The 72,089-nt window shown below is 40.3% G+C and overlaps 1 protein-coding gene across 1 annotated transcript; it reads left to right on the top strand.

Moving 5' to 3' along the window:
* The first annotated feature begins 14,226 nt into the window (after window positions 1-14,226).
* Window positions 14,227-69,686, top strand: LOC311263087 (ephrin type-A receptor 6-like). Its single transcript, XM_084362958.1, has 20 exons — window positions 14,227-14,759; window positions 23,071-23,135; window positions 32,224-32,352; window positions 33,274-33,423; window positions 33,798-33,959; window positions 34,075-34,303; window positions 46,169-46,324; window positions 47,186-47,536; window positions 57,506-57,630; window positions 58,011-58,173; window positions 59,970-60,075; window positions 62,043-62,113; window positions 64,856-64,981; window positions 66,126-66,311; window positions 66,403-66,464; window positions 66,559-66,768; window positions 66,855-67,004; window positions 67,094-67,287; window positions 67,690-67,839; window positions 68,876-69,686. The coding sequence occupies exons 1-20, from the start codon at window positions 14,681-14,683 to the stop codon at window positions 68,988-68,990; spliced, it is 2,979 nt and encodes a 992-aa protein (XP_084219084.1). The 5' UTR covers window positions 14,227-14,680; the 3' UTR covers window positions 68,991-69,686.
* The last annotated feature ends 2,403 nt before the right edge of the window (window positions 69,687-72,089 follow it).

The following is a 72,089-nucleotide window of genomic DNA, read 5'->3' as shown; positions in this document are numbered from 1 at the left end:
CTCTTCTAATCAAATGCTCACATAAAACTCTTCGACTTTAATGCATGTCCATCACTCGTCAGCTGTAACAAGGAAATTAGTGAGGATTTTAAATATTTAATGGGCTTATGTCCAACTGAAGCTTTAATAGATACACTTAAGTATTCCACATCATCCATTCATCCATTTTGCATACCGTGCATGCTGAGTGCGTTCAGTGCCAGCGATGCAATTGAGCCTTTCCCAGCATGCATTTGGTAAAATGCTGGGAAAACCCGTGTGAGGTCATAGCCCAATCAACTTCCAAACACATTTTTTTCTTTCAGCTCAATCCACATCACATCACCGACAGCAACTTGCTGGATTTCTTTGAGAAACTAGCAGAGTGAACCGAAAGTGAGCTGAATTTTACTTTTCTCAGCAAACGCAAGGCTGACCCATTTTTTGCTGTATGTTTGCATTACCATGTGTAATTAGTCAAATGCAAACCATAACAGCATTTTATGTGACTGCATAAATTACATTTTACATTTACATTTTAGGCAATTAGCAGATAAACCAGATGGATTTATAAGAGAAGTACAAGGACTTTTTTTTCCTTCGTGGAATTTAACTGAGTATGCTTCATGACATGAAATAAAAAATTACAAATAAAGTCTTACAGTGTCCTGACAAAGGCCTATTTTAATACAGATCTGACACTTGTTGAAGACAATATGAAGACGAGGAAGGTTAATCGTGTTAACTGAAAGTTAATGAGGTGGAAGATCAAGTGGAGATGAAATATCTGGGAGGAAATAAAAAGACACAGCGGGTCAAACAGGCTGTAACCTTTAATGAGATCAATGAGCCATAAGACGAAGGACGGCAGGTGAGAAGATGGCAAAATTAAGCTACAAATGGTCAGAGATAGAGAGAGAATGATGAAGGAGGACAAGCAGGCAGCCATGGTAGCAGCTCTGAGAGGCTGTACTTTGGCACAGTGGTGCATTGATCTAATTGTTAATGCTAGCATTGCAAATATGTTCACTGTGTCAATGCTAATGTACGTTTAAGAAGTTAAAGCAACATTATGTAACTTTTTCACCTTAAAATAACAGCTTCAAAATAATTTTGATGGTTCAGTGTCTTGTATTAGGGTGAATGGTGTCTCTGTCTCAGCCACTCTGCCCCCCCATCACTTGTTTCTGCACTATGTAACTTCAGTGAGAGGGTAGGATCACAGCGCTACATACATGTTTACTTCAACATACAAGTTTTTAACACATAACACTGTTATGATGTTATGAGTTTTGTTTGTAGTTAGCACCTACATTATTAGTCTGTCAAATTGTTACAGACCTGGGATTTGTGTCCAATCTGCCTCTGTGGTTTTCTGTCGTTTACCTCAGTCCAAGTCCTGCTAGCTTCTGATTGTTTGTCGGAACAAAAGTGTCCTGCTTTTCCATTCCAGTTTCCATCTCCATCCTGCTCCATCTGGAGTGATCAACCACTGCATATTGAACCCTCACGTTGAATTAAAATGTGGATGTGGGATATGTTAGATGCCAAATGATTTAGCCTATTAGTATACTTACATTTGTCAATTAGTATAAAACACAAAGTGCAGCTTAGGCTGATGCACATGCCTTTAGCTTTGAAGATAATTGGTTATAAACCAAAGTATTGAACAAATCACATTTTTTGACCTAATGATAGCACGAGAGCAGGGGTGGCCAAACTTTTTGCCCTGCAGGGCCAAAACTGTAACTTAATCGTGGGCCACACTTTTGCATTGTGTTAAGATGTAAAATGGTACTAGGATCCCAAGTTCCCTTCATTGACTGACGTCATGTGCAAACTGTGACTCTACCCGTCGTTCTCAGATTATATATGTAAACATAGCACAAAAAGTAAGGAAATTTGTGTTTGGTAGATTATTTCTTTGTTGTAACAATACTTCTTGGCAATAAATCTTATACCTTTGGAAAGCTTGTTTATTTCCCTTTTAAATGGTGCCACATTTGTAAGGAACATGCATTTGTGGGACGAGCGGCAGAGCTGAGTATGTGGGTTGCACCCATGAAAAATGTGCCAAATCTTCTCTGCCAAACAGCTTATTCTGCTATTGACTCTTGTTTGGTGGATTGGATGATTGAAGTCTGAAGAAACAAGACATATTGGCAATTTAACAATGTATTCATTTAACAAACAGGAGCCTCAGGAGCGTGTGGAAGAACCATAAACAGCCACAATAGCCTGGCACCTCCTCCTCATGCTGGTCACCAGCCTGGTCACACAATCCCAATCTTCAGTCAGGCACGAACAGCACGCCCGAGCTGATCCCACAAGTGTTCGATGGGGTTGAGGTCTGGACTGCTGGCAGGCCATTCCATCCTCTCCTCTCTCAACTTCTGGAGGTAGTCTCTGAGAAACCCCGCTCTGTGTGACCAGGCTGGTGACCAGCATGTATATTAACGCATCCTACATATGTAAAGAGCATTTTTACCTCACAAAAAATAAACAGTGTGGGCCAAATTGAACCTTATGGTGGGCCAACTTTAACCCACTGGCTCACTTTGGAAACCTTTTTGCTAAAGGATCACCAATGTTTTACAATTTATCCTGAGGCGGATGGGACATGAACACTTGTACCAATTTTCACAGCAATGCTCCAATAGTTGTTGAGAGATTTCACTCAAACTCACAAATGTCAGCCTCATGACGGCACTAGAAAATAAGTCAGGTGATGACCAAAGTCTGCAGGATTCATCCTCTGACAACAATGAACATCTGCACAAAATTTCATAGTGTGACAGTTGAGGTTCTGGTCACTATGCCTCCAATTGATCATGTGCCCTGGCTACTTGGCCAAAGGGATGTCCCTTTGGCTGACTGGCAAGCGCGCATGACTCTTACCCGGGAGGTGTGGGTTCAATCCCCGCCCGGGCCCTCTTCACCTTGCCACATTCTGGCGTTGTCGGCAGGATCCATGTAGCACTAGGGGTGGGTCCATGGATTCCTAATGTGTGGCAGCCTGCGCGGAAGCACGAGGACGTGCTTGTGAAAAGAGGGGGAGAGATGTGACAGTTGAGGTTCTGGTCACTATGCCTCCAATTGATCATGTGCCCTGGCTACTTGGCCAAAGGGATGTCCCTTTGGCTGACTGGCAAGCGCGCATGACTCTTACCCGGGAGGTGTGGGTTCAATCCCCGCCCGGGCCCTCTTCACCTTGCCACATTCTGGCGTTGTCGGCAGGGTCCATGTAGCACTAGGGGTGGGTCCATGGATTCCTAATGTGTGGCAGCCTGCGCGGAAGCACGAGGACGTGCTTGTGAAAAGAGGGGGAGAGATGTGACAGTTGAGGTTCTGGTCACTATGCCTCCAATTGATCATGTGCCCTGGCTACTTGGCCAAAGGGATGTCCCTTTGGCTGACTGGCAAGCGCGCATGACTCTTACCCGGGAGGTGTGGGTTCAATCCCCGCCCGGGCCCTCTTCACCTTGCCACAATAGCAATCCATTTCCAGCTTAAATATTTCAGTCTGGAGGGTTGAGATACAGACAATCCAATCCACAGAGCCATGCCGCGAGCATGGTTAAAAATGAAAGACCTGCAAGCTAGAAGACAAGGATTAATGAAAGTGATAATATGTAGGAAGGAAAGGAGGAAGAGGCAGGCAGAGAGGTTACAAAGCTACCTGTTGAAGGGAAGGGAGACACACTGCACTCTGAGTTCAATATAAACCAAATGTTTAACAATAGCAAATATCATGTAGTCACAGACAGTAATCTGAAGGTTTGCTTTGTTCAGATTGGAAAACTCATTATTTAATATGAGAAAACAGGCTCTATAACTGCAATGTAAAAAATAATTCACCAGTCACACATTATCAGCTGTGCATCTCAAGGTCAAAGAAAAATGTTCTTTGATAAAATAAGTAGTAAGGACCCTTACGTGACCACTTGGTGGGAGGATGTATCTTGCTGAGATAGCTGTGCTGGCTGTCTTCGTGGTCAGCGAGAGGGCAGCAGCCCGGTGCCACCTCTTTAAAATCTCCCCTGGAGGAGTGATACATGCGTCTCACTGACTCATCTTATCAAACTGGGCCTGAGCTTAATCCTCATCAGGACACTTTGCTTCAGAGCAGGAGTGAAAAGGAGAGAAGGAGCTGGCACAAGAGCTTTTCACAAGTGTCAGGTTTTTTCTTCCTTTTTCCTGGCACAGCAATTTAGGTGTGAATTGCTCTGTTTAAAGTGCAAGTTTGTCAACACTTTATTATGTTATGGATTAATTATAAGTACTAACAGTTCTTTCAAAGAACCAGGTGCAGACCTGTAAATATAAAAATACTTTTCAAGGGCACGAGACCTTTCACAACCCTTAATCACTCAGAGGATTCAACATCCCACTGGGCCTCTTAGACACAGCTTCAATCCAATTCCTAAACCACAAATCTGGGCTTCCCCTCCTGCCACCTAGATCGATCCTCTGACAACATGTGTTCACAGGTGTTCAAATGTGGTCACGCATCGACTGAAAGCCTTTCTCAGCTTTAGAACAAAAGAAATCAGCTCAGTAGGCAGCGGGAGAGGGAGGGCTGGAGTTTTTGTGATGTCCTCTAGATGTTTGATATGTCACCTTCTCTTTGCACGGGAGGTGTCGAGTTGAATACTTAAAACATCCTCTGATTTGAAGGAACACAGAGGAAATACAATAAAAACTTTAGAGTTAGTTATCTAAAGATAGACTGTAAGACCAATTAATTTATTTGATTCAGAGCATTACTAATCTTTTTTATGCTCTTTTGTTTTTAGCATGTATCTATTCAGTCCCCTTTATTTATTTTCTCTGTTATAGCTTTTCTACCTTGGGAGCACAAAAACATTAACAAAATGCTAATTGTGACCTTTTTGCTTTGGACTAAAATGCAGCATCCCCCTGAGGGGAAATCAAGTTTATCAATCAAACACTACATGCTTGCAAAAAGGGCACAACGAGCCTCGAATGGATATTAAACTTAACATACACATGACTTAATTTTCATATGTCCCATTTTCTGTCAGCTCGGAGCCCGTGCAATGCTCACTGTTCCATTTAATAGCAATGAAGTTGTCACAGTAGAGCTCGGCTTAGTCTACTGGACTGTAATGTTTAAGTTCTTCCTGCTGACTTCACAGCTTTTAAAGCAGTTGTGTCTTTAGGTAGAAATCATACAGCTACTTGAAAGTTCAAATCCAGATTATTCAAGCATATCACTTATAATACATTCCCGAAGGAATAAATGATAAAGTGAGTTGTAACCATCAGCTGCTGTTGTGATTCACAATGAGACCATTATGTTCCAATAAAATAACATTTATCTGTCCAGTGTTTCCTGCTGCAGCACGGGTTGCCAGATGTGGTTGATAACGACAAATATTTGATTTTGTTCTCATGGTTTAGGAAAAGATGCTATGGATTCAAATAAACCCTTTCACAACATTAAACAAGTGTTTGAGAGGATAACATTTCCCGTTTGGGTCTTTTTTCCTGAGTCGTTAAGGTGTGAAATTACAAAAACGTGATTGGTCGGTTGCAATGATGGCCCTGGAGCAACTTTAATTATGATGTTCCAGGAACAAGACCACCACAGCAATATCAGTTCATGCATTGCACCACACCTGGCAACCTCAAAGTGTTGGATAAAGTCATATTTTTACAGATTGTGGCACTAGATAAAAAGTCAGTGAATCACCACACTTAGTCGTCTTCCTATTGAAATATTTAAGTGGCAGACCGAGCGACCTGTAGGCAGCAGACACAGGGACTGAACTCAGAAGAACCCACATGGCTAATTTTCTTCATTTGGACTTGGAGCCACGCCTTGTAATTTGGCAGGGATTGATGGCCATGTCTGCACACTGACTTCAAACAAGTTCATGAATAGTAAATTACAGAATCACTTAGTTGAAAATGAAATTAGCCTCTCTAAATGCATTACAATTCCTGTACACAAGAAATGATAATTCATGTCACAAACAGCACCAACACACACCTCCCAGATGACTGTACCTTGTCTATCATTTTCCCTCCCACTTCTCCTCTGATCATATCCTATAAAATACAATTATGGTTCTCTGCTTCCTCTGTCTGCTTCCCAAATATCTCACTTTCTTGTCCTTCTCTCTTTACCGAGTTCTCCTCCTCCTCCTTCCTCTGGCTCCGCTTCTTCTTCTTCTTCCCCTGTCCTCACTCTTCTGCATGACCAGTTCCATGTCAGTCCCTAATTGTGTTTTGATGTTCCTCTAGACCTGCAATTGAGCTCCATTCTCGCCAGCCAAAACAGAGCAGACATTTGTCAATGCACAGGCAGCGTGAGATTCCCACTGTCTCTACCACATTTTCTGCTGTTGCCCTCCATTTTTACCTCCCTTTTCTTCATGTTTCCTCTTTTTTTTCAGTTCTACATTGATCTATCTATCTATCTATCTATCTATCTATCTATCTATCTATCTATCTATCTGTCTGTCTGTCTGTCTGTCTGTCTGTCTGTCTATCTATCTATCTATCTATCTATCTATCTATCTATCTATCTATCTATCTATCCTAGAAGACTTCAGAGAGTGCAATGGAGCAGTAACATCAATGTAGGAAGAGACCAAAGACCTCCCTTCCCCTCTGGGGCCCATGTCACATGTAATCACTGTTACTTATAGGACACACACACACACACACACACACACACACACACACACACACACACACACACACACACACACACACACACACACACACGCTGTTAGTCCGTCCTAACACTCGACTAAGCTCAGCTCGGGGAGTAAATATTTGTGCTGTGCAAGCTCTAGACAGAGGAAGGCTCCTCACCTCAGCACTGTGCCACCAAATCATGAAATATTCAGAGAGAGATGGGAGGAGGGGAGAGAGCGAGAGAGTGAGGGGGAGAAAGACGAGAGAGAGAGAGAGAGAGAGAGAGAGAGGTCACACATAACAGAATAAGATGGACGGAGGTGAAAAAAGTGTGTGGGTAGGTGGCTTGGTGCTACAGCAGAAAGATCTAAAGGGAAGGAATGGGTTGTTTGTGGAGAGGAAGAGACGAGGAGAGAGAAAAGGCAGAGGAGGTGTTGAGGGAGGCAGAGGGAATGAACAACAAGGCTGAAGGCTGAGGAGAGAGGTTGAAGAGTGCGACAGGACGGAAACGAAGGGCAAAGAGGTATAGAGGGAGAGGAGGAGCGGCTAGCACAAATAGAGATGTAGACCGACTGGCAGACAAAATCAGGAATAATCAGGCAGCACAATGTGTGGTGTCCGACAGCAGAGGAGATGTGTAAGAGTAAATGGATTGCAGGAAATGATGCTCTAAAGCTCTTTATGGTCCCAGTCAGTCTGCAGCTGAAGAGTGATAATCCCTATCCAGGGCTTAATGTGGGTTTATTCTTTCACAGGTCATTCTGTCCTGCTGTCTTGAAAGACTTCTCACAGGCAGAGCTGCTCTATTCACTTCCACTCTGCTCACTCCGAACCATTATTACACTGACAAGTTTTTTCTGTTCTCTGACACCTTTGATCTGATTATAGTTAAGTGTACTACAATGAATTTTTAACTAGTTGTTAATCAGTCTCAGTTTGATTCTGATTATTCTATATGTATTGGTTGTTTATTTGTCTTTATGTCAATAAATCTCATCACTTTTGTTATTTATAAAGGTGTTATTTTGTGGTTAATTTGGGTCTGCCTCCCATATCCTGCGTCTGAAGTCCTCGGAAATTAATGTTACGTGTATGTGAGATGCAGTACAGTCATGAACGGTAGGGGGCAGTGTAGCGCCAGTATGTGACAGTGTCAGTGGTCAGTGAGCACATCAGCAGCAGCAGTGACAAAAAGGAAACATGTGCCATCTAATGGTTTTAGGTACTAGTGGTTCTAGTGGTTTCCCAGTAACACGTGTAGTATTTAGACAAACATGTCTGTTCACGATGCTACCATTGTTGTCTATGCAAACGCATGGTTAAACAGAAAGTATATCTTCGGCTTAAGCAAACAACACCATCAGCGAGAAGACTGCAAAGATGAGGATGAATTGAGGCGTCTCGCAGCCTGAGGAAAGGTGGTAATAACCAACTGGATGAATGTTCTACCGAAAGCTTTTCCAAGCATTTGTGGTTATTGTTATGGTTTATGACACTTGCTCATCCAGTCATGGACATTTCTGGTGCTCCAGAAACAACCAAAATCTGATCAAATTGTCCTTGAATCACACTTTGAAATTTGAAGACATTTTCCACAAGATGTTCTTGAGATATCACCTTCACAAGAGTGGGATGGTGCCCTTTGACCAACAGATGAATGAATGGCTGTTACTCTAGAAGCATTTTTTGTTGTTATATCTGTAGAAAACCTCTTAACATCCCGGGTCCCAGGGGCTCCATCCAAGTCTTTCCAAACTTTTCAAACACTTCTCACAGAGCATCACCAGATGTGCAGAGACAAGAAAGTTAGCAGGATTTTTTATTTCTCTCTCAAGCTTTAATTTTTCTCACATTTCTTCACACAACTACTTACTATTTGCATGTGAAAACGACACCATTAATTCTCCAGAGCATATAAAATTTGCACCGTAATCCCCATTTGAATGATTATTGCGTCTTGTCCTTGGATGACCTGCTGTCTGAATTAGTTTGTTTCAAGCACACCTCTGTCTTTGGTCTTGTTTTTCTGCTGCTCCATGCTGCTTATAGAGACACTGCACATAGGTGCTCAATTGGTCATTTACAGTAAAGCTGTCTGCAAAGAATCACTTTTCACACAATGATGTGATTATTTCCATTTAAGGTGAGGTGGCATGAAAAACAGTGTTGTCATTATTTGGCTTCAGGGACCTAGAGTATGTATGAGCTTGTATAGCCATTATAAATGATCAGCATCAAGTTATCATTACAGAAGGGAAGTCTGTGTTTCAGTATCTGAAGCAACAAGATGTTGTTTTTTTTATTTTCAATCAAAGATGTGCGAGAACCGAAGATGTTCTTGTGGGTGGATTCAAAGAGATTGTGAGCAACTGGAAAAAGGGAAAAGTTGATCTGGCAGTGCTGAGGTAGTGCTGGTTGGAGCATGAACCTACACTGTATGTTCGTTGTCAAGACCATAGTTTTTATTTGTGTCGTTATCCATGCCATTAACGCAACGATTCAAATATGTACCGTCTCAAATACTTGTACAAACGTGAGAAATGAGACAATCAAATGGATTGAAGATTTCAACTAGAAGTTTATATTCACACATGAAATGTTTCATGTTAATGCAAATACTGTGTTCCCCTGCATGCAGCTATTCTTCACTTTATTGTTCTCTGTTCATTTGCTGTAAGATCTGCAGTATTTTTATCAGCATGAGAAAGGAGGAAATGTAATGTGAAGGGACGTTTCTTCACTTTTTTGAAAAGGAAAGCATTGATGGAGACAGGACACAAACACAAAGATATTTCATTATAAAATGAAAAGATGCTAAAAAAAATGTGTAATTTAGAAAAATATTCTAGTTCGTAGCTCCTCTTCATCTCTTTTCTTTTGTTAGAGCTCTCTAAACACTAAAAAAAAAAAAATTAAGACCTTAATTAAAAGACATGTGAGGCCAAAGCCTTGACAAGTGATGGAAAACTGTTTTAAAGGAAGGTGTGGTATAATACATACCTAAATAAAATAATTGGTGTTATGTCTAAACATCCTCTTGTACTTATTCTAGGAGAACGCTCAGATGGTCAACTACCACATTAGGATCAGGATCCTCTGTTGAAAATGAATGTCCAGAGCAGCATTCATGTAAATTCAGTTTGAAAGTTTGATAAAATCAGTTATTAATATGGATATCCACACCAAATTTCATGGAATTGGCCAACTGCTTTGAGATATAATGCTTCAAATAAATGTGTTGCTTGGACCGATGGACAAACAAATGAAATCGCCATCAGTCAGAAAAAGAATCATAAAAACTTTGAAAGCAGTTATGCTCCTAGGACTCTGTAAGAAGTACAATTGACCATCACAATGAACTGCCATCTGCCAGACGTCTTTCAAACAGCAGGTAGAAAGAGATTCAGATTTCAGTTATTTCATATTCATGGCATATTCATATTGTATATTTTAATCACAATTATACTTTAAAGACACAATCCAAAGTGCATTCCCACTTTTTATCTTTATTATATCATGACAATCTAGCAGCGGGTGGTTGATTTTGGACTAATAGTGTCTGTGCTATGGAGAAAGCAAACAAATACTCATGATTAAATTGACTGAACACACTTTATTTTTAACCAAGCAAGGCAAAAACAAGAAATCTCACTTCTTCAGTGTGGTGTTGCTGTCCATGGTGCTGAAATGCAGTTTCATGTTACTAAGGAGCATTGGGGGGAGAGGAATGAGTTAACATTTTTGTACATCTGGTACCCCTGTCTTGAAGTCAGTGGGTTTTTGTTTACAGCCCAATACTGCCTGTGGTTAACAGCTGAAAAGATTCTGTACTACAACTTAAAATATGCCAGCAAATACCTCATGAATGAGTAAAACTTTTGCATGCCTAAAAATGAGGTTGTTGGGGACATTCAACTTAATAATGCTGAAGGAAACTATTCTAACTCAAAGTTTCGAACTTGTAGATTTATCGATTTCTAATATAGTGTTGTATAGTAGAGTACAGTAAGAAGCTCAATGGTGGTCATGCTGAAGTCATGTGACTGTGATGTAGTTTGTTGTTTTTTTGCTTCTACCGATTGCATTTATGCTTCAAAAATCATGAAAGTTAATTTGTTTGTTCAATTGTTTGTTTATTTGTAAATATTATCGTGCTTAACAAAACATGAAAGTAACATGAAGTTTTGTTTCCCACAGAGGTTTATTCTGCACTAACCCAAAATCCAATGGAAATACCCCATTGGCTTGTTGTTGAGGGAGCCAAGTCGATTCTAACATTGGCCTTCAAAAATAGTTCATCCCTGTAGCGCTAAATTTCTTAAGCAAACACAACACTATCCTCTACAATGTCTGTAATTCTCCAGACATGTTCCAGATATTTTACCTGTTTGGGGCAAGATTCAGTGCTTCCAAAGAAGCCACTTTGAGAATACTCAACTGACGGAGGTAACAAAAAAGTAATGTTTGAAAATGAAAATGTGCCATTTAAACAACTGAATTATTCACAACCTGGATTCAAGGTGAATTCAGAAGGGAATAAAAGGAAAAGCTTTGCACCTGGGTCCTTTTATCGGCAAAAGTGTGGCTACAGGCAGTTGCCTGTTTTGCCAATTCTATAGGTCTCCATTGATTAGAAACCTTGAAAAGAAGTTTTCCAAGGTTTCTTGGTGACTCACTGTGTCTGCACAAGGCAAGATGTCTACATTCACTAGGTATCTGCTGCAACATTTGTTTAACAACTTAAACACATCCTCATACATAAACGGCTGAATAGGTCAGCGTCTCGGTTAGGTCTAGACAACAAAACTACTTGGTTAGGTTTAGACAACAAAACTACTTGGTTAGGTCTAGACAACAAAACTACTTAGTTAGGTTTAGACAACAACATAGATAGACATAGACAAAACAAACATAGTTTGGGTTAAAATCACTATGTTATCACTACTTAACTTATGTTATGTTTTGTACATCACTACCCCATTAAGTCCAAGTCAAATAAATAAACTAAACTCACTGTTGACTTCTTGTTTTACACTGGAAATGAACAGCGGTCTCCTGAATGAAATTCCTGTGCTTTACAGACTTCTCACTCTTTATACCACTTCTCCTCGCTTCCTCCTTTGCAACTGTAATAATTACTACAGCCACTAGAGCTGTCACTCAAACAGACAATGAGTAACTGATAAGCAGCATTTTATCCTGCGACAGCTGAGCTGAGACTCTGGAGGCCAGAGGGTCATTATACCTTCTCCTTGATGGTGGATCCCAGTGGACTTCAGTTAAGAGTCACTCCCTATTGTGTTACAGATTAAAGCTCACAGGCCATCAGTCAGGACAGGTAGAAGTGTTTGAAGCAAGGATGAATCCTCTTTGTGTTAGGAGGTGCTTTAACCAAAAGTGTTGACTGTATTCGTTTTAATGAGCCGGTACCCACTGCAGGGACATTTCAACCACAATCTGACATACAAATGGAAAAGTACACGCCAGCACATTAAATGATTAAAATGGTAACCCCTTTAACCCCTGTGTTCTTTTTTTTTTTTTTTTGTTAAAATGAAATGTGTGTATTAGTGCTGCATTTTAAATTTAAATTTTCCGTTGTTTGAGTTCTTCTTTAAACACACTGCTGTTCACTGCTGATAGGATCATATGCATTACTTCACATGCAGCCAATACATTAATTGTTTTCTACAGATAACAAAAGCACCAGCTGTTTGCAAAAATAAAAGCCTGAATAAAAAACTTAACAAATTACTGTTGAATTAACCTTTGATCACCAACAAGAGGATCATCTTCACTCACTAACAAGAATATGTAAATGAAAATGGTTTTAGGAAAAAACACAGCACAATCACAGCTGCCTTAAAGCTAGTAGATATTATCAAATATTTAGACAACAAATAACACTATGCAGCTCCTATCATTGATTGTTTTAAAGCATTTGATACTGTGGATCATGATATTGTTGAACAGCCAAAACTGTCTCATGGTTTAAAAATTATCTATCTGGCAGATCCCAGTGCAGGTAGAAGATTTCACTCCTAACTCACTGACTGCATCCAAGGATCTGTCCTGGGACCTCTACTATATATATAAATCATCTAAATCAAAATTTTTCCAGCACAAATTTCCACTTTTGCACCATTGAAACTGTGATACACTGCTCAGCATCTACTCAAAACCAGGCTCTCTACAACTTGCATTTAAACGTACAAAATGAAGCTTTTGTCACTATGGGGCTCTCTATCAAAACAAAATATGTTTGTGGCTTGTTGTGTCAAGGGTCGGGTGGAGCAGGGGAAGAGCCGCTGCTCAGCTGCTTAGAGCTGCTTGAATCTCAGCCTGACACTCAGGAGACTCAACAACTGGAGTCACTTCAGATTCTCCTCCGACCTGGAATCGTTTATCGACGGGAGGAGAGCTCTGAGATTACATTAAAACTTGTGGGATTAGAAAGTGGATTTATCTTCACTCCTGTTTATTATCCTGACTGCAGCAGCGATCCGCAGATCTGAACTCCGTTTTCAAGTGTTCGGGACATAATGTTACAGAGAGAGACGGGAAAATAAGAGAGAGAACCAGTCTCTGGTGAGTAGGTTACTGAATTCACTGAGAGTTGTCCTGAATTTAACCACACACGCCCTCGGTGTTTGCCGTTTGTAGCTAACGTTGGCTTACAGCTAGTGTAAAGTAAAGTGAATAAATGTAGTTCCTTCAGACTTGCTTCACTGTTGATGTATACACCATTAAAAAACCACCACTGCTGATGAACATCTGATGTGACACAGGCATAAATGTTCATAGATAAGGTATTGTTTTAAAGTTTATTCATCTTAAATTTAGTCTCATTCACCGACTTCCCTCTCCTGGGAGTAACGGCGACAACCTAATGAAACCTTGGCTTGAATAAACCATATGGATTTCTCTGGGTTTGAACATTGTTGGGATTATGCAAATACACAACCCAAGAAAACATAGCCTAAAACAAAGGTCTAGTCGTTTTTTTTTTAAGAGAGATTTTAATGCAGAATTAATACATATTATATTTTTAAATTAAAAAGTGTGTGTGTGTGTGCGCGCGCACATTCAATCCCACCATGCCCCATATCAACTTATCTACTTGTCTGCCCGCCTTCCTCCCCTGCCACCATAAATAGAAGCGGCCCCAGACACATTACTATTCCCTACAACATAATCCAATGCAGGTATAACCTACATCATAGCACAGAAGTGATACACGAGTTTAATAAATGGCCTCCTATTTCCTTCCATCTCCCCCTGCGTCCCCAACCCCAGGAATCAATAACGTCTGATGGAAAAAAAGACTGACCCCCCCTGCGCGTTTTACATGATGTAAAGTGAGAGATGAGGTGAAATATCACCAAAAGACCAAGTTGGACGCGCAAGTCCTAAATATCGGGTTGTGGTGTTCTCTGCCTGCGCCAGATCATCCCTCCTATCCTGAGGAAGGAGGGAGAGAGAGAGAGACAGACAGAGAGAGAGAGAGAGAGAGAGAGAGAGATACATGTAGTGATACAGACACAGTGAGGGATGCACTGGCTGAAAGTGAGGCGGGAAGTCCGGGGTTTCCCCTTTTTCTCTCCCTGCGCCTCTCTCGTTTTTGGACAAAGACATTAAAAGACAAACAGACTGAGTGTACCTCCAAGTACTCCTGGGGGAACTTCGCTTTTGGACACTTCTGGGACAGTCTGCACCTAAAGGTTTCCAGACAACTACTCCTCCGTTTATTCGTATTTTTTTCCTAACTTGATCCAAGCTCGCGTCGCCAGGTTTCTGTGCGCAATGGCTGGTCGTTCAACCCGCCTGTCTGCCCGTCTCCACATGGAGGGATTCGGAATGCTTGGCTGAAATAAACAAGAAATCAACAACTCCTGAGTGACCCCTTCAGTCTGGATACCGGGACGATATCAGTCGCTTCTTTCATGACACCTCCTTACCTTTCCATTTGGGGGATCTATTTAGGAGTCGGTGCAGCGTTTTAGTTCAGAGCGCACTTGTGTCTGACTCAACGATGTGCTCCGCTGGGAAATACTGTGTGTTTTTGTTCCTGCTTCAAAGAATCCTGTCGGACCCGGGAACCACAAATCAAGGTGAGCACAAAGAGAGTCACTCCACACACTTGGAACAAGGGTGGATTCACCAGATGTGACCATTTAAAAGTCTTCTCCAACAAAACTGATCCTCTGCTCTGCCTCATCGCACACAAACGCATACTCACACGCATCTAACTTCATGTTTTACAGTGCTCATTTACTGACCGCAAACATAAAATGTTAAAGCGGTGTACACATTGAAGTCTTGAAACACAATAAGCATATTTAGAGAGTGTGATGCCTGCACGTGTCTTACCTGTGATGGGGTTTTCTTCAGGTATTTTGGTTTCCGTCCAATGTCAAGACATGACATGTTTGTCTCCTGGTTTGAGCAGGGAATGACAGCGAAGCTATCCTATATGGAATCTGTCAGACAGAAAACACATTAATACATGCATGTACGGACTCAAAATGCAATTTAATTTCAATGTGTTGGCTAAACGACGGGATGTATCTGATACCTATAGCTTGCAGACCTCTGACAGACTGAACATGATCGTGTTAATAATGTTTTGGTTACTTTTTACATCAACTCTGTCAAAATAAATTTGGATTAATTTAGCTCAAATACAATTTTACAGACAGAATGGAACTGTGTGCCAAATCGTCAATTTGCTGGTAGAGCCAAGAGATGTCAGTCTCTATCTTTGGCAGAGACAATCATGTTTAAGTGACTTTGTCAGTCTGTATATTAATATTATATTAATACATGTTCAGTCTCAAATTTCATGAAAAAAAATCTGTATTCCCAATCAAGACTTTTTTAAACCCACTCCATCTGAAATTATGTTACTTATGCTTTGAATTGTACAAAATTATAACTGTAAACACATTCACAGCCTCAAAAAGTATGCAGAAACGTAAATTTGCTGGCTTTTGTCAGTGGATTTCTCAGTGGTCTTAATAACTGATCAACTTTATGCATCTTTGAAATAGTGGTGTACGACGAAATCGGCCAATACCTTTTTCCTCTTTATTGGGAAATTTTATATTATCGGCTTTATATTGGTATCGCTGAAATTATAGCTGATAAATGGATCTGATAATATGAAGTCAAATTTCTTTGATGCACTTTTCTAACAAAAAAAGCATCTACACACTGCCATACTGTAGGTGGCAGCACGCTCCTCCAAAGTTGTTTTGCAATCCGTCAATAAACACATGAAAGAAGGAGAAGGAGAACGAACGCAACACACCTCTGACCCTCATGACATCAAACTTTGCCTGGGTAGAGCCAGGCAGTGAAGACGAGAGAGCCAAACATGTCATCGCCGATGTGGATGTTTTTTTTTCCAGTTTCAGTGCACTATGTGCTGCAAAGTTTCAAAGGGGAGGGAAGAGATGAGTTCTGACATGACAAATCTTATTAGAGCTGTGGAATATTAAATCATCTATCTTTGCTCACTAAATCCTCGCCTTTCTTACCCTCAGGTCTGTACAAACGACATGTAAGGAACTTATCAAAATAACGAAATGATCAATATTGGTCATCAGAAGCAAGTTGCCGGTTATCAGTATCAGCTGAAAGAAATCCATATTGTGCAACGTTATTTTAAAGGAGACATATTACGCTAATTTTCGGGTTCATAATTTTATTTTGGGTTACTACTAGAATAACTTTACATGCTTTAATGCTCAAAAAACACATCAGTTGTCTCATACTGTCCAGTGCTGCAGCACTGTTTTCCCCCTCTGTCTGAAACACTGTTTTAGCTCCTGTCTCTTTAAGGCCCCCCTCCATAATAACCATTCTCCTCTGATTGGTCAGCTCACACACACTTGAGCCAGCACCACTCACCATTGTCTCTGGTCAGCTCTACCTTGTTTTCAGCTTCCAGTTAGCTACACTTCTACCATGAATATAAGCATTACATATTCAATTGTGTCACTTGGTGACGTAGTGAGATGTCACAAAGTCACAGGATTAAAGGCGGGATTACTGATGAGGCTTTTCAGGAGCAGTGTTTTCTGTGGGAGAGAGGCACTCACGTTGGCGTGGACTTTGGGCTTTTGAACTTTCCCGACCTTTTATATGCACAAGATCCCATAAAACACACTGAAGGAAAGGAAAAAGCATAATAGGTCTTCTTTAAAAGACTAAACATTGTGATGGGACTCGCCTTTAGTACGCTTTTCAGACGACTTCATCTAAAAGTAGATTATTTTTGCTGATTTTATAATGAACACACACTGAAATTCACCCTTAAAGCATAAATTTCTTACCGAGGTTCTGTGCGCCACAGACAGGAGCTCCATCAGAATAATTATAGAGGAGGCTCTGACACTATACTTTACCTCCCAAATCTGAGTGTACAGAAACATTGCCACAGCTATAGGGGCCTCAAAGTGTTCCAGTGAATGTCAGCCTCCGGCAGACTCTGTCAGCTGTAGTGATGCGTTTGAGTTGCCTATTTCTGCCTCCATGATGAGTTCACACATTCATGGATGAAAATATAACGGATCTCGGCCAATACAGTCCCAAGAGGATTAGTCAGGGACACTTGTGTTATACTTGTATGAAACATGTGAATAGCATTATATTGCGCAGTGGTTGATACCAAATGTATAAGAGTATTTTCCCACTTTTCAAAATATAGTTGCATTCACATGGGCATTGTGTGCAGTCGAGTACGGTTTAGAAACAGAGGAAGTAATGACGTTATCTCCCCTCAGTTGTACTCATAAGTCAAACAGAGCAAATGTTTGCCGTAATGTAATCGTTTCTTGACATCTTCCACTTTGCTCATTTGCAGAGGTCAGTTTAATATTCCTTCTTGAATGTTTAATGTTTACGATCCACGTTTTCAAAGACGACAAAAGCCCTTTCACAAGCCAAATGTCAAAGTCTCCTTCACTACATTTTTCTGTGTGTGTGTGTGTGTGTGTGTGTTCAGCTTTCCCCACAGGATGCCTGTCTGCCTGTGGTGGTGACAGGCTTGAAGGGGAAGGAGTGAACACAGGGACTCTTGAAAAAAATGACAACGTGAGGAGTTTAAAATATAGCAAGAACAAGTTAATATATTTTCGCCGGGAGGAATTTATCTGAGTGAGTTTCCTAATGAATGTGAATCACTTGAATGAGACGAAGAGAAAATGAGAGATGAGTTAAAGTCTTTATATAACTCCACTCTTGCACAGCACATGTGCATCCTACAATGATAATGATGGCAGATTTACCACTCCAAATTCTCAGTAATGTCTGAAACAGCGGGTCTTTTTTTTTTTATCAAAGATAGATCATCAATTCTGCCATCTAAAATGACGACATGTTGTCACTCTTAACTCGTCAAATTCAGCGGTTTGGTCAGTTTCCTTAAGCTTCAAACCATGACGCTCAAAATAAAGGCTCCGCAGTCACGATAGCAACAATACACAATATACAACGTCTACTTACGCATTTACAACATCTGAGAAGCTGTAAGTTTCAAATGTTTTCATGTTATCGCTTGATAAATGGCACACACATCGTTAATAAATCAATTATTGCTAATTAATGTCAATAATCAACACACATTGGAAAATGTTCTGTCAATCTAATCAGTTAGTTGACAAAATACTTTTCATTTCTTTGATACAAGTGTATTCTAAAAGGAGCTGTCTGACATCTCTGTAACCAAATTTCATCCCAACACAACAGTAGAAATCGGCCAGTTTCTGCAATATGAGGATGCAGCATCATCTGCGTCACGATCAGTTGAATTAAGATGCTCCAGTCGACTTTTATTATCATACCAGGAGCTCTGAAAGCTAATCTGTACACAAACAGGAATGTAAAAAGTGACAAGTTGTGGTTTTATGGGGGTTGCATGCCAGACAAGTGAGGAGACAGCCGATAAGTGTATTTTCTAAAATGTCAATTGATTATTTTAAGATGGCAATTTTTAAATGATCACTCAAAATATCGCTCATTATGAAGTTTCTCTGTGGAGTTCTCTGTGTCTCTCACAGTGTGGGGCAACTTACTCAAGAAGTCTAAGAAGTTACTCTGTACCTATTACTCTATTAAAAATTAATGATATTCCTTTACCCATTACTTGGTATCAAAAGTGACTAGTTACGTTACTTGTTATTTTACTATGTTTCTTTTACATAGGTAGCATCTTCTTCACGATACAACTTACATAGCAATGTGCGTCTTTATGTCTTACATCCAGTTTCTTGCTTTACTGGCAGAAGACACCTCATTGTCAGCATGCATGTTTTTTCAAGTGTCGCGTTGCTGTGCTTCTGTATACGATGTTTCACAGCGTTCTTTGCATGTTTGACTGAGACAAACTCACTGAGACATACCTCTCTCCTTCATCCTTCATCCTTCACAGTAGCCATCGTGACCCATCCTGACCTGATCATGTCATCACGCGTATACATCATTCTGGCAAGGCAGTCATACTGCGTTACTTAATATAGTAACTGTAATATTATTACTGATTTTGAAACTGTAATCTGTTACACTACCCATTACTGGTAAAACTAATGATATTACTGAGTAATACGTGACTGTCCAATGCTGTACTCTACCTGTGAACTTGTGTAGACAATGTGTTTAATTATTCGCCTTCCTCAAGAAACATTTATAATTCACAATTTTAAAATAATTTACACACGAGCATCGTCCTATACATTCACACACAGAGAAACAAAACAAGGACACACTCAAGGACAAACAGCTCCATAGCACCTGCTGTTTAAACATACACACACACCCAACAACATGTATGGAGTAGAGGAAGGATACAGCTATGCCTCCGTAGTACAGGAGAATGATTTGCAATCAGAAGCAGAAGCCAATATGACTTTGCTGATCCAAATTGTTTCGTTCAGTTCAGCTCATAGAGTCATAGTCCCTGATGACGTAGTTTATCTTATTTACCTGTACGGTGTGACATTAACAATGACTTTGTAGCCCATAGTAAGCCCATATCCCAAATGAGTTGCACAACTTGATTAATTAATTAGTAATTTAACAGTTCTGCAATGATAACAGTAGTCCACATATTGTTTGGTCTCACAGAATTCTGTAAATTAGACATACAGATGGAGCAGTAACAGCTGGCTACCTCTACATGTCCTTAGTTTGGAGATATCTTCTAAACACAGAAAATCAAGACAGCAACTTGTATCAATTTCAGCAGATATCCAAATTCAGGTATCGTAATTAATTCAGAAAGGGGAGCCTCAGCGCTTAGAAGCAGCTGATTCAGTCTGTCACGATAATGACTCACACACTTTGAGGATTTAGTTTAAAAGATGTATTTGTTCACATACTGAACACCTCAACCTGCAATACTGCTGCAATGACATATCACAAAAGAAATAACAGTCAGTTTGCTGCTATTTAGACTATTTGTGCCCATTTTCTTTTTGAAAATGTGATAATATCTCTGTGGTCAGGAAAACTTAGACTAGACAGTTGCAGATTATTACGTTCCAGACATAAAAGCCAGACTAGAGTAATGTGATTTGGCCTCCTGATAAATACTTGTCTGCATTTGTGTGTGTGTGTGTGTGTGTGTGTGTGTGTGTGTGTGTGTGTGCTTTGAGTGAGAGAATCTGTGTATCAAATTCAAAATTGTGGTCTTGGGTCATTTGTTATTTCCTGGCTCCAAAGGTAGTTGCAGGAATTTAATTATTTTATGACTACATTACTATGTATGTAGTGTGTGTGTGTGTGTGTGTGTGTGTGTGTATGTGTGTATGTGTGTGTTTCTGCATGTGTGCAAGACAGACACACAGTGAATGGAAAAAGTTTTCAGCTGTCAAACATGGTATGGAACATTGCTCATGATTATGAAAGATTGCTTTTCTAATTTAGTCAAAAATCAATATCTCTCTGTCTCTCTCGGTCTGTCTCACAGTCTCCCTCCCTCCTCCCTCTCTCTATGTCCTCCTTTTAAACAGACACAAGGCCATCTTATTATAATTCAGCCCTTAATTACCAGCAGGGGATCAAGGCTAAATGAAGTCTCTGTATATACTGAAACGGTTCATTTAGTCTCACCAAAGTGTATCTTCGCCGGTTATCTAACTTGTTCTTAAAACAGTGGCAACCCCATTAAATTAGTCCAGATTTGGCAAAGTTCGCCGTACACTGGAGTGACAGGTCGTCTAAAGATGTGACTCTTTGGTCTATAATGTCGACCACTGAAGTGGGACGCACTTTATTGATAGAGATTGTAATTAACTGGCTGTGTGGAGACAAAGGAAATTGCACATTCATCATATCAAATTGGCTCAGGGGGCTTAGCAAGGGCCAGATAATGACTCTTTTCATGCCTGAGCCGTGACCAGAGTGCAGACAGCTTGAGATTGTTACACTTGTATGTACACAATGTGCTCATGGACTCACACAAAGAAAACCAGTTGTTAACATGCTCACGAAAAAAAAACAACTTGGTCGACGTACAGAGGTGACCTTGCATAAGTAGCACAACTAGACGTGTTTTTGTGCTTCATGAGGTGTAAGGTGTGTAAACTGAGCAATGCCCCAAGTCTGACAAGGCCGGCCCTTGTTGGGCTGATGTGGTCCAAAATCCAAGTATGGTTGAAGTTGAGTGTGAGTGTCCCTCATTATGAAATCATCCATACATGACTGAACCATGTGTAGAATCCATTTTTCAAGAAAAAAGAAAATGACATTTCATGTTACGGCTAAATGACCTCCTTCAGAGGAAGAAGCTGTTTCAAGATCTGGGAGCAGCTGGAGAAACGACTATGTACTCTGCACTATGTGCTCTTACTCAACCTGGAGAATTGGACTGAAATGAAGAGACTGATGCAATACATGTACCGTTCTGGACAATAAAAAAAGGTAGCCTGCTAGCCTGAGTCTGACAACCACCCATCATGTCAACTTCAGGTGTATATTTCTCCAACACCCCTTTAGCCCTCAGAAACGCTCTCCACCTCAGCCCCAGGTTATCCATCGCCTAGGTGACAAGGAGAGTGTTTGCTGGCGCTCCATCCCAGCGCACAATGTGGTGAATGGATTCACCAACAAGCAAATACGATTTGGTTGCAAGCTAACACTCACTTAGTTATCTGTGCAGATAAACAGTCGGCAAAACAAGAAAACAGTTAGCCCTGTCCCTGGGCATAATGTAGTGTTTTTTCTGCATGTCTGTACGACGTGTAACAGACAGCCAATCACCAGCATTATTATATCTTGGTACAAGCATGTCGCATGCTTATCGGTTTACTCTTTACTCCTTAGGTATTGAATGACAAGGCATTTTGTGATACTCGATAGGAAGAAGTATTGACTCATCAGATGTAAACTGTTGGTATAACTCTGCCATCGGGTGCCTATTTTAAGAGGGCATTGTATTTCAATTGTAAATCACCAGCGAACAACGACTACTTCAACAGCTTCTGAGCCAGCAACTTATACCCATGTAGGGCGATCACTACTGGTTTAAAGAAATACAAACAAGCCGCAGCATTTTTCGAGACTAGGATTGACGCAATTTGATCGGTGCCATGTAAGTACTGAGGTTCGGTACCCAGCCGTACACCCCTGCTCCAAAAATGTACATTGCAGTGGCGAGAGGCAAACTCCAGTCTACAGCCTCCATATTGTCAGTATCACCTCACATATATAGTTCCTCTTCCTGCGTTGATACTGATAATTGGAACTGAAACTATATTGTGATGTGCAGAATCATCCTATCCTTAAGATATTTGGCTGCTATTGTCACCAATCACCTTTCTAGCTTCAAACACCGTTCTGGGTAGCTTATTTTCCTCTGAGAAAAAATGTATATTTCTGAGTTTGTATTATTACCTCGTTTATATTGTAAATAGTTAAACGTATAAGTTTGAAATTCTTTCCTAAAACGACATACTGTCCCTCTGACTACTAAAAGTTTCCACAGTCCTTCCATCTTTCCCCTTTATTCATCTTTGGCTTATCATTGATGTCATGTAGCACAGAAAACTCCTGACCTCTGAGAAGGAGAGTACTAATCTTCCAGACTTCACCTAGACGGAGGGCGGATCTCTGTTAGTGTTGCTGTTGTCCTGGACTTTCCTAAGAGCTGTTATTTCATAGGTGGTTGAATCTGATAAGGGCTTTACAGCTCTGCCAGCTCCTCATTGACAGCTTGATAACTATTGTCTGCTTTCTTCCTATTTTGTCATCTCCATTTCTCTTCTTTTTAAATTCACTGTCCAACCTCTCTCGCACTCTCTCTCCCTCCCCCTCTCTGCTCTCTGCTGTCACTCTTTGTGCTTGTACTGTCATGCTTTCACTCTTCTAACTTTTCTCCTCCATTTTACATGACTTTCTCTTTCACCACCCCGCTCTCTCTAGTGGTTCTGTTGGACACCACGACGGTGCTAGGAGAACTGGACTGGAAGACATATCCTGTCAATGGGGTGAGTGACATAAGCATTTCCTAAAATAAGAATATTCACTGCGTCAGTCTTGTCTATGTTGAATAAAATACAACAAAAATGAAATAAATTTTTTTATTACAACCCCTTTTTTTCAAAACTGGGCCACTGAGCCGGACTAGTTAAGGTTTTTCTTGCTAAAGCTTGATACAAACAGGAGACAGAACCTTCCTGACAGCATTCAGTGTCTATATGTCTAACGTCTATAAGGTTAAATTTGGGATAAATGCTGCTGTAAGGTTGACAAACAATGTATTGTTGTTGTATGTATACTGTTGTTGTTTAGCGTCTAGGCTGGTGCCAGCATTAGGAAGCCCCAAGCACAGCACAACAGGGAGTGAGGAGCAATGATGATAACTTACCCCAGGGGGGGAAGGGGACAGTAGACTCAGTGCCTACAGGTGGATGCAGATGAACAGTGGCAGCAGTGGCAGCAGTGGCAGCGAGCGACAACATAGCTTTAATGTGCGAAAGAATAACCTCTTCAACCTGTATTCAATTTAAAAAAGTTAAAAAAATATATTTTATGTTCACACTGATAAACGTTATTGCTTTATGGAAATATACACTCACTCATCTTTTTTTTTTACATTTTACACAACATCCCTACTTTTTTGGAATAGGGGTTGTAGCTGGCAGGCTTTCCTTCATTTAGTGAAAAACTGTATAAACAATGGGTATAAGTAACCAAAACTTTTAGCACAGCTTTTTATGATTAACAAAAAGGTGAGGACCAAATGTAGACCAAAATGTAAACAAAAAAAGGAAGGTAAAGGAAAGTCCAAGGAAAAAAGAAAAATGCAAAAGCCAAAGACAAACCAGAAGCCACGGAGAACAAAGCACGAACACAAAGGAGACATGAGGACGGGGGGAACAGGCACAGGAACGCAGGAGACACAGACAAAACAACAATATGAACACAGGTGTTCACACATGACACACAAGGATATGGTGCTGTCTTGGCCAGGACTCCCTTGTAAAAGACATTCTGGTAAAATAAAGGTTAAATTGAATCACTTAGGTCTGGAGATCAAAATGTTGGTAGGGCTGATGTTACACTTTAAACTAATACAGTTTAACACAGACTTTGTGTGTGCATCAGTAACATCAAATGGAGCTGCCATTTCTGAAAGCGGCTTTTCAAAGTGACACTGGAATTTTTTTGTTTACATGTTTGTGCTGGAAAACATTATAGAAACCCAAATACATCATTATCTTGGGTTTTGAGAAACCAGAACGTGTGAGATCAAAAAGAAGCAGCGATACTGAGGCATGTAAACAGTGAACACCTGATCCAGCTTCTGCGTTTCTGATGGTACAAGGGGAAACTGGAAAAACAAACAATATGTTGATGAACAATATCATTAAAAAATATACATTAAAATGCATATTTCCAACCAATTGTCCATTATTATTCAGAATCAAGCAAAGATTAGATAAAATTATTAATAAAAAATTAATTCAGATTTATGCGGCAGAACTTATTGTTTTGTTCCTCTCCGTCCCAATAATCATTTCATCTCAGATTTATCTGACCTGACTGTGTCTACGGCAGATAAACTAGCTCTGTCTCAACCAGCTACAACAGTAAAATGCTGCTTACACATCATTGCATCAGTATTAAAAAACTAAAAGAAATGTCATAATATATCAGCCACAGGGATTATTTTACTGCAGAGGGAGTTCATTTAATTTTGATAATACTTTTATCGTTTATTTTGAATGCAAGACAAAGTATTTTAACACTGTTATACTTTTACCTGACGTATGTGAGTTAAAGTGGGTTTATACTGAACACCTGAGGAAACAGACCCCGGAGATGTTGAGGAGTTGTTTACACGCCTTCAGCAGCAAACAGCAGACAGCGAGCTGAAGCTTGGATAATGTTATTATGAATAACCGGCTTACTCTATGTCCTAAATAAACATATCCTGAAAATGATTAAGGGCAAAATATACTTATAACGGCCTGTAAACACTCCACCAGATTTCTACCAGTTCCTTAAAGCTTTTAATGATGACCTGTGTAATCACTTATCTCAACTCTATTCATGAAGAACGCAGACTTAACTTCAAATACAATATTGTTAAGAATTCACAAGCAACACTCAGAGAGTTCAGTAAACAAAAGGCCAGACTTAATCTAAAACAATAGTCTCCACTGGTGTTTTTCATAGATCAAATGTGACAGTGTTTATGTGCGATGAATTCAGATTTGATCAAGCCTTTAACATATCTGGAGATTAAACTTATCTAATTGTAGCATATAGTTCAAATAGGGCAAAGCCTGAAGAGGTGCTGCTGTAGATTTCATTCTTACAAATGGGACTGAGCAACAATCATTTTTCCATGATGTTGTGTCTAATTCGGGACACGAGGTGGTAGCTGGACTGTTTGCGCTTTCAGGCTATTATTAAAAGTGTAATAAATCCTTTGGAGCAAAACCAATAAATAGAAAGAAAATACTGAGATATTTTCAGGGCCAAATACCAATATTGAAACAGCTTCTCCTCCCTTGCACACAGCCGAAACAGTTTTTTCTTTTTGCTATGGGGAGCGACATCGGCATTAATTGGTTGAACAAAAACACAACGGCACCACCCAGATTCACATCAAATCAATAATTCATCACGACTACAGAGATTTAATGATATTTTCATAACGCCCCTCTCTCTTTCTTCCCTTTAGTCTGACAATGACAAATTGTCTTGTTTTAATCAAAACCTCACGTCTCTTAGCTAGGTTGAGTGCCTCCACCATTGTTGTTAGCACAACAGTATCTATCTGTACAGTGTTGGTAGGTGTGTGAGAGTTTTTTTTAACATCCTCATATATTTTTCAGTGGGTGAAACATCGATACTCATTTCACCTCAAGGGGGAGCTCCACATTATTTCTCACACATATTATCACACACCACCATCCATCTTGGTCTGTCATTTAATACAGGTGATTTCTCCAATGTTAGGCCGACACATATCAGGGCTATCTTTTTGCACTGGTACGCCGAACTTTTTCGTTAAGGTGCACCCAATAATATGTTTTAATTAATTTCTTTAGACATTATGTAAATCATTGTAAACAGGAATTACGCTGCAAAAACACGTTTGTCTTCATTTAAATCACACTTTTTCTGATCAAAACCTGGCTTGTATGCGTCTCCTTTTACACATCCTCATACCTGGACGACTGAATAAGCTGACTATTGCCACTCCCAAAACATCATATGTCACCATTCCCAAGACAAAATGATTGTTGGAGCATATGGTAACACTTTGGTTAGGTTTAGGCACTTAAACTACTTAGTTAGGTTTAGGAGAACATTGTTGTTTGGGTTAACATAACTAAGTTACTCAATTGAATTCATTTCTAAATGTACCTATGTGACGTTATGTATGTGGTGTTTATATTTGGTTTCACACTGGACACAAACAGCAGTCTCCTGCTCTTGTTTTACCCAACCATCCGTCCCAGACCTCCTCCACATGTGGACTCCTTTACTGACTTAATAATTACTGTGGCCACAACAGGTCAAGGAACGTCAGTGTGTGTCAAGCTTCTTTCAAAGTCAATCGATATGGATGTTTTGCTAATGCCACTACATATTACACATTGTACCTTTAAGCTAATACAGGTGTTTGTCTGTAGTTGTGTGTCATGTGGTTGTGAATGAAGAATGAGCGCTGGGGCTCATTGTTCATCCTGGAGGCGACATATTTTACAATTTTAGTTGGATAGTCACAGCAGTGTGTTCCTGTGCAGTGTGTACCTGCATTATATTTATCAAAGGGATTTATTTTATGAATATGACCAAAATGACTGAAAACTTTTACTTTATGTTCATGCAGTATCATTAATAGAGTTTCATATGGCACTAGAAGTCGAGTCAAAGATCTAGTGCTGGTGTCCTGCAGGAAGACACTACGTAGTTAAAGGTTATTGAACCGATCCTTCCTGAACAGAATGTTTCAGGTGTTAAAGGAATTTTGGACACCACAGCTGATTATGACTGCTATCAATCGTAAGACTACAGGATTAATGTGGCTCTTCTGACCATGAAGCTGGCAGAGGTTCTCATCTTTACATGCTTGGTCTGCAGCTTTTGTGATGAGAGTTTAAACACGGATGACTCAAAGTCACTTCCACCTACAGTGAGGAAAAATGCTTGTCTCGTATTCACCCCCAGCGTCACCCATATTCTGTGTTACTGAGACATTGAAGAAGTAATTGCTCAATGTCAGTATGTGAGTAGAATTTATTAAAATGATCACTTTCTGTAGTTTTCAGGTTATAGCCAAATGCAAAAAGCTCTACTAATAGGTCTAAGTGCGTGGCATTAAAGTGCTAAATTAGCATCAAATTATCGATAAAAACAGCACCAATTTTGAGGCAAGTAATATAGACTAAAAATGAATCTAAAGCTCTGATCTTGCTAGCTCTACTTCCAGCAGATGATGCCACTACGACAATTACTTAACAACTGAATGTTGTCTCTGAGACAAGGTCACCCCACAGCAAGTGAAAGGAGAGGCTCATGCTAGTAAACCTGGTCATTATGCAGCCGTCACTGATCTGAAAGATGATCTCTTTATCTGCAAGGCAAGAACGATGAACAGCTTTCATAACAACTTGACACTGACTATGTTGCTGTCAAAGATTCCTGGCAGGAGCGCAGTGCAGACCTTAAGCTGCCGGGAGTCATGGTGGGAAAGTAAAAAAACAATAAATTGTCATAACAAGTAGATTTAGAAACTGAACACGGGTGAACGTCTCTGCACAAGGGTAGGGCTTGGCAACTGCAACTAAGGCCCAAGTCTAACACACCCCTTCCTCCTACCACTGAGCCCTACCTCTCTGTTTTGTGTGTTCAAGTCTAGGGATAGGGCATCCTGATTATTGATTGGATAGAGGGGTAGGATGATGTATTAGGGGTACATGGCCCTGCAAATTGAGTTTTTTTTAAAAGGCACACTTCAAACTGAGGGTTACAAGAGTCTGTGCTTTTCTTTACATCAAGGATAAAACAATTACATCATAATTACTGAGTTGGCCATGACAGTCCCACATAACTGAGGTCCAACAGTGCAGTTGCAGCACTTGTATCAGGCCACACTGTCAGGGTAGGAGCATCGGCTAATATTAGCCGCAAAGCACCGCTAAAGTTGGTTGGCCAGTAGCGACAAAACAAAGTAATTCAGAGCTTCCTGTCACATGCATGAAAGAAAAATCATACTTAATAAATATTACTACAAGTAAAAAAGAAACATCCAAATGTCTCTGAACAACACAAGTGTGCAGTATGTTTGCCTATAGAGTTACCCCAGATAATCATTTTCCACTCTCAAGGATGTTACACAGCAGAAGTACCAGAGTACCAATCCACTCAGCTCCACTCTAGTACATTAATATGGCTGCCGTGAGGACTCGATGTAAACTCAGCTGCTGCTATGAGTCTGTCCACTTCAAGTGTGAAGAGGGACTGAGACTCTTGAAGTAAATGGTCATCTACTTGGCAATAATGATGAAGTCTTCCATGATCCTCCCACTCTCTCCTCCAAATCGCCATCTGTATGCAGACGCCGAAGTCATGTAGTCATTAATCGTTGCAAACTTTGTTAAAAGTCCTCTGCACCTGGAGAAAGTGCACCTGGACAAGCAAAAGTCAATAGGAGCGCTCATCGGGGCAGGTCTAATCGCAGTCTGAGTGTCATTGTACTAAGATGAACTGTGTTAATTGCTTTTTGGATTAAGTGAGGAAATTTTTCACAAACTCTAGGGTCAAGATGCCAAACTAGGAAGTTAAGAATTGTTTTTGCATCATCCGTAATTGTCCAGATCTAGTGTACCTGTATATCATCACAGGGCGGCCTCAAAACAAAGTCAACAGTGAGCCTTTTTCACAGGCCAGTTTCAGAAAACCTTGAAATGCACTTTCATGTTAGGCATTAGTGTCAGTGCATTAAGTTGTTCTACACCTTTGTACTAAAGTAAACCTGGTATGTGTCTGCTGCAGTCTGCGAAGCTCGGGGCTAATAGGCAAAGCGATTAGTAGGTGCATATCTGATTGCCTCAGAGAGCGTGGGCTGCAGCTCATCTTTCAAACTCGGGGTTTGCATTTGTTTTCTCTGCTCTGAACCATGCCACATCCCAAGGGGGCATTTTAGAACACTGAGGCACAGAGAGTGACAAATTACCATTTTCTCTTGTTTGTATGCATAATGGAGCTTCAATTACTTAATGCTGATCTTATGCAAACCAGAAAGCCTGCGCCCTTTAAAGACACAGAGTTTCTGTTTCTGGTCAGGAAGGAGGGCACTGAAATGACAGAATGTAGAGTCTGTATGTTAAAGAAAGTCCTCTCCTCTCAAGTGCGAGAGTCTTCTTTTTAACCTTACAGTTCCTTTCTATGACTTCTAAAGTATTTCCACTTTTATAGCAGAAAATATGAGAAATGGCATGAGGCAAAGCACTGCAGAGGCCTTGCAGTCGTACAACACCAGTCGGGTTTCTCACTTGGGTGAACTCAGAATGAATGTCTGACTTAGATAGGCTATTTAGCCATGCTATCGGCAAAGCTGCAGTCAGTTGGTCGACCATTTTGTTTGGTTGAGTCTGAAGTATCTCAACAACTGTTGGATGGATTGCCATGCCAATGAAGTTCTTTTAATCCATGTGGCTTTGGCAAACCCTCTAACCTCTAGCACCACGAGCAGGTACATACATACCCCAGGAGCAGACGTCAGCCCGAGTTACTTTGGAAAGATGTCGTATGGGGAGTCTCTTCCCAATTACACTCCCCATCCTACAGGCATATACAGTACATTAGTTAATCATGCATAATTATGCGATATTTATCACCATGATGTGTCTTTTCTTTCAGCCTACAAACTGGAGGTGAATCTTAAACCAAGATGTTTTCTCCATTTAAAAATTCTCCTCATTTGTCTTGGATATTTCCCATAGCAATGATATGTGCTTGATTACATACTACCTCAGAGTCCACTTAACATCATAAAGGTGCGGGCATGGTATTATTGGCTGGCTGGAGTTCCAAATGAAAGAGGATGTGATTATGATTGATTAATCATTTAGCCCTTGGGTGTCACATAGAGCTAATTTAGATAGAGTAATTAATATAAGAGTAATTGCTTTTGCACACACTCCAGTCAAGGTTAAAGTGTTGTTTAATCATTTATATTAGAGAACACTCTACCTCAGTTGTCTTGGCTCACCTCGTTCAGTCCGTCATCTAACTTTATTGGATCTCTGTGTGTGTGACACACTCAAGGTATTCATCATTAAGGACTGTGCAGCCACACTGTGTGTGCTTATGCATTTGTGTGATTTAGAAGTTCTGTCATGAGAGCAAAAATGTCTAATTTTCTCCTATTGAACACCCCATTCATTTCCCCATACCCCAGGTACATAATTACATAATGTAGGTACCAACCTGGTGAGAATGAATGCAATAGGCAGTCAAAGTGCTTTCCATTTAGCTACTTATACTTTCTCACGTCCTCAATTCTGCAGTAACCATGGAGGTAGCATTGTGGAGAACAGCGAGGAGGCCACCGGGGGACAGTTGCACATGTTTTAAATGAACAGCGACATGCTTTCAAATCCGGAATCGGGGAATGGATCTTGGAAAGACAGCACCTACAGACCAAAACTAGATCATCATCACCCCAATGCCTGTCAATGTTTTCACAATCCAACCCATGACTATACAGTAGTTATTACTACATTATTATAAGTATAACATTTTGTTGTGAGGACACACACACACACACAGACACACAAACTGAAAACATTACCAGCCGACGCCTTTGTGGCTGGTAAACATTTTAATTGGCTGATATGGCCTTTCCCATTTTGAGGGTTTCTCCAGATGTGGCCGAGATACAATATGTAGCCTTCTTTTGCCCACATACTCAAGTATTTTTGGTAGCCCTCAGCATCCCATAAATCCACTGTCCTCACTACAGGGAGAGTACGAGGGATCCTTTTCAACTTGTTATGCCGAGAAATGTCACCTAACTCTTTTGTATATCTGGTATTTGCTCTCAGTTGGTTTTCTTTTTCATAGTCTCATTCATGTGACAAAAACATCAGATAATATAGAACCATGAAAAAGAAACTGAGGGAGGAGAGGCATTAATTATGCTTTTTGCTCTTGTTTGCAGACAGGATAAATTCAGCTTCTCTCTGTAACTTTGTGATGAATTTTGCCATGGAAATTTCGGACTTGTTGATGAGGAAGACACAAACGTACCATTGGGTTTGGTCTCTGTGAGGCTAAAGAGGGGGCATAAGCGCCCACCTTTGTGGGCTGATTTCCTCCTCATGTCTCTCTCCTGGCGTCACAGGACACTATAAAGATCTGGGAGAGATTTTTCACTGGCTTATAGCATCTCAACCTCCACAGTTTTGTCTTCATTTTGATTTAATAGCTTAGCCATAATGTTTTACATGCTGTCATTTCCTGCAGTATGTCCTTTACAAAGCAGAATCACGTACTCATGCTCTTGACTTGTGATTACATGTCCAGCTGTGTAACTGACACGATCTCTGCTGCCCATTTATTGCCACAGGAGTTGTGAGAAAGAAGATCTGTCAATAAAAATTAGGGCTTTTGAAGCTCTGATCATCACACCGTTAAAGCGGAGCAGACAAATGAGAGTCTGGCTGATGCAACAGCTTGAAAACATCAGTGAAACTAACGGTGTCTCTCAAACGTCATGTTTCTATAGAAATTAAGTCTTGCCACATGCAATAGAGGTTGAACATTTAATGGAACAGCTCTAAAACCAGATCATTACTGGCTGCATGTATTGGCACCCCCAAACATAATCTCCATATTCATATTTGTATGGTTAATCTGCAGCCTAGTACATACTTATATAAGCCATAACTGAATATTTACAAAAATAAATTGTAGGTTAAAACTACTAGTGCTCGCTTAAGAAAAGATTTAATTAAATTGTTTTTTAGATGTCTTTGTTTTTCATGCTTTCACATTGTAGGCAATTGCTTTTCACACATATGCTCATATTTGCTTCCTATATTTTTACAGTGGGACGCTATCACAGAGATGGATGAGCAGAACAGACCTATCCACACTTTCCAGGTTTGCCACGTAATGGAGCCAAACCAGAACAACTGGCTACGGTCTGGATGGATCCAGCGGCAGGCTGCACAGAGGGTCTGGACCACATCACACTTCCTCAGACACACACTGTACCTTGTTCAAAAGTCCTTGCTTGATATTTGGGTCAAATAATGCAGTTTGAAACAGGGCCTGGTTGTCCCTGATGTCTCAGAGTTGGGAAAGTATCAAACTAACTGGAGGGAACACAGTCATCTGTGTGGCCTATCAGGGGAGGAGGAAAATGTCAGGCAGATATGCTGTGAAGAAATACACGACTTTACTCTGGTAGAGAGGGGCTCATCTCCTGTGAAGTCAATACAGAAGAGCCCATGATGAACAAAGAAGGTGCAGGATTTCTTCTCTAACCTGCTCATTATGTCTGAAACGGAGCTGTGTCACAAACTGCTAAAAACCCTGAGTCTAGCTAGGCTTCTTCACATGACCTGCCTGTGCAGTTAAAATAGCAGAAAATGAAAATATAAAACCGTTCTCATGGCTTGTCTCCTATCGTTTCCATTAATGTTTGTTTGTTTTTGCCTATCATGATCAATTATTAATAAATCTTTGCTATGATGCTTGTTATTCATATAATATCTCAACATAAAGCTATTTTTATTGTTATTTTGACATTTATACCTCTATTAGAAATGTAAGGCCCTTGGTCTTCAACAGGAGGTCCGTGACCCCCAGGGGGTCCCCAGAGTTACTGCAAAGGTGCCGCCAAATTGTTTGAAAATATCTTAAATGTGTCTGAAAATACACATGAACATAAATTCCAACATATGATTAGTAGTAGCTGATATAAAGTCCCTGCTATGTCTTTGTATCAGCTGAGGGGTCCTTGACCTGAAAAACACCTTTGTTAGGCCAATGGGATAAATTCTCAAGTATCAGACTGCAAAACATTCAATAGCTGTATTAGTAATGTCTAATGAGTTTGTGATCATTATATCAATTTTCTATGTTTTAACACAGGTATATGTAGAGCTGCGTTTCACACTGAGAGACTGCAACTCCATCCCTTGGGTGTCTGGTACCTGTAAGGAAACCTTCAACCTCTTTTACCTGCAGACAGATGAATCGCTCTCTGCAGCCACACGGTTTCGGCCTACTGACTACGCCAAGGTTGGTTATCGGCAGGGTTATCGGCAGGGTTGCCTTGATATGAGATTTTGACAGAATAATAACTCAGTAAATCAGCAAATATCACAGTATCACAGTCTAGCAATTATTATTACTGTTGTTATTATTAGTTACAATTACCTTAAAAGGAATGAAAGAAGATGGGTAATTTTACAGACTGTTATGTCCTATATTTATATATACAGTATAATTCAATACCTTGTACTTGGTTTGATAGCTGTCACTTTTTATATCATTGTAATACCATGAAATTGCATCCCTATTTATCAGATCAGTATTGGAGTTCTCTGTTGTGCTACTGCTATTATTCAGTAGCAGTGACCTGTGCTAATAAAGTGTTATCTGTTGGCTTTAAGGTGGACACCATCGCAGCAGACGAGAGTTTCACACAGACAGATCTTGGCGATCGCGTTCTTCGCCTCAACACCGAGGTCAGGGAGGTGGGCCCGGTGACACATAAGGGCTTCTACTTGGCCTTCCAGGATGTGGGAGCTTGTATCGCCCTTGTGTCTGTCAAGGTCAGTGAACAGCAGGGTCTGACTTATGTCTGCATGAACTATAGCCATGAACTTGTCAGTTTTTTTTCTTTCACAAGACTGGCAGAACCTTTAACTTCCCGTTCTTCCACATAAGGTGTTCTACAAACGCTGCCCGGCGACTTTAAGGAACCTGGCGTCTTTTCCTGACACAGTGCCGCATATGGACTCGTCCTCTCTGGTGGAAGTGAGGGGTGCATGTGTGGAGAACGCAGAGGAGAGGGACACACCCAAATTGTACTGTGGTGCGGATGGAGACTGGCTGGTGCCACTGGGCGGCTGTTTCTGTAGTATTGGCCACGAGGAGATGGATGGCCACTGCCGGGGTGAGATGCTGTTCTGTGTTTTGGTGTGTTAGTACTAATTTTAGAGCAGTATGCTTCACCAACAGTGCACTAAAGCTGCAGATTCAGAGAAGAAAACAAATAGAAAGAGAAACAGAGACAGAGACAAGAGAAGAGAAGGCGTTGCATCACATTAACAGATCTCTCGGGCCTCCCCAGTCATCTGCAGGAGTTACAGAACTGTTATTCCCTCCTCTCGTTCTAAGATCCTACATCCTTGTCTGATCCTCTCCATCCACATCTCTCTTCATCTCCTCACGGCTCCACCTCCCTTCATCATCCTCTCTCCTCTCTTGTCCTCTTTGTTTACGCCTCACTTACACCCCCATTCTTTCTCCTCTGTGTCCCTTTATTTGTTCTCTTTTCATTTCTCCATTTTTAGTCTCACGCTTGCGGTCTCTCCTCACCATATTTTTCTGCCATTCTGAACAATGTGAATCAGAGTTTAGGCAAGACTTCATTTTGAGGGCCGTTATTGTCGTTAATATTACAAAATTGGGGCCATACAAAACAACAACTGGACCTTGAACTGTCACAAATAGTGCAGCACATTTATTCTATTCTGTTCATCTTTTCATGCCCCAAAGGTGTGCATGGTGTGCCTGTGGAGCAGAGCTGTGTGCGACTTGCCTGGCCAGTGACGAGCAATTTTATGCATGTCAAAAAACCCCATTGCTGGTGTCATGTTGCTAGCGAGGCATCCCGGTGTGATCGTCCACCAAGTTGAACTCCTCCTGCCTTCTGGTTTGAATCTCTTCCATCTTCCATTTCATGCAGAGCAGGAGCTTGGTGCTTCTCGGTGGTCTTGCTGGCCTTGGTTTCAGTACTTGACTGCCTGATTTTTTTCTTATAAAACTGGTCCAGGGATGTCTGCTTCACCTTTAACATTTCTGATGTCGTTTTAACCGCTGTTGAGCCAAAGCGTGGGGCTTGTTATTGGTGTATGCAGCTTTCGAATCTAATGCCTTGCTTAGGACCACTGTCTGTGTATTTTTTTTCAGGCAGAAATCGTGGGCAGATCGCTGGGGACTACTTGGATGAAGCCCTTGCGGACTGAGAGAAAAAGATTTCTTCTCATGACTAAACACTCAGTGAATCTCTCAATGTCATAGCAGCTGAGGCAAAACAAAACTTTTGCATAAACAAGTTTATATATAAGTTGGTTTTGGCAACATAGGTCGCACTAATTATTTTTAATTGCTATTAATGAATTTATTTATTCATTTGGCATATTCCCACCTGACATTTTGGCCATTGATATTTTCATCTGCCAGACAACTACACATAATACCTGCAAAAAGCCTGCATGGTAGTGTTGGGCGAGGTCTGCCAAAATTGCATATGATTATGCCCACAGTGAACCATCGAGTCCCACTGTCGCTCTGATGGCAACCTCGAACTGTCTCACCCATCTGAGAAAACTCCTGGCAAAAGCATCTTTGTCTCCGCACATGTCCATAAGTCAGCTGTGTTCAGCCTCAGAAGCCGGCTAGTTACACTGAGGAAACAAATCTAATAAAAACTGTGAATAACAACACAACAACACAACTGCCACAAATTTAACCAAGGGTCTTGTGTTCGCCTGACTGTGCAGGTTTGATAAGAAAATAATAAATCGGACATGGAGACATAATGTTTGTGGACTGAGCAGCAGAAAACCTTTTTTCATGTTTTCCCTCATGTCAAAAACAACAGCAAATCCTGCCTTACGGCAACTCTGAGGGGACACACTACCTTCTTGTGCTCACTAGAGGGGCTGCTGGATCATTCTAATTATTTGGTTCAAACGGGAAAGTAATTTCTTTTAATATCAAGCTGTTGTGGTTTTCTGGTGTTTATATATCTGCAGTTGTCTTGATAAATATCATACTGTGTTACATAAATGAGAACAAAGACAAATAACACAAAGGCTCTGTCAAACGCTTTCTCCACTGCAATTACTCATATCAGAATTACCTAAATGTGGCCCACTGTCGGTAAAAACAGATTAAGGAAAAGTTAAAGCAACTGTTGAGTTGTTCCAGATAGTCTATGGCCTGGTTTCTCAATTAGACTGTGCAGGCAGACACAAGGCTAGCTGGCTAATTGCCTTCATTTGTTAGTTTCACAGCTAATTTAGCCTGCACCTAGTCTTTGGTAAAACTCTCCTAACCCTCTCTTTCATTTATGGGGCTCAGACTTACTTTTGTAATTAAGGCAGGTGCTAAATTGAACCACACTGCACGATTACAATTACTTGCTACATTTTTCAGACTTACAGAAGTCTCAGCTGGTTGGGGTGAAACTCATGTTGTACCCCTGTGGTGCTGTGGTTACTCAGGTTATTACAGAGAGAACTCCAGCAGTCATTAGTACAGCTGATATGTAGGACAGGCTGTAATATCTCCTTTATTTTCTCCTCGGGTGTAATTTTTTCTTTTTATCTTCGTCTCTTTTATCTGCTTTTTTATTTATCTTTTCTCTCTCTCGCTCTCTCAATCATCTCAAAGAAGTAGTTAGATAACACAGAAGCCTGTCAGGAGAGATTACTGATGAGGCGGTAGCTTAGGAGCAGCATTCTCATGGCGTCCCTCGTATATGTCCTACATCTTTACTCTCCCTTCAGCCCCGTTGGCTGACAGTAGTTGCTTCTCTCAATTGTACTGTAGCTGAAACAGTGTCAAGGCAGCCATTACAATGATAGGCCAGTAACTCATTGAGCAGTAACCCACTTGGCACTTGGAAGATGATGTGCGTCTGTATATTTGGTGAGTCACACGTACTGTATAGACTATGAACAGTATGTTTCAGCTAATCCAAACTGACAAACTGACATCATCATCAATATCATATACCAATCTCATATTACCACGAACCAGTCCTGCTCTCGGTTCGCCCAAAATGGTCTCATACAGCCAGAGATTTTAGAAGGACAGCTGCTTCATTATAAAGGTCTGGAAAAATCTCTGATGGCTGACCAATTTAGATCGTCTCAGTAAACACTGATCAGCCAAAACATTAAAAAGTACTAACAGCTGTATTGAAAAGCACTGATCATCATCTGAAGCAATGTCCTGCTGGGAAACCTTGGGTCCGCTGCAGACCAAATACACCCCCTGGCCAGAAGAATGTCACATAGAGCTCAAGGCGTCACTTGCCTCCAAATTTCCATTATCCGGATCAAACTTGGCTCTGACCTGTGAAGGCATGGACACAGGAGCTCTCGGGTGTCCTGTGGTGTCTTTCACCAAGGTGTTGGCAGTGGATCTTATGAGTCCTGTGGGTATCGAGGTGTAGCCTACATGGATTGGACCATAACCAATCAGACTCATTCATTTCAGTGCAAAATCATTTCGACCCCAATCATCCCCATCCCATCACCAGCACTTCAGTGTCTCGGCTCCATCAGGGGGGTTTCCTATTCACCTCCCCTCTTAAAATATAATGGACATAACAATGGGGCCTAATCGCCAGAGACTTGTATCTCTCATCTGATGTTCACTCAGAATTAATGAGTCTCTCCTGTTTGAAATGAGGCTTACAGCATATTGTCACTTTTGGCACAGCTAGATGCGGTTGCATCCTTGTATCTGGTCTTTGTGTCTGCTAAACATTTCCCAGAGTCATGTCTGCACTGGACAGATGGTGATAAAACTAATAATGATCTTATCATCTCACTGTGAGTCGAACAGAAAGATGTAATTCCCAAAATGGCTGTTCCTTTAAGATTTACCTTTTCTGCAATGTAACTGATACTGTTGTATCATCCTGGGTAACTGGCAAACCAAGGGTGCTGCTTTGCTCTTTTGTTTTGCAAAGAGATATAGTCTGGGCCAGAAAATGTTAGGTAAGGACTTTCAAGGATGATCTGCTGATTATGTGCACTCGCCTATCAATGGTAACAACAGATTACGGCCTTGCAATTAATGATTTATGGCTTTAATGATTTATGTCCAATTATTATTTTCTCATTAATAATTTCCACAGGTCCTACAGAGCTTAGGCTGTGATGAAGATGTTCACTTTGCAAGTAGTTGCAGGAAGTTTAGGCGTGAACTTGCGATGACTTCTGCTTTCTCCTCGTTTTTCATTTTGGAACACTGCTTCAAAGGGTACTGTGATCAAAGCTGTCTGAGAGGCAGCATGGGGAAAGAGCAAAAGAGGGAGAGAGAGCGAGCGAGAGGGAGAGAGAGAGAGTGAGAGAGAGGGGGGAGAGAGAATAGGGAAAACCCCAACGCTCCCAAATATAAGCAGAGCTCTGCGCTAACACGTCCATCTTTTCCCTCCCAGCTGCCTAAACAAAGGCATCAGCGCTTATCAAACCCTGCTTTCCACCCCAATAGCATTCTGCCAGACTGTTTTGACATCTCAATCGAATGCTTTATTATTCTATTCCTTTCATTCAGTGTCAGCCACAAGAGGATTACTCAGAGATAGGCTGGTTATATCATGACCTAGATAAGGCAACATCATAGAGCTAATGCTATTTGTTCCACATCCTTTCGTCACACCATCATATTCAAAAGGAGACAGAGAATTGTGGGGGAAGCTAATAGAGATGTCTTTTTTGAATTTCGTTTGAAAGAGAATAGATATGCATACAAGACCAAAAGCCCACCAGTCAGCTAACTGATTACATTCAATAGGCAAAAATATATATAATATATAAATATATAAAAGTTAAGTGTATATGTGTGTATGTATTAAGTATAAAGTTGATACCAACATAGCCCAGTTTCTCTTTTTTACTGCCGAGATGAATAGTGAGGAAGCGACTTAACAGAGATTGACAGAATCACACAATAAAGTCCATTAGAGCTTTCCCTTCTGCTTCTTTCCCCATAACCGTGTCAAAGCTCTCCAGACCTCGACTGCCTGCTCAGTCATGACCTCTGCAGTCTCGAGACACTGGATTGATCAGGCAGGAAAAGTACAAACTTTGACCTTAAATCCAGGTAAATTGGAATAGTAAATGAAGGGAATCAATGCGTCCTCATAATTGTATGTGAGTCACCGTGCCCGTCTCCTGACCATTAAGGACTGTGTTTACTCTCTGGCCTCGACGCAGCTCAGCCAGACAAGAGCATCACTCATTCTCTGTGAACTTCCCATCTGCATATCAAAGCTGAAAGACCAGGGTAAACATAGTCTCTGGCTCCATCTGTCTCTGACAACGTAAAGCCAAGAGAAAACTTCCAGCTCTGCACAAACCCAAACAACTCAAAATCTCTTAGTTGGAACGCCATCGCTTCAAACGTGCAGGTGATGTGCTTACTTTCACTGAGCCCCTGTAGGTTATCTACTGACTCTCAAATCTCAGGCACTCATAAGTGCGTCTCTTCACCTGAAGCCAAAGTTTGATCACTTCAAGGTGTTTTTCAGGTTGCTCGGATCAATATTAATATTAATGGATCAAATTGTAAAGTGTGTAATTTAAACAACCCATCAATCTGCGACCGTCATATGCCATTGCCTATTTTTGTGTGCAGGTGATACACCAATACTTCCCATTAACTTTTGTGAGAAGCAGATCAATAATATCAATAATAATCAATAATAATAATCCATAATCAGGTGACCTTCGTCATCATGGTAACAGAAGTAACCATGCAACTGCTGCAGTTTGGTTTAATCAAGGCAACAAAATCACTTAATTATGTTTAGAAAAAGACATTGATGATGAATGTTGATGTACATGACTGAAGTAAAAGGGGCTCTAGGTTACAAACTGTTGCAATTTGCGTGTATTAATCATATTTTTATTGACAATATGAGAGCTGATTGTAACGTGAAGTTAAAAAAATGAGACCTTTCTGGTTTGTCTATACAAGCCTGTGGGTGTTTTGTTTAATGCTGCTGGACTTTTCTTTGAGAAAGATTTTCAGGTCGGATTTTCCTTGACAGTCCAAAAAGGATGAGACCAGAGCTCGTCTCGCTGGTCACATAAATTAACAGCCGGCTTCCAGCACAACCCAGACTTTCCACAGAGCCCCTTTAAATATTTGTTAACTGAAGTACGTTAAAATAAATCAACGTTGGTGAAAGTCCTGTGTTTGTTTGACCCATCCATCATCCCTAAACTCCACCCTGCATGGACTTATAACCCCTCATACTACGTCACCTGACTTTAGTTGTGCATGGTCTTTGGAAGCATCTGTTTTCCACAGAACTTAATGGGAAGGATTGGTGCATCACCTGCATGCCAATTTGGACTTGGTCGTGGTATTTGTACAGCATCTTTCAGCTTAATGTTTTGGTTTGAGCACCAAACTGCATACAAAGTTAGCGACTAGTTAATAAAGAGACAAGTACTCCCATTGGTAGTTGGTGGAGACCAAAACAGAGTTAGAAAGTGAGTACATTTTGGACTTTTTTGTCAGGTCAACTCCAAATGAATGTAAGTGTTGCTCCATATCTTCTGTGAGTACATAGGGAACTGCATACTGATGCATTTGTAATCTGAAGTTTAGGCTAGGTTGATAATTCTTGTGATGACAGCTTGTTGTGCTGCCCCCAAGTGGCCAAAGAATTAATTAATGCTAGCTGAAAGTAATAACTTTACATTTTAGTGACTCTTCCCTACTAGAGTGTTGCTTTTTATATAACAGTCACTGTAAAATAAGATTAGCAAGAGTCACAGAGGAGCTATGTCTTCATAAAGACAACACAACAACATGCCAGTGTGAATAATAAAAGACTATTTGAAGCACTTAATTGATTAGTTGAAAACTGATAGGCAAAATGCCAAATATTCACTGTTTCTCCTCCTTAAATCTGCAGATTTGTATTTATTTTTTGTCATATATGAGAATATGTTTAGGTTTTGGACTGCTGGATGAATAAAACGAGATATTTGAATAAATCTCTTCGGGCTGGTAAAAAATCAAAACAAACATTTTCGTTTGACATTTCATAGAACAAATGATTCATCAATTAACCAAAAAAATTAATCGACTGATAATGACAAAATAATTGTTACTTTCAGCCCTAAGGCAAATAACTAGTGAAACAAACGTGTCTGCATTATTGTTGTATGTTTTGTGTGTGCAGCAGTACCTGCTCTGGGGAAGTACTAAAAACAGTTAAAGTGAACAAATTGCATCTCTTGTGTCTGCGTGTTTGTGCACGAGATGTTTACAGACTTTTTGATGGAAACAGTGGTATAAGTATTGTAATTGCTTTTTGGTGGTGATCTCCCCAGCATATACCAGAGAGCGGGGAGCAGCTGGAAATTCAAATGAATGTGTGTGTTTGTTGCCTTTGGCAGGAGCTCAGCATAGGAGGAGAGTAATATCCAAGAGAACGAGGGGCCTCAAAAATTGGAAACCGGGTGACAAATTACTCTTCTCATGAGGAGCTAAGCAGCAACATGATTTTAGCGAGGGTTTCTGTTTGTGTCCATCTTTCATCTCATCCCTTTTACATATCTTTGCACTAAATTACGTCCACCTGTTTATGCAGATTGGTTTTCCATGTTTTCTTCTTGCAAAAATACTTAATTTTCTCTCGACTTTGCATGTCATCTCTGTTTTAGAATCCAAACCACCGACCGTCGCTATTTAAAGAAATATGGTGACCTCTTGCGACTGTGTATAGCTGCATCAAACAGAATATAAAGCCTTATAGAAAGCCCATTTGGATGGATCAACAATTAGTCAGATTAGTCATTGGCACATTTGTGCGGCACACAGTTTACGCTATATAATTAGATGTTTCTTGCCAAAATGCATTTCGGGAGTCGTGGTTAACTTCCCACCTTTTTATGTACACTAGCTTGTAGCTTCCACTTTTTATCCAACGACTAGAGATGCTTCCATTTGTCAATTATTAATCTGTAACTATTTTATGTTTTGACAAACATTTGATGGCTTCAGGTTCTCAAATGTCTTAATTTGCTACCTCTCCTTGTCTGACCTCATAGCAAACTGAATCTCTGTGAGTTTTGGATTGTTAGTTGGACATTTGACAACAAAACCTTGGGCTCTCAAAATTGTGATGGTTATTTTCATCTGTTTTCCGATGTCTTACAAACCACAAAAAATCATCTGCAAATTGGTTATTGATTAAAAAAACATCAGTCCCAGTTCGACAAAAAAAACATCTTTTTTCCTGCTGGTACAACTGGAGGTATTTCAACTAGGGCTGGAACTGACTATTTTCAATATTGATAAATTTACTGATTATTTTCTTGATTAATAATTTAGTCTATATTCTGAAAGTAAAGGTTGGTATAATTTCCCTCAGCCTAAGGGGACATCTTCAATTGTCTTGTTTTACCTGACCAACACTCCAACGCCCAAAGAGACACAGTTTGCTAATATTTACATTTTAGAATTTTAGAAGATGGAACCAACTAATGTTTTACATTTTTGCTTATAAATGACTAAAATTATTGTTCAGTCATAAAAATAGGAGCTGATCCATTTTCATCGACTAATCAATGAATCAGCTAATTGTTGCAGCTCTAATTTCAGGACCATGTAAGCCATAAGTGCTCAATCACCTAGTGTTATCTATGGAGAAAATTAATTGGATTTTTACTTAACCACTGAACCCAGGGTGCCCAAATTGCTCCCCACACTTCACCACTGTATGGGGGATGAACTGATGTTTGATATGCTTGAGGTGTCTTAATATAAAATTTATGGAAAACTGAATGCAAATCAAAATTAATTTTAAATGGTAATGTTTAAAACTACGGAAGCCCATTACATTTTATTTCCTCCATTTTCCCGTGATAACGAGTTAATTTCATTTGTTTTCTCGAGATCTCGAGTTATTATCTCGAAATAACAACTGCCGTTTTTCCGAGATAACGGGATCATTTTCTTGAGATCTCGAGATAACGAAACTTTGTTTTCCCGAGATAACAATATAATTAATTAGAGATCTCGAGATAACGAAACTTTGTTTTCCCGAGATAATGATATAATTAATTCGAGATCTTGAGAAAACAAAACGATAGTGTAGTATATTAAATCATTGCAGGAAACATCATTAAGTGTAGCAATGTCAGAGGAGCAGGAGCATATCGATCACCGTGTCACATATCTTTTCAATCAAGGCCTGACACAGGCTGAAATATTGCTATTACAGATAATATACACATTAGTACGTGTAATCTAAAAAGACGGTTAACAAGGCTTCAGCTATATCGGCAGCGCAATCTAAGTGAGCCTGATGTCGTCGTTAACTACATAGCTGACCAGCTACGAGGTCCCGGGCATCTCCATAATCTCAGGCCTAGCATATCACAGTCATTATCTCGAGATCTCGAGAAAATTATCCCTATATCTCTGGAAAACGGCAGTTGTTATTTCCTGATAATATCTCGAGATCTCGAGAAAACAAATGAAATTAACTCGTTATCACGGGAAAATGGAGGAAATAAAATGTATGAATGCATGGCCCTTTAGGGCTCCCTTATAAAACCAATTCCAGGCTGGTGTGACAGTCTGCACTTCCACTGGTCTCCACACGATGAATTATTCTTATCAGTTGAATAAATAACTGAAGTGTTGATGCTACAACTAGACTATAAATACTTCAACAAGTTTTTAGCCTCGGGTAGACTCTGGTAACAACAATGTAGCCTGAGGTAGGAAGCCTAATCCTCATTCAACCAGTACTCTCCCACAGGTCCCCCAAGCTGACATACATGTCGACACTTTAGAAACCAGAGATACTGCATCAGATACAATCTGCAGGATTCAGTGTTTCTACAACAGCTGAACACATTGAATAAGAATCTCCATTACAGCATAAATAAATGTACCAGGAGCAACTGCATTCAATTTCCCTCACTTTACCAGGATAATCCAGTCAGTAACAATTATCCTTGGTACAATACTGAATTCTGGGTAGCAGCTGGACATCATTCATGTGACACTGTATGAAACGTATTTCTGTATAATAAAAAGAGCTAATATCAACAGAAGGATTGCAGTGGTGATGTTTCTCAGCTGAAGCAATAATGCATCAGACAATAACAGACTTATGTAATATGGTTGGTTACTGATTATGTGAGGGAGAGAGGAAATAACTGTGGCTCACTGCTACATGGTTGCGCTTCCTACTTACTGTGAGAAAAATATTAAAATGTTGAAATTATAAAATCCTTCTGGCAGTCTACCATGAAGTCTTAAATTAAATTTCCCAATGCGTTTCCTTTTTTCTCTATTATTCCATTGTCAGTCATAGCTGGCATACTAATTTGATAATTTGGAAATAATTAACACACCCACACACATATTCTCACACAAATCATGCTGCAATCAAATGATCCCCAGATTCTAAGAATATTATATAACTGCACTATTAGTGCTTTATTTTTCGCTGCTCAGATAAGACCGGGGAGAAAGAGGCAATCTGCATTGGGTTTTGCCATCTTCTGATAAGCCTTAAGGTGGAGAGCGAAGGAGAGGAAAGCAGGAGGGGAGGTGGGGAAAGGAAAATATTGGAAGATAGATGAAAAGGTGAAAACTGAAAACTGTGGCAGAGCAAAACAGTTGTCGGAAAATTGGCGAGATAAGGGAAGGAGAGTTGGTTGAATTGATGGGGAGGAAAAAAAGAAATGGGAAGGTAAAACGGGAGAGAACTGGAGGAAGTAATGAGGTAGGAAAGTAAACCGAGGAAGGAAAACTGAAGAATACCTATGTCAGCAGAATAGACCTTGTAAGTGGATGGAGGTTTTGGACTGAAGCAGGCTATAATTGCATTTTCATAATGCATTATTTGTATGTTAATAGCTATTTCTTTAACCTGCCTGGCAAACAATATGAACTTTCCGCTGTTTGTATTCAAGGGAAACTGAAAGTAGGGACTCTATTAAACCCGCTGTTTAAACCAAATGGGCTCCAGAGTATTTCCATAGCTTACCTATTCCCCGCTCAATTTACCATCTGAACCATCTGAACTCCTTAAATATGCATTTTTTTCTGCATCACATGACAATAGCACATTCTGTATGTAAATGTCAAAATGCTGTTTTTGAGACAACACCATTACATCAAGTAAGATGAAGTCATTTTAATGCTGTACATCTTTTTAAATATATTTGACAGTTGTTCACCCAAAAATGAAGATTTAGCCATTATCGACTTACCCCCAGTCCATAAATCATTTGTAGAGCTTCACATCTAAACAGCATTGCAGCATTCTCCTAAACAACTGGGGAGTAGATGGGAAATATTGAAAATATTTTTTGAAATATATTTAATTTTTGAATATAGAAAAATAATCAATTAGAAATATAGAATTATATATATATATATATATATATATATATGATATAATATAACAATTTTTTACTGACATTTGGTTATTCTTGTCAAGTAATTAGCTAGTATTGGAACTGGTGAGTTTTACTTTGAGTGAATAGTCGAGAGCATTTCATTTTTCAAGTAACTTTTCCAAAATTCGATCCCAACATGAACAACCATCTGCTGTTCAGCTGTCTCGAGGAAAACCCTGTTGAGCATTGCTAGAGAGAAAAAAGAAAAAACAACATTTGGGTGCTGCTAGCACATAAAGTGTAACTGTAAACTACCTGAGATGGGCTATGAGCTGTTTGTGATGTCTTTTAAAACGTATTTATGGGTTGAGTTTGCAGTTCCTTATTCAGAGAAGGGGCTTTACGGGTGTGATTACAGGTGTGTGCCATTTGTTAGGACAAATGGACAGCTAATAAGGAGGCAACAGTGATCCATAGAGCCTAGAAATAAGGTCAGACCACAGGTGAGGACAGAAGCAGCTGTGGCCTTGTGTTCAAAGTATGTGTGTATTAGTGTGCTAATGGAAATGCAGTTGCATGAGAAACATTAACCTTGTGTAACTGGCTCCTCCTTCTCTATCTCTCCACCTCTCCAGCTTGTAGGCCTGGCTTCTTCAGTGCGTACGCTGGGAACAAGAAGTGCTCCAAGTGTCCTCCACACAGCTCCAGCCACGACCAGGCCGCCACCATCTGTCACTGCGACAAAGGCTTCTACAGGGCTATCAAAGACTCCTCCACCATGTCTTGTACAAGTTAGTAGTTTCCAAAAACCAAAACTTTCTCTGACAGCTGAGACATTCTTAGTTTCTGTTTGCATGTCTCTAATTAATTTTCGTCTGTGGCGCCATCTCTCCCCCATCCATCTGCTCTATTTTTTTTATCTTCGCAATATGATTGAGCTAAATTTAAATATATGCCTCCATAACCTTATGCATACATATCTCAGCGCTGAAAAAAAAAATCCACATCTGTTATTATGTACCTCAAGATTCTGACAGTTGAATCGATGAAATTGACAAGTAGCATGCTGGAATAAAACACTTAGGGCACTCTGCGCGCTTACCACCCACACGCGTACACACAGATATTCAAAGACCCGCTCAACTTTAGTTCTGATCACTTTGCCAAATCAGATGTTCAGTGGTGAAAATCGCGGGGGGGGGAGAAATCTGAACTTTGTTCCTTCCAGGAAATTGACACATAGGCTGTTGGAATGAAATAATGTAGAAGAAAGCCAACCACCCACACACCTCACACACCTACCTTCATACACACAAACACACATGCATGAAGACACTTCATGATGAGTGATATAATCACTGTTATACCTAATACTGATGATTACATACCAACCTGAATTTTTGCAAAGTAGTATACTAAAGGTAATGTGCTGCTCATTTCATGACTGTGAGTGGCTCTCCCAAGAGGGTTATATTGTCTGAAAATGCTCCAGTGATCATAAATCATCAATCAGACAATAACCAAACCCCCTCCATATGGGTCATCCTATATCTGTACAAGTGTATTTGTAAAATATTTGTTCAAAAATACCCAACAAGGTGATCATTGAGTTATCAATTGGTAGTCACTCCCTCTAACTACTTTCTCCTCAGGGCCGCCGTCAGCTCCCAGGAACCTGGTCTCATTAATCAACGACACAGCTCTCTTCCTGCAGTGGATGCCTCCTAGCGATACGGGAGGCAGGAAGGACATCACCTACAACATCCTGTGCCAGCGCTGCGATGGAATTGACGGCGACAGTGGGGTGATACAGTGTGAGCCGTGTGAGCCAGACCTGCGGTTCATCCCTCGGCCACTTGGTCTGACCGGTACCTCCGTGGCAATAATAGATTTTGCGACACACGCCAACTACACCTTCCATGTGGAGGCTGTGAACGGCGTCTCTGGGCTGGGCGTGGCAGCACGATCGCTGGCGAATGTTAGCGTCACTACACACCAAGCCGGTGAGTTGCAGACATCTTATTCACTTCAGTGCAACTTTACATTTCTGTTTGTTTTAATGTCTTCAAATCCAGCTGTGAAATTTATAATTGACATGCATTGATGCAGTTTCTTGGCTTGGATAAGATTCCCATTTGAGTATTAATTTCATGAGTGCTTAGAAAGATAGTGGATAAATTGATCGATCCATCAATGGACAGTTAATTGCAAACAATTTTGATAAATGATCTTTCATTTATTCTTTAAGGTTCTCAGATAATTTGATTTGCTGCTTTTCAACGTTTTACATCACTATAATTGAAGAACTTAGGGTTTTGGACTTGTGGACAGACAAAAAAAGCTCTGGGGTCTTATTTTTAGTACTATTTTCTGATCAAGTTAGGCTGTAAAAAATATTTTCAAGATGAATAATGAAAACAGTTCTCTTTTCATAACTACATGAATCAATTTTAAATATTTTGCAGGGCTGAAATAGTCCACAGTAAGCTACAAAATATTGCGACACATTCATCATTTTAATCCTGCTGGCATGGGCAAAATGGCCATCTGCAATGGGGGAATTTTCCCAGTGGGCCATTCAGCCTGTGGGATGGCAGGGAGGTGAGAAAAACAAGTAAAAATTGTTTTCAAACTTGCAAAAAACTAACAGGTTGCACAAACTATCAGGAGTTTTACTTGTTCATAAATTCTTCTTTTTGCAGCTTGCCAAAAATACCCGCTGCTCCTGACTGCCTGACCTGAGAATTAACAAGGTGTTCATCGAAAAAATACCAAACGCAAACAAAAAGTGTATGGACAAATAGTCTGCTTTTTCCGTTTGTGCATTGGTTGGAGTATCTGATAGATAGATAATATAGATAAACTTTATTTCGGTGTCACTCCACAACACACATTAAAAATACAGAGGCAATATAAAAATACAGTATTCATTACAATCTGTGTACTGGACGAGTGGCACAACTGTTGGTCAAATGCTTATAGTGATTGCTGGTAATAAGATGGTCCACTGTGTAACTACTGTATCTAGATCTAGTTGAGTTACATTTCATAACATTGGTGCAAAGTGGCTGAAGTACACTAATGATTGCAGTTGCATCTAAAAATGGCACAATTTAACAGACAGGACATCTGCAGTATATGTATTACATTTGCTCTTCTTTTGCTGGACAGATTGTTGAGGGTTAACATTCAGCTAGCCATATTTTAGTTTTAAATATTACTACATATTAAAATCTACATGCTTATGCTTGACATATGCATATACTGTGGTTACATAATACCTGATTCATAGCTCATGAATACTGTTTGGGAGCAGATGAAGATATTTATGCTACAGTTACAGACAGGCATTTATTTATTCTGCAGCTAAATTGTCCTTATGTCTTCTTACATAGTCTCTGTCTCTCTGTCCAGCTTAATGTGTCAATAGGTGAAGCACTTTTCTGACCCTTGAATAGCTGACTGAGCCACTGTGACCTAATTCTACTCCTAATTAGCATAACCTGGCTGACCTAGAGGTCATCTATAACAAGCCGTCCTCAATGCATCATCGTCTTGGCACTGAATACAGGAAAATGAGAGAGTTCAACTACTGAAACCTGAACCTTATATTTTAAGGGCAAAGACACTGATGGAATAATTGATGGAAAAGATTGAGAAGCAGGAAGGAAAGAGAGTTGATGAATAAATTATACAGGGATGTATGCGTACGTGTTCCCCCCTTCAGCATGTGCAGCAAGCTAGTGTTGAGATGAAAAGCAGATGAGAACAAGACGGACGCTCTCTAGTTATCAGTGGCTCGGATGTAAAAATAAAGGATTGGGAAGTGGGTATGTGGTAACATGGAAAGTGCAAACAATATACATATCCTGCAACAACACATTTCATGGGATTAACAATTATTAAGTCAGTAGGATTCATCTTCTGGAGATCATGAATGTTTTACCAGATTTCATGGCAGCCCATCCAATAGCTGTTGAGATGTTCCAGGCTGGACCCAAGTGGTGGACCAATCAGAAGTGACTGAGTCTCACTCACCAGATGTAGACTGTTAGTATAAGCCTACTGTTGACTACTGAAACAACAGCAGCGTCCAAGCTAGCTATATACTGTAACATGTTGAAATGGCAAGCTACCCCAACGTCCACCTGGTTCGCTCACAGTACGAACCTAAAAAAGCTGGTAGCTGTTACCTTTCCTTTGCAAGGATTTAGCCATTTCAATGCCAGGGCTCGTCTCCCCAAGTGCAAATGTTCCACCAAAACAAGCTCCTCCTGACTATTTTGCAGGCGGACCATGCCCAAGACGATTGTGATTGGTTTAAAAAAGTACAAGCCTGAGCATTTTCCTCCTATATACCGTAATGATAATGCTTGCAGGACAAGCATTAGTGACAAAGAAACAGAGAAAAACATAATTTCACATTTGTTGTCAAGTGACTGTGCAAATGCTCCCGTTCTGTTTATGAACGACAGACTTTGAAGTGTAATTCAGAAATATGACCTTTTTCTTATTAATTTCGTTTCATTTTCCACCAACCATTCTGCAGGTATTGGCTCTCTGTAAGGAGTTAGTGTAGTTGTGTTTATGCGTCCTTCAGTTTTTTAGTCAATATGGAGTGGTTGGTTTTTATATGAGAATATGTACATTGAGAAATATTGCGTTTAAGCAATATATTTTTATAAATTAAATGTTTTGCTGATAGGCTGTCACCACACCGTGGAATACCAGATGTCAGGTGTGCAGGTGTCACTTCGTCCCCTTCTCTCTGGCAAAGGCAGCTCGGCTGATGGGAGGAAGTTGGAATGCAAAATAATGTCTGTCGAGGAGGAGAAGCAGCCTGTGGGGATGTTCCCATTAGGTTGTTTAGAGTGGATTATCTTGTCAAACTGTCTTTTCTCAGCAGACATACTGTATGCACACAGCCAAACACGCATGCAAACAAGCAGGCACACAAATCCGTACACATACGACACTTGCACATTCGCCTCAGCCATGTACCACCTACAGCTTCGCATATGGTTGGTTAGTCATTTCCTAGCTCTTCTCTGTGCTGTCTCTTGTTTGTCTCTCTCCCACACACAAGGCAAACTACAAATACCCCTTTTTATTTGATCAAGTGTCATTATATTTTCACAATAGATATAGTTCCATGTATAGATATAGATCCATTAGAGGGAGTGCAATAACACTTTAATTCTGTGGTTCGATACAGGAAAGAATGATCCTGATCCCTTGTTTGCAGTTATATAACTGCCCTGCATACTCCATGTGGAAAAAGGGTGAATAAAAAGGAAACTACACGCTCTACACCGTTCATACTGTTAGCTGTTTTCCACGGCTCATAATCCTCTTCGTAGGAGTGCAATTCATAACTGCAAATAATATTAATTAACAAGAAACACTTAGCATAAATTTGAGCTGTAGGTAAAGGAAAATCTTCCAGGAAGCTTCTTAATGATGCTGTCGTATAACAGGCCAATATTTGAAAGTCTGTTTAAACTCTTGGAAGCACAGCAGAGCCTCAAACAAACACTCCAAAACTTACTTTAAATTCAAATGAGATGAAACATTCATCAAGTCGAGAAAAATGCTGGTTGTATGTCTGCGCTTGTCTAAACTGATGTTTGGATGGACTCGGGATGGACAGGCTCATCGCCAGTTAACGCAGATGCTGCAAGGTGATTCATTTAATTGATTGTGATATTATGCCAACGATGGAATAATAACCAATCAACAGCAGGATTAGCAATTAACTTGATTTTGTTTTAGTGAGGAGCAGCAGGACAATTTATTTTCTCTTGGCACGCTATCTGTTTGTAAATTGCTTATTAATGCCTCATTATGCTTTTAATTATGCTAAACCAATTAATCAGAATTACTAATAATCTCTCTTCCCGATTGCCAGTGTGCTTGTCTAACTTTGATAAGTTGTGATGCTCAGTTAAGAAAGATATATGATCGTTTCGTCTCTGGACAGAGTGAAGTGTTTGTTGCCTTCGATGATACTGGAGTTATTGGTCAGTTTTGTATCTCTTAGAGCTGAGCGGTATCTGTTTAGTCATGGACTCTCAGAAAAATACTCCTGATTTTCTTAAATTACCTATTTTGGCATGCTCTCCTCCAAACTTAATCTCACTTTGTAAAGCAGGATGCTGGTTCCCTCCTGGTGGAAGCTGATGAAAGTCAGCTGTTGTGAGCAGGATGATCTCTGTGTTCATGAACACTGTAGAGATTGCTCAACAGAGCGTTTCTCACTCCCACAAAGTTCACTGCAGTATTCTGTGAAGAGACAGAGAAATCAGAGCAAATTGTGAAATTCATGCTCCTACAGCAGCAGCAGCAGCAGCAGAGAGACAGCCACAAAGATAGACTGTGTTAAAAGAAATCCTTACGTAAGATAAAAAAAGGAAACATTGTGTCCCAGCAGAGGCTGAAAATATATCGTCTGTTGAGCCGTTGAAAGTTTGGACTAAACATCACACCTGTGAAGTTTACGTGTTTTTAATGAAGGGACAGATTAGTTATTACATTTGTGCAGCCTGGCAGAATCAAAATGTATTGAATCTAATCGAATCAATTCACTGAGAGAATGTGAGATTTAATGATGCATTGAACCACCGCTGAAATAATCGAAATCGAAGAGGTGCTGGTTTAAATGGTTAAATCCCTACAGAGTTGTGCTCATTGTCATTCAGTTGATCAGTCTCTACTGCTCTACAACTACAGGTTTTACTTGTGTTCATCATACTGGAAACTACTTTAAAATCAGATGAATAAATACTTCTTAATAAATTATTACAATTGAGTAATTAGATGGTATGTGTGTGTTTTGTCCTGTGGCTAATTGTTTGTAATATTTAAAGTGGCAACAGACAACTTTTCCCCGCCTGAGCGTTTCCGTGTGGTATTATTGTTGTTGCCGCTGTTGCAAAGACAACTGGATCGTTTCCGTTTTCCTCAGAGTCACAAGTAACAACAACAGCGGAGGAAATGTGAGTTTATTCAACCATTTAGTTTATAACAGAAATGGATCCCCTGTTATGTAAGCTTTCTTTTCCTGTGGGTGACCAGGTGCCCAGTGGCAGACAGAATTGTATAGTAATAGTGAGGTTGACCAAAGTAAACACTGATGGTTTCTTTATTCTATTTTCATTACATTGTGCAATCACCTTTTACTGCATAATGATACGCTGAAGCAGAATACTTGTCTTGTGGCAGTTTAAGTATAATAAGTGGTTGTCCAGAGGTTGAAACAGTAACATAAGTGTATCCAGGTTTATCCTCTGGTACGTAGTTTGACCACGTATGGCTGTCGAGCTGCCGCAATCACTCAACTGATTAGTCAATCGGAAGCAAATTCATTACCAACTATTTTAATAATCAATTAACCATTTCATTCATTTGTCAAACATTTGCTGGTTCAGGCTTCTTAAATATAAGGCTGTTGGTTGGACAAAAGAAGCCATTTAAAGACGTAACTTTGGGCTTAAAACTTTGATGAGCATTCTTCACATTTCATGACATTTTATAGACTAAATGGTTAATCATCAATAATCGTCAATAACATTAGTTACAGCTGTCATGTACAGTGAGTATGTAGTTTTCGTGCTGTGTCTGGCAGTGTTGGCACTTATTTAGTGCTGTTTTCCCTTTTTCCTAATTTAATACGTCCATCTTTTTTGTTTGCTTGAGCACAGACTGACAGTTCACCGGTGCAAAGCAAAAATGAACAGTTCCAGTTGCAGCGTTTTATCAGGACATATTTAAAGACTGTGTAATCAGCTTAACATGGTCATGAGGATATTGGGCTGGTTGGCAGTGTTTATCTCTCGGCAATGTTTTGAGATTATGAAGCCCTGCTTCTAGCTAGCTCTCTCCTCTCAAACAAAAGCAAAAAAAAGTATGTGAGCAAAGAATTCATTAAACTTGTTATCATTTGAGTTCGGCTCGTTTGCTATGGTTCTTGTGAGCTGTCAGCAGTTTCACTCATCCTGATTGATTGTATTTGAATTATTTATTCAATGTATAAATGTACATGTAGTGTACTGTAAGCCATATAACATGCATGTTGGTTCAGGTAGAAAGGTTCACCTCATAGGGGAAATTCCTTGGTTTGTCTTTTTTTTGTAAAACCCAAAAAAATTTTGTCTCTTGTGTCTTTTTTATCGTGAATATTTTGTGAAAAAACAATAACAACACGAGTCATGCAAAGTTCTCACACGATTAATCCGCGTGTAAACAGTTCCCACTGTTTTGCGGTGTCCTGATTCAGGAGATTTTATCTTTTTTTCACTTTGCTCTTTTCCCCCTTTCCTCCAGTGGATTCTCTTCTGTTTTCATCTCCCTGCTCTGGGACTAAGGCTGACTTCTATTTATATGCTCAGATGCTGGGGAGATGCAACCTCATGGGATTTCTTTACAGCTCTCCCTGTTCACTCATTCTTTCTCTCTCTTCTCTCCCCTCTGTCCTTCCTTTCTTTCTTTCTTTCTTTCTTTCTTTCTTTCTTTCTTTCTCTTCGAGCATCTATAGTTGAGGGGTTAGTTTATTTTTACATGCTGCCAATAGCTGGAGCTCATAGATTTGTCAATTATCTTCCGATGTGTGAATTGTGATTCAACCGTAATGACCATAAGTGTTTCCTTTCAGCCACTCATGCATAAAAGTGGTTATCAAACCAGTGGATTGATTTATCCTGAACCTAAAATAGCCTCTTGCATAAGAGTTTGGAGAGTTTTCTCATTTTGCAGAAAAGTCCACACACACACACACACACACACACACACACACGCCTGGTGATAGATACATAACATTAAACTGTATGCTGTGGACAGAAATCCCCTCTAGTGCTGCGATTCTCACAAACATTCTCATCCCCGAAGTGGGTTATGCATACTTATCTGCCTGGTTACACTGAGGCCAACTAAAAAACATCTTCATTGAACATGACATTTACAGTATTTGCACTATATCGTTTAGATATGATTTAACAGAGTCAGTCAAATCACAAACAATTATAGTCACAAATGTACTTATTCATTTAAAATCTTTGGGTATATTCATGCAAGAGTTTAAGGATTTAATTAAATGAAGACTAATATCATTTTAAATACGTGTAAAACTAATAATAAGCTGTCACAGGTATGACCCTCTTGGTCATAAACAACACAGTCTGGACCTTGTTTTTCGACATCCCTGCTGGTTTCACATGGACTGATATGTATTTTGTAGCTGCTCCTCTTCATATATGTCGATATTCGCCTCAGGTCTTCTGTGTGCCTTTACTTGCATACACTTCCACTTTTGCTGCGGATGACTGCAGATGTCTCACCGCTGTGGGCTAAAACTAAAATGAGAAGTAGCTTAAACATTGTGTTGATGGACAGAAAATTAATTATTTTGAAATAATTCATTTTTCAAGTAGCATTGCAGGTTTTTTCTTAGTTTTTTCATGAGACAGAAAGTTGAATATGTTTTGGAGTTTGGACTGTTAATCAGAAAACTCCACTTCGGGTTCTGAGATTAGTATTTTTCACCAATTTCTTATATTTTCTAGAACAAAAACGTATTTATTCATTGGAAAATAATTTGTAGATTAATCAAAAGTGAAAATAATTCTGTGCTGCAGCCCCGCTACCTGCCTCATATCTTACCTCTCTGACAGATTTCTCTAAAGATACTGATGTTTAATATTGTTCCATTTGTAATAATGTCAGTAATCCAGATACGACACAGATGACGGATCTGCAAAGTAACACAGTGGAGTTTGTCCTCGCCTCGCCTCCGTACACATAGCGTTCTGTCAATACATGCTGTATGTTTTTGTTGGTGTGTCTGCTGTTTGCCATTAATAACTGCAGCAGGCTGTCGGACTGAGAGGCTTGAGATATTCCCGCAGCATCTCCGGGCGCTCTGTGCAGCTCAGACACCACCTGCCACCAGGATAGAGAGGGCACATGTTACCTGGAATAACATGGCTGACATGGCAGATGGGTGAGATGTGGCTCTGCAAACTGTTTAATAGACAGCACAGTGCAAAGATCCAGATCCCATGTGTGATGCTTTATACGGGGCTGTAACTAACAATTGTTTTCATTATCGATTAATCCATGAATCGTTTAGTCTATAAAATGTAAAACTAGTGTGAAAATGCTCACAATTTCCCAGAGCCTTCAGACTGCTTCTTTTGTCCAACCAACAGTCCAAAACCCAAAGACTCTTCATTTATTAGCATGCAAATTGTTAAATTTAAGGAGCTGGAACCTTCAAATGTTTTTTGCTTGATGCAATTAATTGATTGAATGGTGGATAATGAAGAGAGACTGTTGAGTGTGTGTCAAGATTTTAGCTTCTCACAGTACGAAGCCCCACAAGTTCAGACGACACTTGGAGACTAAACTGTAAATTAAAGATGCACGATGCAGTGTCACTTCATTCTACTACAAAGCTTTCTTGTTCCCTATTTTGTTTTTTCAGTAAGATGTCACACCGCAGTTGCAGTTTCGTATTAATCAGAGACAATGCTTAAAATAAGTTACATAGGAGCAGCAGTGTTTGCAAGCAAAAGCAAGTGTGTGAAGGTGGAGGGTCTTCAAGATATTGCATGTTCCAACAGACTTGAGTCGGGAGTCTGAATATGTGCGCTGTAGGACGCACTTTAAATTTACATATCTGTCACCTCAAGTGCACATTTTTTGCAGGAGTCAGCATCAAACTCTTGCTTCCTGCACACACCATCTTTCTCTCTGCCCTTTTTTTTGTTTTAAAGCTGAAATTGTCGAGCTGCTGGACTGTGAAGCTTCCTGTCTGGGCCGAGCCGCTGCCCGAAAATCGCGGCTTTTTGACAGAATGTGAAGGTCGCATCTGAACCCTAATGCATCCGACTTAATACGCTGATGCGTCACCTTTCTCAAGTGCCCCATCCGGCCTGTGGCCTTCTGTGTGCTGAAGACTATCTGCCTCTCTGAGGATGAGGACAGTTTGAGACTTCATTCTGGGCTTGAATTTGTATTCCAACAATGATCTCCCAAACATCACGCTCGACAACAGAGGGACTGGATCTATTAGTTTGCCAAATCATATTCTGTTCAAGCGAAGGCTTTATGAATAATTAATGGTAAATATTTGAATCTCTGCTAGGTGATTTTGTGTCTCCTCAGCAGCCTTCTGTAAAATATTCCCCCAAATTCAGCAGTGATGACAAACATGATAAACAGTAGCAGTGGGTCTAGTGGTTTGGTTAACAAAAATGTTTCTCTCAGGCTGCACATCATACTGAAGCTGGACAGTGAAATGGTTGTTCCTTGGCCAGACTTTCCCTTTGGGTATTCCCGGGATACTAAAACAGTTTCTCTTCCAAACTGCCAGCAGGTCGTTACATTTCTCAAAAGGTCTTTTACTTGAGACTGTCTGCAGTTAGCTGCAGAGTGGAGATGTTGTGTATACGTCATCTACTTTTCTCAGGCTCTATTTCAAACTATCATCTATATTATTTATTTATTTATTTTTTTTCCAGTCTGGAGTTGTGAAACTTGTTCAAAGTTGACACCTTTCCTGTGATGGCTGGAGACACTTTTGAAATGTGTTTTGCAGTCGTGTCTCTGAACTCGGTGGATTCACTTTAGAGTTCACCAGAGTGGCCCGAGCAATAAGTGGCCGGAGTCATTCATTTCTTCATCCCCTGGGCCTCTCAGACAGGTGACTCTGGGCTGCTCAGTCCTGCTGCAAACTGGCCATTTGTCTTGCTTATGTTTCTTCCAATCTTTATCCTTTTATGTCAGTAATCACTCTTTGGTACATCTACATTTCAGTGGAATAACCAAGAGTACAGAGTTGGAAATATCTAAGGATCCATGGTTTGAAAAGATGTTTTGTTTACTTAAATTTTCCCGTGGGCATCATTTTAAAACCTCCAAACAGCCTTCTCCTCACAGCTGACTCAAGTCCCTGCACTCCTCCACTGCATCCTCAGGTCCTGCTCTGGTGGGTGTAGTCAGGAAAGACTGGGCCTCTCAAAACAGCATCGCCCTCTCCTGGTCACAAGTGGAACAGGCGCCCTCAGACATAGTGGACTATGAAGTGAAATACTATGAGAAGGTAAATAAATAAGGCTTCTTTTTTTTTACTACAAGTTTATGCACCATATGTGTTAATGGTTTAGCAACAACAGCGGCTTGTATTACAGTTATTTTAGCAGTGAAATGAACAACAACAAGTGATTACATCGACAGAGAACAATCACTGCTCACAGAGCAATGTGCATTGTTATCATACAGACATCCAAATGTAAGAGCAGAGCCATCCGTAATGTGTTGATAGCTCCGCTTTGTTCACCATCTGCTCAGATGGTTAATAGGATGAAAATTATGTGTTTTGTTACAAACGTTGCTGTGATAATGGGTTTATGCAGACACACGTTTGTCTGCCAAAACTTGCTTTTGTTTATCATCTCTGGCAATCTGTTTGTGCTTTCCTAGGAGCAAGAGCAGCTGAGCTACTCATCAACGCGGACCAAAGCCCCCAGCGTGGTGGTAACGGGCCTCAGACCCTCGACTGTCTACGTCTTCCACGTGCGCGCTCGCACTGCAGCTGGATACACAGCCTACAGCCCCAACTTTGAGTTTGCTACCGCAGTTGAGGGTACGAATGTGGAGGAGGGAGCATGAGGGAGTTGTGTTTGTGTTTATGCTGGCTGTGTTATAGGGAGGAATTCACTCATTTAGTCAGCTAGATTTGTTTTTAAATGCCAGTGAATACAGAGTTTTGTGTTTAAAACAATGCACAGTAGAAGAAGGGAGTTTTAAAGCCATAGATCTGGAGTCATCTGTGTTGATCAACAACTCTATAAAATCAATGGAGACATTTTATGGTCATTCTTTGCCATGGATCAGTGAAACTCATCAGTGCTTCCTCAGGCATGAGCCATTTATTTAAATGTTTATAAGCTCTGTAGGTTCCTGATGCACACATAACGCTCTGCTGATTCTAATCCTGAAATATGCAGGAATGCACAGCCTCCTCCAAGACACACACTTAAAGTGATGAATATGTAAATGTACACCTTCACATTCTCATACGTCCATTTATAGGCTTGAATTGTGCTTCCACGTATACACCATCTTCACTCTCACCTTATTCACTCCTTATAACGCACCCTCTCATATAGCTTCAGGTCACACACAAAACAGCGATTTTGACTTTTTTCACGTTTTTTGTCAGTTTTTCTTAACTTGTTAACAACCAAGACTGGGTCTGAGTCAACAGTGTTAAAAAGTTATCCAGAGTTAAATGTTTTGAGGGCAAATCGTGCATAAATGTGTTTATTTCAACGGACGTCACGTGAATCAGACACACACATGCTCATCAGTCAGAGATACATCTGTCTCCTGCTACTTGTCATTTCTAATAGGAAATAAATACACACACTGCTAAAGATAATGTGCTATAATATGCTAGACAGTAAAGAGCAAAAATGGACAATTAAGAAATAAATAAATTCATGAATTCTACAAATGGCATGTCAAAACATTTTGTATCTATGTTGCTTAGTTGAGTCGTGAGGAACTTTTGTCAAAATGCTCTCGTGAAGATACACATTTTTGTAAAAAAAAACCTTTTGATATGTTTATTCTGTTGTTTGCTCACAAGGTGCACAATAGTTTTAAATATGTATAAAATGTGGTTGTGTTGTTCAAAAGCGTGTTTAAGAAGCGAAAGCTGAGTGAGCATAAGGCCCATGTCGGCGATCGGGAATTGTCAGGGCCGTTGATGATGCTCTGGTCGGTGTGGTGTGTCCAGCACCGTTACCACTGGACGGCCCTTGTTGGCAGCTTTATGGCCGATTGAGCATGTAGAATTGGCGGGGGCTCATCGGTGAGAGAAATCAGCCTGATTGACTGTTCAGCTGAGGGAAAAGAGAAACCGAAAAAGAAAGGGAAAGCTCCTTGCCCCTAGTCTCCATGATTTCACCCACTTAACGCAGTTTCTCCTTGCTTTCCTTCTCTGCCTCTTCGTCAATGCCATTTGCAACTTTTTATCAGACATATTCTTCATTACAAGTGGCTACATTAGGGAGAGTCGTTCCTTTCACATTCAAACTTGCTGGCCGTCGGCTGTAGTGTTTGTAGTGTGTTCAAGTGCAGCTCTTCGGCCGAGACACGGGAGACATGAGGCGACAGTCTGCCTTCAATGCAGCTGGTTCTTTGATGTCTGGTTGAGGGCCTTGAGGATAATAGAAAATGAGCAAATGCCTAATAAACATGAGGAAGTTTTAATCCTGCAAGACAGAAACTTAATATTGTTTCTAATCCATTTATTGTGACAGCTTTGTGTCACCAAGTAGTGTCAGTTCTCTGGTTTGAGCTCTGGGGATGGAATGTTCACATTAACCGGTACTGATCGGTCTGCTTTCCTCTTTTCTGTCTCAATATCCTCAGATCCTGATATCGCTGATCAGGGTCAAGTTCTGGTGGTCGTCACAGCGTCTGTAGGAGGCTTCTCTCTTCTGGTCATCCTTACCCTCTTCCTCCTCATCACTGGCCGGTGAGACACCCCCCTGTTTCACTTCGGCGCTGTCTTAACACACACGCACACAACTCCCTGCTTCTCTGCTCATAATCTCCTGAGTGGCGCTACAACCAGAAGTCTGTTAATGGACTCTCTTTTGCCACCAAGCAGACACTCTTATTTTCCAAATGACTGAACCAATTTTCTGCCTAATTACTCAGCATGTAATGCATGTACCAGCAGTTTGCTCCATTCCATTAACTTCCACAGGTTATCTCAGACTGTTGTCTTCAGTCTGATTCTGGTTCAAAGGCTTTTCCCATTAGTGGCACTTATTAATAAACAATGAAAAATGGCCCAGAGTCAGTCAATACTACGCCTGGACTTTTACTTAATTGTGATACAAGCTGATTAGTTGATCTTTAATCTCACAATTTGCAAACTACATTTGCGGAAAATATCTGAACTCAGAAAAGGGAGCAACGTGTCTTACTTTACAGAAAACATTATATTCTGAAAACAAAAAGGTGGACATTGGGCATCATGCAAATCATTTTTGTATTCCACATCTCTGTTATGTTTTTCTGTAAAGCTCGTACGAGTGCTCCAAGTCGGATTCACACAACTCTTAGCTTTGCTTATATCGCTTGTTTCATCAACAGCTTGATCAGGTTCACTTTTAAAATATTTATGTGGTTTAATGTTCGACAAACACTTTATTTTTCTCATATCGTCCATTGCTGCAGCACCTATTCACCCCTCTGTCTGAATGCTCTGTTTAAATGCCTGTCTCTTAAAGGGATAGTTTGGGTCTTTTGATGTGGGGTTGTATGAGGTACTTATCCCTAGTCAGTGTGTTACCTGCAGTAGATAACCATCAGCTCTCTGTTGGTGTGGAGAAGCAGCGCCGGCAGGCAGCAGGGCTCAGTACTGCTGGAACAGCATCAGCAGCTAGACGCTAGACGTATTTTAGCCACCTAAGATAAGTCCTACCTAAAATACATATATCTGATAAAGTGTACGCTATGTTTTCAACATTTTTGGCGCTGTGTTAAACAGCCGTTTCCTTTGGCACTACATTCCCTCAACCGTACAACGTCCCTATTACTAAGCACTGGGGGGATGTAGTGGACAAACAACCATATATTTTAAAATATCTGAAATATTTCAACAATACTATGAATGTTTTTTGGGAGAATCTCAGATTTCCAATTCGCATCCTAATTTTCACCTGAAATAGACAATATTACTGCCCAGATGAGCCCATCACAGGTATCCAGAACATCGGATGGCACCGAAGCAGAAAGGCTTCAATATGTGAATGAAACTTGACAATAACTGCTTTATCTTTAATGTCTCTTGGACCCTGGTTCGACTGAGTCTAAATATCAATAATGGTTTTCTTACAACAGGCTTAGAAACTTTTTTCATATTAATAAGCACTTCTTGAGTCAAGAGTATTAGCACATTTTAATCCTATGATGACATTTTCAAAGGGCAGCCTATTTCTGTTGGGTTTTATTCTTATTCTTGTTGGGTTTTATTCTTGGATACCAGTGTTTGATTGCTACTTATGTCCCGAATCTGCCTCACTATGGAGACTGAGCCTTGAAAGCCTTGAATTTGTGGGATACTGAATAAGATAAAAGAGGGGAAATGGAAGAAAATAAAAAGAACGACAGCGCCTAAAGAATGGGTTATAGAAAAGAGGAAAATGGCCGTCTTTGCAAACCAAAAGATTGATGATGTGGCATTACAGGCAGAGCCTATTTAAAACAGCTTGAAAGAAGTTTCTGCTGCCAGAAGAAAAGTGCACTTTTCCACCTTTTCTCATGTGGGCGGTAAATCTGTGAAATGTCATGCTTGTTTCCTGCTGATAGAGGCAACTAATTCACCGTGTTTTTGAGCACACAAAAATTGAGAGGGTTTTTGGAAGAAGGAGAGAAGATTTTGTTTATGTGTTGGTGAATGTGATTCTCACACAAGCTGGTTCACCTGTGCAGGTGTCAGGGGTACATTAAAGCCCGGATGAAGTCAGAGGAGAAGAGGAGGACGCGCTTCCACAGTGGACATGGTACTATATATGATTTTCTTTATAGTGTGTTTGTTTTTGTGTTGTGTCTTCAAAAGACTGCATGCTCCAATTCCCGGGGCTTTAGTTGTCAATTTCTTAGGTTACACGAGTCATTAGAACTGGAACGATCAACTGAATAATCAATTAGATCAGCTTCTTAAATGTAAAGATTTGCTGCTGTCATCTATAATAGTAAATGAAGAATCTTTGGGTTTTGGACTGTTGTTTAGACAAAAGAAGCAATTTGAGGACAACACTTTGGGCTCTGGGAAATGGTGATCACCATAAATACAGTTTTTTGACTCTGATAGACAAAATGAAAATAATCGTCAGATATCACGTTATCAATTACAAATGTAATCTTTGGTTGCAGCACGACAAGTTATACGGAGTATACACATGAGTGGCCGCTCTTTTTTTATCATGAGTAGAAATTTATATACATTCCTAATTCCTGTTCAACTCATTTTGAAGCCTGAAGGACACATTAGAGCAGACGTTTCAACTCGCTATCTTGTTATGTCCACAAACTTGAGTGAGTCAACTGAATGTTTGGGGCTTGTATTGGTGGAGTAGGTGAGAGGAGCGGTCTATTGTGAGTGTGTAGAAAAACAAAGCAAAGTCAACTCAAGTTCATAGGGATCCCCAGATCATAGGGCAATGGATATGAGTGTATATGTCAGCCAATAAGATATGCCGAGCTAGGTTTGAGATTTAATGTAGATAATGTAGAAACAGTGTCTGTCAGTTTCTCCATCAGAGAAAACAGACAATAGGATTTTTCAACTGTAATATGTTCCACTTCAAACTGGTTGATCAAACTACGCTCTTGGCACAAATGCAATACTTTGTAATTTCTGTATCTACACCAGAAATGTCTCCTACAAATCCTTCCGTGTGTGTGTGCAAACTATTGATTGTGCATGCTGCAGTTGGGCCTTATTTCTGTGCTAAATCTGCCATCCACCGCTCGCAGTATGTCATACACCCATTATTGGATTGTGACAAAGCTTGGGTAACCGCTGTTCCGTTTTAAGAATTACAGGATTGACCCAAGTGTGGTGCTACAATTACAGATAAAAACAGGCTTATTGATTGGCCCACAGGGGAGGCGTATCATTCTTGGGGAACAAAATGGTGTCCTGTAATTTAATAAGACAGTTCAGTGAGAGCTCTTGGAGGATTCGATCTGAGGCCTGCAGGGGCCCAAGTTGTCCTGAGACAAACCTGAATGTTCTGTCGTCTGTGGGCCTGATTTGTGCTTAATCCAAGAACATGAAGGACTGTAAATAAAAATACCGTAACATGCTAACATACCAATACCTGCACATATGTTGTGTCTGTGCCAGGAAGTAGACATGAGGCCTTTCTCTATGTGTGCTACTTCTTTTTGCGTGTCATCTTCTGCATCTTTTCCTCCAGTGTACAGAAAGTTGAATTTGCTGCACAGTTACCTAAAAATGCATTTTTGTTACTTTACTTTTGCACATCGTCTGAGCCTAGCACACGTCAAAAGATGATAACAGTCTTGTTGATACATACACGTGCATTAAAGTGTCTTTTATCGAATAGAGACATTATTTTAATAGTTATAATCCTTGCCCACAGTCTTTTCTTTTTGTTTGTTCTTTGCTGTGGCGGCATCACACAGGCAGGGGATGCCAGCAGGCTCAACAAACTGGTGGAAAAAGGTTTGTTCTATTATGGAGCTGAGCTTAGGCACCCTGGAGACAGAGGTAGAGTGTAGACTCCAAAACTGGAATCCATCTCAGTCGAAGCCTTCAACCTTCCTCAATATGAGCTGACACAGCTATAAAGTACATTTAGTCCCCAGCTCATCTGTTGAGGTGCACCAGGGGCGGCTTCAAGTTATCATTTGTGCCAGTCATTGTGCACAGCGCTCACTGCAACAACGTCCCCAGCCTCAGACAGTGAGGAGGAGGCTGAAGCCTGGCTGCCTGCAATGTCTTTATACGCTGCACTGAGGCGTTTTCTCAGCTCGTTTTTCTCCTTTCCCTTGACAAAACAAACAGAAAAACCTTGAGAATTTAAGCAAGCACAACATTCATTATGGCCTCATAGTTAAAGCACAAGTCAACTTCTCTGACACACTCTGGACAAAAAATGGAGCATTATATGCTTAAATATAACAGAAGTTACTGCAGGGCTGCCGTCCAAAGATAACATCTTTCTATGCAGGCAAAACTTTTGAATGAAAGTTTTGTTTTGCATTTTGAATAAATCATGAAAATAACCACAGTTTGGTGCACTAAAGGAAAATGGGTATGGACGTGATACGCTCCAAGTCCAATTTAAAAAAGTCAAATCTGGTGAGCTGGTTCCAAACTGCTGACCCACTTTAGAGATTTAAGTCTACAAACTTAAACTCTAAAGCACTTGATTGCATTGTGCTGCATGGTAATATGTCCATCTTTTGTGTACGAATGAGATTCTTACATCTTGAAATTAGAATCCTGACCTGAAAAAAGCTAACAGTGCATGTGTACATGGTTTTGACTTTTGAATTACTATGATTATTCTGTAAGAAGAGCTAACACTGCCAACAAACCTCTGTAAAGAAGCCATGGGAAGTTCTGCAGATTATCAGTGTGTTTAAGATATGTCAGTGTCTGCGTTCACCCGAATACTTTTATCTTGTCGTGAATACTGTATGTATATTGCTACAGTGCAACTATAAGGGGATTGTCAAAAGTTTCATACTGTATGTTTCTGCTCTTCCAGTCCCGTTCTCCGGGATAAAGACCTATGTGGATCCAGACACGTACGAAGACCCCACTCAGGCTGTGGAGGAATTCGCCAAAGAGATAGATCCCTCATACATATGCATCGAGAGGGTGATTGGTGCAGGTAAAATAGATGTGCACATGTGGATCCTGTATGCACAGAAATGTAGACAAGCATTTACTCTAAGTGTGCATGTGTTTTCTGTATTTATGGCAGTAACAGCACAGGTGTCACCTGTGTGCAAGAAGAATACATCAGTTCTTACAATACACATGCCTGGAAACTATAGGAGAGGTTACTTTGTGTGTGTCATTGTCTTAATCATCATATAATATGTCCCAGTCACATTTTGTGTTGAGTAATGTTTTTTTTATTTTACAAGAAATGTCAAACCTCATAAAGTGTACGCTTAACTTTTTTATAGTCACTCTTAGCAAACTGATTTTAAAGTAATTTATGTTATTGTACCTTAGAGGAGCAGCGTCGCCGACTATGAATAATGATGTTAGATGGTTCATTAAATTGAACAGATTGTGTCTGCTGTTTCGCCTCTGAGTAATCGTGACCGTGCCTCCCTGTTATCCATATTCTGTGACATGAGTTCCATCTGGTGGGGACAGTGGGTACCTTCACATGTTTTATATGGCAATGTGACTGCAGTGTACCGTCAAAGTTTCCACATTTCTCTTTTGTTTCATTTAGATTTACCAACTGTTTAGTAATACTAATACACCAAATATTATGTTATGTTATTATTTTTATATTATGAAATTGTGTTTGAGTCATTTTTAGCTACATCACACAAAAAGAAACAAAAACAAACTATTTTACAGTATATGGTGGAGTGTGGACGATGATCTGAGGATTCTCTCAGCCTCAGGAAAGAAGCTGCTCCGTAGTCTGGCAGCAGATACTTCTGTATCTTTTGCCAGCTGGCAGCAGGGTGAACAGACTGTGGCTGGGGTGGGTGTTTTCTTTTAGTATCCTTTGGGCTCTTTGCAGACATCCCACATCGCTGATGTCACTGATGCTTGGTAGATGGGTGCCAGTGATGTGCTGGGCAGTTTTAATCACTGTTGAGCCTTCTTGTCCTCGGCTGTGCACGAATCATACCAATTTCTAATGCTTCCAGGATGCTTTCTATTACTAGATTGTATTAAATGCTGGGCGGAAGTCATACTTAACTGTAAATGTAATATTACCTGGAACACGTCTTATGATATGAGAGAGATGATCAGCCCTTTTATGAGTTGTGTTGTTTCAACAGGTGAATTTGGAGAAGTCTGTAGTGGTCGGTTGCGTATACCTGGAAGGATGGACATCGCTGTAGCAATAAAGACGCTTAAAGGCGGCTATATGGATCAGCAGAGGCGAGAATTTTTACGAGAGGCTTCGATCATGGGACAGTTCAACAACCCCAACATTATCAGGCTGGATGGAGTGGTCACCAGGAGTAAGCTCCATATGTGTAACTGGTCATTCTTTTAATTTAGCCACTTTTCTCTGTGCCCTACTCAAATAATGTCTTTTACCCTTTTCCTCAGGCAGACCAGTAATGATAGTGGTTGAGTACATGGAAAACGGAGCGCTTGATTCGTTCCTCAGGGTGAGAGGAGTAAATGTTCACAGATGTGCACCTGTCTCCTGAAGATATATGGTCTTCCATGTGTCATATTTGTCCCGTCTTTCTCTCACTCCAGACACGGGACGGTCAGTTCACAGTGCTCCAGCTGGTTGGCATGATGCGTGGCATCGCAGTAGGCATGACCTACCTTTCAGAAATGGGCTACATTCACAGAGACCTCGCTGCTCGCAACATCTTGGTGGATGAGAACTTGGTGTGCAAGGTGTCTGATTTTGGCATGTCCAGAATCCTCGAGGATGACAGTGAAGCAGCCTACACCGCCACAGTGAGTGTGGATTGGACAGTTACTTCAGGATGTCACAGTTACTGCAATGTTGAATATCTGCTCAAAAAGTCTCATCTCTGTGTCAGGGAGGAAAGATACCAATACGCTGGACAGCACCAGAGGCTATCGCTTATGGGAAATTTTCTTCAGCTAGTGATGTATGGAGCTACGGCATCGTCATGTGGGAAGTGATGTCCTACGGTGAGAGGCCCTACTGGGAGATGTCCAATCAAGATGTAAGTCTCTGATCACATTAAGACTCCATTACCACTAATGCAACAAACACAAAGATAATTTGTATTTAACCGTCTGATGTTCATCTTAGGTCATTTTATCAATTGAAGAAGGCTACCGTCTACCAGCACCAATGGGCTGCCCCGTGACACTGCACCAGCTGATGTTGCACTGCTGGCAGAAGGAGTCCGGCCAGCGCCCCCACTTCAACAGTGTGCTCTCTTTCCTGGACAAACTAATTATCAATCCCAGTAGTCTGCTCACTCTGGTGAATGATGTGCAGAGGTAAAGGCTCAGATCATACAGACACTGTGTGAAAGTGACGGTTTTACAAGTTGTAGAACGTTAGATATGTTTTGTAAACTTCAAATTACTATCTTAAGCATACTGTGTGATTTTTATTGCAGCCATTGCTTTCAATTTCAGTGTGGTATGGTAATCATATTGCACAGACCTCAAACTTGTTTTAGATTCTGTATGTAAGCTACACATTGAATATTAATTATTCACTTTTAGTCATCACTGTATGGTAATGCAATTAAAAGAGCCTGAAAAATACTCATTGGTGCGTTCGAGTGCTTATGGTTAGTTTAAAGATTTAGAGGAGTTTTAGGTTCTTGTGCAATCTCAAAATCCGTTATCTAACTCGTCTTTCTATATTCCTTAACTTCCTGTTTGTCGTCTCAGTTTCCCTGACTCCCCAGAGGACATGCCGGACTACCCTCTCTTCATCTCTATCGGCGACTGGCTCGACTCCATCAAGATGAGCCAGTACAAGAACAACTTCCTTGCAGCAGGATACACAACACTGGATTCCATTTCCACCATGAGTATAGAGTGAGTGAAGCCACATGATAGTGCAGCTACAGTATCTAAAAGCACACGTAAGGGAGGCACAGTAACATTAAAAGATGGTGACATGATAATAAAATCGATTCCAATAACAAGATCCTTTATTGCTCAGAGCATTTAAACAACATGTCGGTAGTTATGATTTTGTCCCAAGCTTGTTGCTGCTACAGTACATTCCCTTAAACAACTAAGATATTGCTTTGCCTCTTTGTTGTCCGGGTTAATTCTAAAAAATGTCTTTTCTAACTAATCTAGGCCACTTTAAATAGACACCACCTAACAGCTAACACCACTCTTGCCAACCCTCCTGATTTCCCTGAGTTTATAACAAGTTTTAGCACCTTTTTCCCCTTTCAGTTGTTACAACCGTGCGTTGTGTATAATCTGCCAGGGTTGCATACGATGTCAAATCACCATGGAGAGGCCGATAAATGTAGGGCAGTGGCGTGCACAGACTCTCAGGGTCGGGGCATAAAACGAATGAACGAAAACCTGATGAATAATAGCTTATGCCAGAGATTCATGCAAGTTCACACCAGAGGGGAGTATTATTTAGCATATTATGCAGTGGTATTTAACATGAAAATGCTGTTGCTTAGTTTTTTTTACGAGGGACGACTCTTAGACCCCAACTATGGTTTTGAAATCCTCCCTATTTTTGCGGTCTCAAGGTTGACAAGTGTGTGATACCACATTACAAATTGCATGTGAGGAAAGATTGAGTTGCAAGACATGAATTGATAAAAAGTCAACCAAAAATGTACTTTCATCTGCCATGTGACGTCAAAGTCAGCAAGTTGTGTACCGAAATTTTTGCAGACTTTGTCTGACTTGAGGCGTCTTTCAAGTGAATTTTCCAAACTAATTTTTCCAATTAATCCAACACCACATGAACACACCATTTATCACTGTATCATCATGAAGCTGCAGATACAATACCACCACTACTACAGTACAATTAGAGTATATTGTCCTGCTATTAAAGAAACGTTTGTCATGATGTTCCCCTTGTCCCCTTCAGTGACATCAGGCGCATCGGGATCTGTTTGATTGGTCACCAGAGGAGAATCATAAGCAGCATACAGTCTCTCCGCCTGCAGCTTCACCACATCCAACAGAGCGGCTTTCAAGTGTGAGACCGTTTGCACAAAGACAGACTGTGGTGTGTGTGTGTGTGCGTGTGTGTGTACACACCGGGCTGGGAAACAAAACCAGAGCTCCTTGGCATCGTCATCAACTGTCTGCACAAACACCAGACTGTTAGGTGTAGCAGGTACCATACGCTACTCATGTGAGAGCTGCTAGACCACAACTCATCATCTTATGGATCATTATCACCACAGCCTCCACAACAACAAACCTCTGTCAGCGTTGGCCAAATGCGGTCTCTTTGTTATCTCAGCAAATACTAGCATTCACTTGAATTTAGGACTTCTTTTCTCTAGTGTCTATTCAAGTGTTCACCAATACCTCTTCTCTTTCCAAGTGACAATCCAATGGTTTCTATTGACTTTGAATGGTCTCAAGTCTTGTTACCTCATGACCAGAGAAGAAGTGAACGGGATAACAGGTACGGTAATGTGTGATACAGCGTGTGAGTCTAACAAACAACCTTTTCAGCTGGTTAATGAAACAATTCAGCAGAAATACAGATCGACAGAATGGTGAATACAATCATGTTTTATGAACTGAAGACCGCTGAATGTCAAAAGATTTTATAGAAATGTACGTTCTATCCTCATGATAATGCAGTATGTCTTGTACAAAAAGTCTTGTGAAAGTTGTTTGTTTTATTCAGTATGTTTGTTCCTTAATAAACAAACCCTATTTTAATACTTTGTTTTCTCTCTGAGACTTTAACCAAACCAGGCCGGAGCATATCTCTCTTCAAAGTAGGTTAATTAGCACACGCACAGGTGTCCACGGATGCAAACTCGCTCTCAGACAGACACGTGCACTTAAATTGTGTCCTACTTATTGTCACTCGAGAGACTGACACGTTTTCTGGACATGAAGAATTGTCAGGTGAGTTTGTCAAAGAGGTGCTTATGGAAGTCACAGCCTTAAGGAGCGAGAATCAGACAATGTGGTACACACATTTTCTTAACACTGAACACAAAGTCATGTGGTGTTATGAAGCTTTTTAACAAAGGTATATGTTTTTCAAGTTACTGACTATCTTTTGATGTAAATCAACTAACAAATGTAGACGCAGGGAAAACAGAAACAAAATAAAAATAAAAATGGGATGTGTTCACGATAGGATAAAGCTGCATTGAACTCAGCAAAAACATGAATTTTTCACTTTTAACTTCACAAACCTGAGAAAAATGTGCAATAAGTTGGTTGCATTTGTTTTGTAGGTAATTTCATCAAAGACTTCTTTTTTTCATAGCCTTGAAGTACTTACCTTATGGACCACGGTTGCCTAATGTGAGGCCCTTTTATTTTTCTCTTTATTTTCAATCATGTTTCATAATCTGAGCTCTCTGTGTAGGAAGTCAGTGAATTAAGGGAATTTGAGATCTTAGCACTATGGAAAGCCCTGAGAGGCTAGTAAAAAAAATTAAGGAACTTTGATTTTTTTTCACTTGTTTTAAGTCATAAACACCAAAAGAGAAAACAATTTAGAATCGGCTAAAAGTGCCGAAGCGTTACTTTGTCCTCACTTGTTTTTCAGGGCTTGTGTTTCGCATTTTGCATCTGAGAGATTGACACATTTGGGAGAAATTTCAAGTCAATCGGTAATCCAATGGGGACTGCTGTGTCTCGTTCAGCCACTATAGGACCACGTTTGGGAGAAATTTCGAGTCAATCGGTCCAAAGACCTGGAAGCTATTGAAAAAATCGGCAGAGGTTTTCATGAAAAATGGCCGCTTTTCTTTAAAATATTCATCAAAAATACAAATTCCACCCGAATCCAATGGGGACTGCTGTGTCTCGTTCAGCCAGTATAGGACCACGTTTGGGAGCGATTTTGACTCAATCGGTCAAACGACCTGGAAGCTATTGAAGAAATCGGCCGAGCTTTTTCATTTTAAAAGGCGACTTTTCTTTAAAATATTCACCAAAAATACAAATTCCACTAAAATCCAATAAAAACTGCTGTCCCTTCCTTCCGCCGGCGTCGAGGACATTCGTGATCAATTTCGAGTCAATCGGCCCAAAGACGACCGTAACCCTAACCCTAGCCCCATAACCCTAACCCTAACCTCAGCCTTAAGCCAGCCTCATGAAACATTGTCCCCTTTCACTAAAATATTCACCAAAAATACAAATTCCACCCGAATCCAATGGGGACTGCTGTGTCTCGTTCAGCCAGTATAGGACCACGTTTGGGAGAAATTTCGAGTCAATCGGTCCAAAGACCTGGAAGCTATTGAAAAAATCGTCCGAGGTTTTCATGAAAAATCGCCGATTTTCTTTAAAATATTCACCAAAAATACAAATTCCACCCGAATCCAATGGGGACTGCTGTGTCTCGTTCAGCCAGTATAGGACAACGTTTGGGAGCGATTTCGAGGCAATCGGTCAAACGACCTGGAAGCTATTGAAGAAATCGTCCAAGCTTTTTCATTTTAAAAGGCGACTTTTCTTTAAAATATTCACCAAAAATACAAATTCCACTAAAATCCAATAAAAACTGCTGTCCCTTCCTTCCGCCGGCGTCGAAGACATTCGTGATCAATTTCGAGTCAATCGGCCCAAAGACGACCGTAACCCTAACCCTAGCCCCATAACCCTAACCCTAACCTCAGCCTTAAGCCAGCCTCATGAAACATTGTCCCCTTTCACTAAAATATTCACCAAAAATACAAATTCCACCCGAATCCAATGGGGACTGCTGTGTCTCGTTCAGCCAGTATAGGACCACGTTTGGGAGAAATTTCGAGTCAATCGGTCCAAAGACCTGGAAGCTATTGAAAAAATCGTCCGAAGTTTTCATGAAAAATCGCCGATTTTCTTTAACCCTCTAGGCGCCAGAGTTTCTTTAGCAATATATTCCGTTTGGACTTTAAGATTTCAAAAGGCTGTAGCTTGGAAGTGGTGAGAGATAAATCCATACTGTAAATGAGAAAAATATTCATAATGACCTAAAGTTTGTGATGGGAGTAAATTTACTCATCTAATTTGCATATTGTGACGTCACCAGGTGACTGGATGTAACTTTCAGTAAAACTCATTTTTGAACATATTTACACAGAAAAAAAATATTTATATTGTCATCTCATCCT

This window comes from Pagrus pagrus, assembly GCF_965226575.1.
Source record: "Pagrus pagrus genome assembly, chromosome: 1".
NCBI lineage: Eukaryota > Metazoa > Chordata > Actinopteri > Spariformes > Sparidae > Pagrus > Pagrus pagrus.
The sequence above is the reverse complement of the archived record's forward strand: the minus strand, read 5'-3'. Positions and strand labels throughout refer to the sequence as shown.

What these genes read in the sequence shown, in the direction of transcription:
- LOC311263087 (XM_084362958.1), top strand. Translation starts at nt 14,681, where the DNA reads ATGTGCTCCGCTGGGAAATACTGTGTGTTTTTGTTCCTGCTTCAAAGA. An exon ending in GGATGGAGTGGTCACCAGGA is followed by an intron (nt 66,312 to 66,402) that starts GTAAGCTCCATA and finishes CCTTTTCCTCAG; the next exon opens with GCAGACCAGTAATGATAGTG. An exon ending in AAGCAGCCTACACCGCCACA is followed by an intron (nt 66,769 to 66,854) that starts GTGAGTGTGGAT and finishes TCTCTGTGTCAG; the next exon opens with GGAGGAAAGATACCAATACG.